General features: G+C 33.8%; 1 protein-coding gene across 3 annotated transcripts; it reads left to right on the top strand.

The window, feature by feature from the left end:
• Positions 1–9,172: 9,172 nt before the first annotated feature.
• On the top strand, positions 9,173–51,564 carry LOC121416167 (myosin-IIIb-like). Of its 3 annotated transcripts, XM_041609647.1 has the most exons (31): positions 9,173–9,406; positions 11,229–11,294; positions 11,937–12,070; positions 16,308–16,410; positions 17,588–17,690; positions 18,282–18,438; positions 19,721–19,826; positions 20,415–20,534; positions 21,367–21,475; positions 22,684–22,803; positions 23,579–23,679; positions 25,967–26,053; positions 26,709–26,774; positions 27,885–28,001; positions 29,975–30,086; positions 33,074–33,150; positions 33,350–33,403; positions 33,953–34,072; positions 34,560–34,645; positions 35,430–35,525; positions 36,291–36,382; positions 36,930–37,094; positions 38,096–38,193; positions 39,040–39,260; positions 40,202–40,291; positions 40,883–41,006; positions 41,849–41,896; positions 42,608–42,691; positions 43,790–44,029; positions 48,528–48,581; positions 50,552–50,631. In XM_041609647.1, the coding sequence occupies exons 1-30, from the start codon at positions 9,296–9,298 to the stop codon at positions 48,561–48,563; spliced, it is 3,243 nt and encodes a 1,080-aa protein (XP_041465581.1). In that variant the 5' UTR covers positions 9,173–9,295; the 3' UTR covers positions 48,564–48,581; positions 50,552–50,631. The 3 variants fall into 3 exon arrangements, with proteins under 3 accessions (XP_041465581.1, XP_041465580.1, XP_041465582.1); XM_041609646.1 differs by lacking the exon at positions 48,528–48,581 and having other exon boundaries at positions 50,552–51,564; XM_041609648.1 differs by lacking the exon at positions 43,790–44,029.
• The last annotated feature ends 8,629 nt before the right edge of the window (positions 51,565–60,193 follow it).

Here is a 60,193-nt window from a genome sequence, read left to right as displayed (position 1 = left end):
TGAATTAATGCCATTTTAAAATTTCCTGCTTAAATGTTTAAAGGCACTGTAGCTGTAAAAAAATACAGTATGAAGCCAAACTAGTCTAGTCCAATTGAAAGGAAAAGTCCACCCTAACAAAATGTTAATTTGATAAAAAAGATAAAAATCCAACAAGCATAACACTGACATTTCATCAAAGTTGGATGTAAAATAAGAAAGTTGGGACATTTTAAAGTTTTGCTTAATGTTACTGAACAGTTATATTCACATCCTGGTCGGTATGCAAATGAGGGGACTGATGACGTCACTATTTTGTATTTTATTACATGAAGTATGAAATATTCCAATTTCTCCCCGTTGTCCTGTGAAACAAAGTTTAATTCCTCCGTGACGATGTGGTATTACCATTGTTAAACATTTTATGGTTCAGTCAAGTCGGTCCTTATTGTCAAAAATATAAAAATTGATATATTGTATAATTCAACCTTAAAAATCAAAAGAAATAGTGAGTGAGGGAAATCATTGACTCTCCCACTTGTCACTGAGTTGTGCATGTAGCTGTTTTGTGAACAACAGCGAAATTTTTAATTGTAACTTTCTTATTTTACATCAGATTTTGATGAAATTTTCAGTGTTGGGCTCTTTTATTTTTCTCAATTGATTAAAATCAACATTTTTCCGGTGTGGAGCTCACCCCTCATAAAAACAAACTTTTCTTTGCAGTTCTTCACCAAAAGATTTTCATCAACTGTGTAAATAATCACCCACGTGACAGGCACTAGTAAAATACACAGTAGATTATTTTTGGAATAACAAAGCCAGTGATGAAATTATTTCCTTTATGGCCAATACTTGTCATGGTCAGTGCTCTTCAACACTGGAGACAAGGTTACACTGTCATAGAGTTTTCTATGACAAAGGTTTCACCATGCTTGGTACTTTCTCTCCTCTTTAAACCTGGGGAGCATTTCATGAAGAACTTGTCAGACGTTGTATCTGACAAGTTCTGTTTTATCAGACACCATAGCTACTGTGCTTCTCAGCAAATTAAAATCAAGGAAAGTTGTCGGATCTCACAACTTGTCGGACAAAAAATGTTGATGAACGTGCCCCATGGTTGCGGGTACGTTTAAAAGGGGGTTGTAAATTGGTGGCGTATAAAGGTATTCAAGTTGGTGGTGGCGTACAGTGGTGAATGTGGTGCTGTTCATCAAGCATCTAACCACTACATGTAGTTGTGGTTTTAGTATAGTGGTGATGGTGGAGGCCACCAGCTGCAGAACTAGAAGCAGCGATGGTGATGGTGGTTTTGTAGTTGTAGCAGTGATGTGATGAATCACACATTTTAAGGGTGGAGAACATGGCGGGGGGGGGGGGGGTTCTAGATAGTAAGATAAAAAATGGACCTTAAAATCAAAGTCTACTTTATGACAAAATTTTGATATGATGTTATTCAGAATATTTAGTTTTACATGTTTTCCTTCTATTTAAATCTTTATTAATTTATTTGTTATCCTCCATTTGCTCCAGTGGGAATAGTGAGACCTTGTAAGCAAATAGTTGGCAGTACACTCTAAAAAATATTGGGTAAAAATGCTCCATGAGGGTAATGTGTCCAACCAACATTGGGCATTTTTATTTATCCAGTGCAATGAAAATTTTGCTGATTCTAAAGTAATTGCTGCTTATTTTTAACCTTACTGGGTTATATGCTTCCTGCATTTGGTTAAATCCTGGGGTAAAATACTGCCCCGAATTGGTTGGACACATAATTACCCTCGTGGTGGTAACAATTTTACCAAATATTTTTTACAGTGTAGTTGAAGTGTGGTTGTGGTGTTGGTGATGGTAGCAATGAATGAATCATGATTTTTTGAGGGTGTATATACGTGGCAAAATATTTTCACAATCACTGGTTTTTCTGTGAGGGCTCGCATGCCTCTGGACATTAGTACTGAATTTCAATTTTGCGAGCCCTGGCCCATGGAAATTCCATTGTCTTACGCTCTTCTTTTCTTTCATTTTTACTTATCTATATTATTCAATTTCAAATTGTATTTTTGTTTTTACATTGTACATTTTTTGTATGTGTTTATGGCCAAATGAATTATAATGATAATACAGATTTGGAGGAGGAAGGATTTTTTTTTTCATTAGGCCTACAAAACACAAAATCGACCAAATTGTGATTACATGTTCAACCCCTCCACCATGCACCCACCTATTCTGCGGTCCCTGCTGGTATAGCGGTAGAAGCGAAGTCTCGCTGCAGGTGGTAGTGGCAGCAGTGACCATAATTAATCATTTTGAGGATGTAGAACATGAGATTAGAGCAGGGGCGCATCCAGGATTTTCCAAGGGGGGGGCAGAAACTTACATTTCGTCCCAGAAGAAGAAATGACAAGCAAAAAAAAGAAAGGGGTCTTCACTTTCAAAGGGGGGGGGGCACACTTCTGTTTAATGATATCTTTACATTACAAATTTTAAATTTTTGCTTCTCAAGGGGGGGGGTGGCACGGGCCGGCTATGCCCCCCCCCCCTGGATCCGATAAGACGGGAGGGATTTCCTAAATAGCAAGCAAGAAAAAAAACCTAATCTTTCCAAAATAAGGATAGATCTGCTTGCGCTTTGGGTTTTCATGACTATTTAGTGAGATTTAAAAAAATGATTCAAATATGTCAGATATTTTCTTTCAATCTCCAACATTTATTATTTAAAGTCACTGAAATATTAATTTCTTCAATAAGTCCTGCAACGATTCTTAAATGCAATATCTCGCATTTGTCTAGAAGGATACGCTTTCACATCCAGTTCATGATTACAAAAAAGTAACTGTTAGAACGCAGGGGCGGATCCAGCCTTCGCCAATGGGGGGCGGAATATTTTTAGGCTACATTTTCCCGATCGGCCGCTTGAAGTTGATTTTTGTTTGTTTTTTTGAAGGGGTAGTCCTAAAAGTCACTTCTAAGCTTTAATCTTATAAATCAACATAAATATATAATAATTTCATAAGCCTTTTTGTAAATGCGAGCGCGAAGCGCGAGCTATTTTTTTATATCAAGTATTTTGTCCTAAAATTTAGATATTCTGGGCAGTTTTTCCTAAACCATTTCTATCCTAAATGATTACTGCGTAGCGCGAGCAAAATTATTAATATACGTTTTGATCTGACCCAAAAAGAATCTGTTAACGACTTTGCAGTTAGCCATGAGTACCTTACATATATCAAACAATGCGAGCGCCGGCTTAAACTTTTGACATTTTTACCTAAAGAATTCAAATGGAAATCTTATGCACTTTTTGTAATCGTGATAAGGATAAGTATATAACGAAACAATTGATGCGAGCGGAAAAATTCGAGAATTATACCTAAAATTTTGACACTCTACATGTTTTGTATATCATGAAAATGATGAGTTATTGGAACTCATTCTACATTAATAATGCGAGCGCGAAGCGCGAGCAGAAAATTTTTGATATATTGGATAATGACTTAAATAGATAAGCTGCATATCTGAAAAAAAGATGCGCGATCTAGAATCTGGGCATTTTTAAATACCAGTTATTTTATCATGAAAATCGAAGCGCGAGCTTAAAATATTTAACATTCCGATCTGAAAAGGGTCAATTTAAGCTCTGTATTTCAAACACTTTGAAGGGAAATTGTAAGGTGGATATGGATCAGTTAAAAAAGCTGATATGTTTCAATATTATTCCTTTGAGTTTTGACATAGGACTGTGACATTCTAAGAATATTATGTCATCATATGAAAATGATGACTATCTTCATATTTCCCTTCCTAAGCGCGAGATTAAACTTGTCGATATTCCATTCTGAAAAAAGGACGATTTGATTATGAAATGAATTAATCTAATAAGCCTAATGAGAGCGCGGAATATGTTAATATCATGGCTTAAAACTGGACATTTAAAGCACTTTTGTAATTATGAATATGATGCATGAGTTAATATATTTTCAACAATTTATATGAGCGCAAATCGCAAGCCGAAAATGTTTTATAAACTGTTATGAAATTGAGATTTTGTTACAGAATTAATATTGAGATATACATAACTCATCAATCAAAATGCGAGCGTGGAGCGCTAGCTAATGACAATATGACCTGAATAGAGATATTTTGAGAACTTCATAGAAAACAGGAAGATATAAGTACCTGATAAATTGAACTTTGCGAGCAAGCAGAAAATTGTAATGTTCAGACCATAAAACAAACTTTTACAGAGCATTTTAAAAATCAATTTGTAAATCAAACAAAATAATGAAAGTTTGATTTCCGAGCTGTATAATATGCTTTGTATATTGCCTTCAAAATTTGTTTTCTTTCTTTCCCCCTTTTTCCCCCGGCAAAAGGGAGGGGGGCCTCTGGCCCCCCTGGATCCGCCTATAGAACGTTCAAAGTTATTAGTCAGTTCTGCCGACTAATAAAAATTAAAATTGTCGATCCCTCCACTTCTGAAATTACAGGGCTTGTGTACTGACCCCCCCCCCCACACACACACACACACGCGATCACTTTTCGAGACAGAATCATTTTTTTTTAATCATCGATTGTGAAAGTGCCTAATTTTACATTATTTAAAAACGACGAATTTCTTGCGCGCGCGGGCGGCCGCTCCCCTATTCTGGCGCTCAATCTATCAAAAATTTAGCCATGACATCCTACATTTTGGCGCAATATCGTGAATAAGTGGTATATTCTTGTATACATAGCCCTTTATGGGAGGGGGGAGGTGATCCCGAAAAAAATTGATGCGTGCGGAAACGAAAGTAACAGTATCGAAATTTTTTAAGATTGATCGACAAGTAGTGGAAAACTGCCGCTGTTAAAATAAAAAAAAATTAAAAATTAATTTGATTGTAAAAATAGAAAAATAATGAGAAATATTGCAGAAGGTTGAGAAAAATCCATCAAAGAATAAAAAGTTTTTAGAATTTTGATTACATGATCTGTGAAGACATGCGGGCAGCTTTCCTACATAATCGGATGGAAATAAATCAATCTATGTCTTTTCTCAGAAAGATAAAAATGATTATCACTGTACCCTCAATATATCAACCGACAAATCATTTCATATCCGTTCATAAACAGAAAACAAAAATAAGTCATTACGAACCAACATAGATTGAAATTTATGCATTTTATATTACATAACGTATGGGGCAGCTGCTTGTTTATGACGTCGCGACGCAATGATCCATAACTAATAAATTTCTTAATATGTAATTGATTTTCCTCAAACCTTCACCAATACTTTGTTATTTTTTCTGCTATTTCTCAAACAATTCGTCAAGGTGAACTTCCCCTTTAAAAAAAATTGCGCACGCATCATTATTTAGTTCGTATAATCCTAATTTTACTGCTAACAATAATCATCAGGTTAAAAGTTATACCCCACCCTCAAAAAGAATCCCTGAGCTTTTACAGCCCATCAACTATTCTGACACCCCCATCCCCATTGGACAATGCTGAATCCGCCCCTGATCACGTAGCAGAAAATAATTAAATTGACAAAATGGAAATCAAATATGATTATAGACCTAAAATTCGTTATGACGTGTTCTTTTTTATTATCCGGATGGCATTTCCAAGTAAAAGTGCAGAGTTTTTAACTGCAATTAACCCATATATGAGTTACTACCAATAAGCATAAGCCATATTTTCGTTCCAATTATGAGTTTTATTATAATGCCAACTATGAATAGTTGATAAACCCTGGTAAATTGTTAAAAAGACAATCGTGTTGTACTTACATGTAGCTAAGTTTCACACCCGGTTTCACAACTGCAACCAGCAGCCATTTAATAAAAGAAGTAGATGGGGGAGGAGCAGAAACTCGGGTTTATAGAGGTAAAAAATAAAAGATAAGACGGAGTAAAAAAAAAACAACTGAGGGGTCAAACTTATATCAAAGTAAAAATGCTACTTTAAAGAGATTTCTAGTCTATCCATTAGCATATACGCTTGAAATATCTGATTTCCAAACATTTTGTATATATAAAATTTATTTCTCGTTTGTCATATTTTGAGGAGCCCACAAAATACAAGCTTAGCTTTTTAGTGGGATCCTCTATTTTCACAAATTATAAATCACAAATCCTTTACACATTATTATTTTATATGTAACTTTTTTTATAATATGCCTTTCTCAAGTTGATTTCATGACATTTGTATATTTTTTCATGATGTTGACTTGTTATGATTGTATTTATTTGATTTGTATTTTGTTGAAAATGAAACAAATAAAATGAAATGAAATTTTACCCTGATTTTACCCCGCGCTCCACGATTTCATTGGCTTGTTCTGTTCATGCCTATAAAGGTATTTGAGATTTATGTTGAGATAGGTCCGGGAGATAGGTATATGTATCCTGTTAACGAATTTCCACATAGTCCTTATAATTTCAACTTTTTCAGGTCAGCCTCTAATATTTAGAATTAATATATTAAAGATTATCAAAAATAGAATTTTCAGGCAGTATATGAACTTAAAATACACAGCAGGCTATTTTGATACTTTTTAATTGATAATGGCATTAAAAGGATCCTTGAAAGGGGAACTGATTCGAGAAAAGGCACTTAAGCACATATACATTCGTAATTCCGAAGCTTCATTATTCCGAAGGTACGGATATTCGGAAGGTTCGTTGTTCCGAAGGTTTGTATTTCCGAGGGTTCGTAATTCTGAAGGTTCGTAAGTCCGAAATGGAAATGAGGTTCGTAATTCCGAAGGTTCGTTAATCCGAAAACAAATTGAGTTCCGTAGTTCCGAAGGTTCGTTAATCCGAAAACGAAGTTAGTCCGAAAACGAAATGATTAACGAACCTTATTTCGTTTTCGGAATAACGAACCTTCGGAACAACGAACTTTATTTCATTTTCAGACTAACGAACCTTCGGAACAACAAACCTTATTTCGTTTTCGGATTAACGAACCTTCGGAACATCGAACCTTGATTTCATTTTCGGATTATCGAACCTTCGGAATAACGTCATGTTAGGAAGTTAACGAACCCTTTTACGTTTTCGGATTAACGAACATTGAGGTATAGGCAATTAAAGTGTTTCGGAATAAAGAACCTTCGGAATTACGAAGTGTAACCCTGACAAGAAGGCAAGGGAGCGTTTGCTCAGACATAAAACCGGTCGTTCTTTTCTGAAAGGGGCACGAAACACATTCGTGAGGGGTACTTTTGGGTAAATAGGTGCACTGGTAAGAGTAAGGACATCTATAAGAAGATAAAGGGCACTTTTTTAATTGCTAAAGGCACAAAATGGATCCTTCTTATGTGAGGGGCACAAGACATGTTTGTCAGGGGCACTTTTCTTGGGTAAAAGGGGCACTGATACGAGAAAAGGCACAAGATGGCAAAAGGGCACTTGCTAACGGCATAAAACGGGTCCTTCTCATGAGAATGGGGCACAGAACACGATTATGAGGATTTTTTTTTTTTTTTTTGGGGGGGGGGGGGGGGAATTTGGCACATATACGGTATGGCACATAATATGCTAACACATAAAATGGGCCCTTCTCAGGTAAAAGGGCCGCAGAACACGTCCGTGAGGGGGCATTTTTCGAGAAAAAATGGCACTTATATGAGAAAGGGCATCTTCGAAACACCTAAAACGGGTCCTCTTCCGATAAAAGGGGCACTGTATACACGTTCATGAGGGGCATTTTTCTTGCGTAAAAAGGGATACCTTTTCAGTGCTTCAAAAATATGGGGACACTGTGCCCCCCCCCTCCCCGCCCCCGGGATCGCCACCCCTGTAGTCTTGATGTATACGAAGCTAGCTGAAAATAATCTATGGACAAGCTTAGATGCCTCTATACCTTTTTTTACTCTGCCGACAGGGCTGAGAAGTATGACAATTACGATCTCGAGTTTAATTAAAGTCCACCCCAAAAAAAGTTTATTTGAACGAAAAGAGAAAAATCCAACAAGAATAACACTAAGTGAAAATTTCATCAAAATCGGATGTAAAATAAGACTTAGATATGACATTTTTAATTTTTGCTTTATTTCACGAAACATGTATATATGATCCTGCAGGTCCATGATGCAAATTAGGGAACTCAGTGGTGACATCAATCACTCACTATTCTAATATTGTCCTGTTAAACAAATTTTCATTCCTCCCTGAACATGTGGAATTACCATTACCATTTAACATTAATGCTTCAGTCAAATTGGTCCTCAATATCAAATCTGTAAAATATATTGTACAATTCAAAGATTAACAAACAAAAGAAGTAGTGAGTGAGGGACACTTCGATTCTGTTCGATTCTCTCATTTTCCCCCCAAAATTTTACATCCGATTTTGATGAAATTTCAGCATAATGCTTGTCTGACTTTTCTATATTGATTCAAATCAACATTACTCTGAGGTGGCCGAGTTGACCTTTAAATGGGGAAATACATTTGTCGTTATGCACAATTAAGCCTTTTTTGTTTGGTGGAAATGACATGGGCTTTAAATATATTGCTTAGTAGGCCTTCAGTCTTCTTAAATTTGTTGCTAGTATATGAATTTCAATTTTTCTTAGATATGTTTTTGTCTTCTTTCAGGTGCTGCTACTCTTCAAAGAGCAAACGAATAGCAATATAAGTTTCTTATCTTTATAATGTAAAATTTTGTGATATGTAGATGGATTTTGACTTCGCCGATCGCGCGAGTCTAAAATCCGGGTCTAAAATGCAAACCCGGGAATGCAAAATTAATTTTATTGCGTATTTCTTGAAACCTTTCAATAAACTTCAAAATCAAGCACATGAACCCATGTTAATTTTTGCATATTTTGAACACTTAGGTGCTGAAAGCCCACTGCATGCACAAAATTTTGTGAAAATGACATGGATTTCATGACTGTGGAACGTCCTAAAAGCAATAAATGCGTATTACAGTGCCGTGCAGCTCACCTTAATTCTTTTCCTTCAATCGGAAGCAACATGAATTAATTTGTATTTTGTTGTCATTTCATCTCTAAAAACTCATCGATAAAGCTTACTGATATGACAACCTCTTACTTTTCACATTGAATTGAAACCAAGGGAAATGGTATCTGCACCTTTATATTTGAGGTCAGGCACACCCTATTCGGCCCTAAATGGGTGCATTACAGTACCCCTAAAATAGCCACGCCCACGCTCAAAATCCTGCCGTCCGTTTAGTTTCGGTTGCGATGATCTGGAGCTGATTGTTATTTTGTTAAGTTTTAAAGTTTTGGAAACTAAATACTGGCACTATATCTTGTGATTTTAAGACAAGTTTGGAAAGAAATTGACGGAAAATGGCAAGGGCTGCCCTCGGTCAAACCCATGATTTGGCCAGCTTGCCATATCTTGATGAAGAAGTTCTCCTAGCTGAACTGAAGCATCGATATAGTGATGATCAAATCTATGTAAGTACGGTATACAACAAGCAGTCCCATACGCCCATATTTGTGTAGGTCAAGACTTGTTGGTTGGTTAGTGTTTAGTTTTTCAGTTGTTTTATAAATCAGTTGTTTTATATTCCACTTTTAATTTCTATTTCATATTTACAATTATGATACAATTGGCATAGTAACATATAATCACATTTGAAGTATATACAAAAATGATAACATTATAACATTACAATAGACATTTATCAAATTGAAATATAAGTAATTGAAATAGGCCCTAGTGAAAATTTAAATAGTTCTTCTTCTTCTTCCAGGCTGGTACAGTCCGCCACTGGTGTATTATTGTACCTTGTGCTTGTCAAGTGTTGAGTGTACAGTGCAAGTAAAAAATTTCTACTTTATTCTAGTTTATTGGCGTTTGCATTCTAAAAGAATATTTACGCCTTTTTTGATCATATGTTCATGTATTTTTTTTCTCAATAACTCAAAAAAAAGGGAATTTTCCTAGCCTTGAGGACTCCATGATGATATTTTAAAAATATTTTGACATATATAATTATGTACCGTACTTCTTCATCATGGAGCCTTGAACGCCTCCCATATGCATAAGCGAGACCTCCACACCCGGATGGATTTCCCTAGGAAATCCGTATTTATATATCGGTTTATAAGTGTGAATTTTGTTGATATGTGAATCTTCAAACGCCTTCAAATTAGCGATGTTACAAAATGCCGTTTTGAATAACAATTTATAGATAAAAATTAAAATACTAAAATATAATACGTGATTATAAATAATAATTATAATAATAATGATAATTCATGATTTTTAACTGCTCCTACTAATAGCTGGGTAAATGATGAACTAGATCAAAAAGGTGCGTTCATCGGCCATTTTCCTCGAGCCACCTATGTTGTGCTTATAATGAACTAGTCTAACCCTAAGGACGTAATTATACATGTATTACTAACTAGAAGTAGAACCTAACGTTGGATCTATTTGTGTTTAGAATTGAGGTGTATCCTATTACCATAGCTAACATCGGATTATTGTGAGTGCCTAAAGGGTCTACTAGATTTATCATGAATTCAACCATGTTAAAAAAAATCACACCTTGAATACACAAAAATCTAACATTTCACTGATTATGTAGATCTATTTTTAAAAAATTTTCTTTGAGGGGGAGCCAAGATCAATCATCTTTTTTGTGTAGAGTTTAAAGTAGACCGATAAATTGGTCTAGATCTATTTCTGTCAGGGATATGCTCCGCTGGGACTTCGTCTGGTTGTTTGCTCGCTCCACCATTATGAGCCTAATGGCCGCCATTCCGTCTGTATAGGAGGAGGATAAATAGAAATGAGACAATGTTGGAAAAATGCCCCTGATATAGCAGATATATCAGTCTAAGTTTACCGCTATAATCTGATCACTCCATTTCTTCTTTCCTTGGTTTTGATGGCAACCAGTTAGAATTTTCTGTTTTTGCTCTAATCACACAACTCTTGTTATTAACTTTGTTCAAAATTGTGAGACATGTACATGCATGTATGCAATATTTAATATGGCTTAAAAATTGTAAAATTGTATTTCTAAACATACATGTATGTTTTCTGTGCCAAAGTTAGGCAATTTACAATATCATCGATCAACTATTGACTAGATTTTGTTGATTTGTTTATTGAGAAACAGACATATTACAAATGTGTTAATGCTTCTTTTTGTCATATTTATATTGTTATTCCCTATCTATATCTGGGTGTATAAATTTTTTGTAATATCTTAATGTAAAGACACTATCCATCACTTGTTTTGACGACCGATCTGTAATTTATCAGTCCTATGTAGGTGACATCCTGGTTGCTGTAAACCCATTCCGGGACTTGGGAATTTATGGAAAGAAGGTTTGTTCTTTTCTCAGTTTATCATTTTATTCTTTGTCTTTACTATTTTTTTGTTAATTTGAATGATTAACTCTGTCAATCTTGTGTTTTGTATAAATTGTTCCGTTGATTATAAGCACATATATAAAAGTTGATATATCATTTTTAAGAAAAAAATTATCAATATCATTTTTTTTGGGGGGGGAGGTTACTGTAAACCGAGAATGGTTTCATATCTTTGGGCCCATTTTTTTATTTTAAATTTTTGTATAGCATTTGATGTTTGAACAGTATGTAAAATTGGAATCTGTGTTGCTATTCTACAATGATTTTGACAGAAAATGAAATAAAGTTTATAAATCTTATAGCGTACCGTATGAAGCTTGGTTCACTGAGTGGAATTAAAAAGGAATCGCATGTAACTTATCTGCATTTTCATGTATTTTTCCCCTAAAAATTGTTTATAGGCCTATCATTTAAACTTCAATAGTTTTTATCTACATGTAGGTATATAATAGTGTCTTAATTTCTTTTGACTTAATCTACAGTATACAGGGAGTTCTGGAGATCTTTTGTAACAAAATACATGTACATGATTTCTAACTTATTGATAAATAGTAGGCATGTGCAAAATATTGATCTGTATTTTTCTTTTATATACAGTATACAGACCAGTACAAACAGTCCAAACGTAATGATAATCCACCCCACATCTACGCAGTATCGGACCTTTCCTACCAGTTTATGCTTTCAGGGACTGCAGTAGGAGGAAAAAAGAATCAATGCATCGTCATCAGGTGAGATCTCACACTGTCTCTTTCTCACAAGATATCATGATTAAATATAACATTAATTATAATAATAATAATAGCTGGATTTATAAAGCACTTTTTGCCAGAGGATACAAAGCGCTGCTATTACTACCCCGGCTTTAGCTCAAGCTACCATCACCTGCACTCAGTGTGCACATGTAAGGAATTTCTCCTGCTGGGTACCCATTCATGTCACCTGGGTCGAGTGCAGCACAGTGTGGATAAATTTTTTGCTGAAAGAAAACACGCCATGGCTACGATTCGAACCCACGACCCTCTGTTTCCAAGGTGAGAGTCAGAACCACTAGACCACGATGCACCCACAATTATGATTACTTTACATCTGATGAGTGTTGATCAAACGTAAAGGGAAATCTTTTTGTCACCTCCTATTATTCAAGAGAGCGGGGTGTTGGATCACTTTGACCCGGGTTCGATCCCCACTTGGTGCTCTAGTGCCTTTTTCTTGACATACAAATAATTCAATGGTATGTATGTATGAAATATTTGATTTCCTTTGTCAACAATTGGTGAACAAGAACGGCAGTTTCGTCTCAAAGTTTCGAGCTGACAAAAAATTGCAAATATATTGTTTGTCCAGAGTTAAGGACTAAACTGCTGTTTTGATTCACCAATTTTCAATAGAGACTTCTTGGTTGTTCATTGTCATGAAGGGTATTTCACAATACATTTTCTATGTCCTTGAATCTATTGTGCAGTGTGGAGCGAACTACCTAGTAATCTAGTATAAATGAAGGGGATCAGGATAACTACCCCCTGGACAATTACCCCCCCCCCGGACAACTACCCAATGGACAATTACCCCCTGAGGACAATTACCCCCCGAGGACAATTACCCCCCGGACAATTACCCCCGGCCATTAACCCCGTACAACTACTCCCTGGACAATTACCCCCTGGACAATTACCCCCCCGGAAAACTACCCCCCGAACAACTACCCCCCGGACAGTTACTTCCGGACAACTACCCCCCCCCGATAATTACCCCTGGACAACTACCCCCCGGAGAATTACCCCCAAAGGACAATTACCCCCCGGACAATTGCCCCGGGACAACTCCCCCCCCCAGGCAATTACGCCCCGGATAACTACCCCCGACAATAACCCCCAAGGACAATAACCCCCTAGACCAGGGGTTCTCAAACTTTTTCCTTGAAGGGCCAGATGAGACTCCAAGTAAACCTGAAAGGGCCAGGGTGATTTGGAAACTTAGAAAAAAATGTGCACGAAGCGCAAAGAACCTTGCGGTCGGGGTTCTAGATGCTATCTTGTGCAATCTGGCCCTTACTTTGGGAGCATTTAATCCAACAAATTTATAACAGTTTCATACGGAACGCAGGTAAAATTAGAAAAGATTTCAAAATACAGTGAGAGTCAATATTGATAACAAAATTGTAGCACTTTGTTGAAAGGAGTCTGGATTGTACTTATACATATCTGGTATTGTGGAGACAGATAATGTCTTGAGGTATCAATATTTTTGTAGTCAAAGTAGAATGAATAATGAAGCATGTCCGTTGTATACTCTGACAAGGGTGTCAATCTCCTAATCACTTTCAATATGGGAAACGCGACAGTCTGTAAGCAACAAGTTACTTGGCTTGGCACAATTAAAAGGTGTAATTGCCAGACGAAGGCACTGGTGATATGTTCACTGGTCAAGCAGGGGCCGCAGAAGAGGGAAGGGGGTTCCAAAACCATGTACAAAAACGTAAAAATTATATGATTGTGTAATTGTTTGCATGGCCAGCCCACCCCCCCCCTCCCACCCACTTTGAAAATCGTTCCAGGGCCCCTGTCAAGGTATTTCGGTATATGAGTTAGTTCTTTTTAAATGTTCATTGTGGAAAATGCATTTTCGCACCTGTATGTAGATCCAAACATGGTAAGAGCAGCGCTGGTCATCTAATAAGAAAGTATATCTAACAGACAGAAAAGACTCCACTAAACTTTGTTTAAAAGTCAAATTAATTTGACTGCCATTACTTTTATTATGGTTAGGTCTACATGGATACACAATGTAATCATATTGAGCTATGTTTCGTAGTGTGACTTAAAGTGATTTTATAAACCCCAGCAGAGTCTCGCGGGCCGGATTGAGAAGCTCCACGGGCCGGATCCGGCCCGCGGGCCGTAGTTTGAGAACCCCTGCCCTAGACAAAAGGAGTGCACAGAGTCATACGTCGGCCGTACGTTTGACGTAAGAAGTACTCAAGGCATTCTCAAGTATCTTGGAATCAAACGAACGCCGTAAGAAAGCTGTAAAAGTGAGCTCCATGCATAGGCGGATCCAGGAGGGGCCGAGGGGACTGCCCCCCCCTATTGGCGGAGCAAGAAAATGAAAAAAGAAAAAGAAGGGGAAAGAAAGGAGGAAAAAGAAGAGGTAAAATAAGAGGAGGGAGACGAGTGAAAAATAAAGGTCAGAGAAAGACTTGGAAAATTATTTAAAAATACATTTCATGTCACTAAATTAAATTTTTCGCTCGCACTTCGCGCTCGCATAGCCTGTTCGATGAGATACATATCTTGTTAAATAGGCTAATATGTAGCTTAAAATATCAAGTTTTGAAGTCAATATACAAAACATATTTCATCTCGGATAACGAGCTTTCATTATTTTCAAATTTACAAATTGATTATTTCAAGTGCTCGGTAAAATGTACGTTTTAGGGTCTAAATATTATTTTTTTCAGCTCACGCTGCTCGGTCGCATTATTTGATTTGCATAGGCCTGCTTCTTACTTCTACTTGTTATAAATTCTTACAAACCAGCCTTAAAATGCATCTTAAACGAATTGTATACTATCATGATTGCCAATTTGTATAGAAAAACACTGTATTTGATGTCATATTGTTTACAATTTAGTAATTTTGGTACGTAATTTCCTTCTTTAATGTTTAATTGCTTTCACCCAAGAATAATACACAAAAAACACCTTGTAATTTTACCATTTAGGGCCTAAATGGTAAAATTACAAGGTGTTCTTGTGTGTATTATCTTTGCATAAAGTTTTTAGCTTATTGTATTAAGTTATAAAGCCACATCTTAATCTGGAATGTGCAGCAATTATTGTTTTATAATGAAACAATAATTGCTGCACATTCCAGATTAAAATGAAATTCTTAGCTTCTTGTTAGTTGAATTGTTTTAAAATAACAGGTTTATAGGTCCTACTTGACAGTGTTAGTGTTGATAGTTGCATTATCGACTTTCAATATATTTCTACATATGAAGGGGTCTTTTTACGTTTTATCTTTTTGCCTGATTTCTTTCCAGAAATTAAATCCAAAATAAATATTTAAAAAAATTAAAAATAAGATCAGTTGGAATCAGAAATATTCAGCATTTGTGATTTTTATGACTAATCGTGTTCAATTGTTTTATGAAAACTTAGTATGATGGCCAGTTTACACATTTTCTGATGAATATATGCATAGCCAAACGGGAGGTTTTGGCCCATTTTTCATGATGCAGAAGGCGCCGCTTAACAAAAAAAAAGGAAAAAATAAGAAAGTGAGAGAACAGGAAAAAGAGAAAGAAAAAGTTATCAATGTAAGATAAAGTAGAAAATATTTCGAAAACCTGTGCCACCGACCAAAAACTTACAATGGGTCCCACTTAATTCTAACATTGATGCTGGAGAGAAGGGAGGATTTTATTGGGGTAATTGTCCAGGGGTAATTGTCCTCGGGGGTAATTGTCCAGGGGATAATTGTCCTTGGGGTGTTATTGTCCAGGGGTAATTGTCCAGGGGGGTAATTGTCCTCGGGGGTAATTGTCGGGGGTAGTTGTCCGGGGGGTAATTATCCGGGGGGTAGTTGTCTGGGGGTATTTGTCCGGGGGGTAGTTGTCCGGGGATAATTGTCCTTGGGGGGTAATTGTCCGGGGGGTAGTTGTCGGTGGGGGGGGGGTAATTGTCCGGGGGTAATTGTCTTGGAACCTAAATGAAGAATAGGTTACAGACGCAAACTAGCATCAGTGATGTTTAGTTGTCTGTTAGTGGGGGAATGGTCAACTATCAGGCTGGTATGTTTTTTTTTCTCTTTAACCTGATCATTTATATAAGAAAATTGATATTGGATATTATGTGGTGATAGGCAATGTTGAGTGTGTGTTTTGCAGAATAAATTTATACTGGTATTTATACTGAAGTTTGATTGTTTTATAATGTGATATTTTCTTTGTGATTGGTCTTCATAGTGGGGAGAGTGGAGCTGGGAAGACAGAGAGTACAAAACTGATCATTAAACAGCTCATTGAACTATGCAAGGGAAAATCACAGCTCGAACAACAAATCTTACAGGTAGGTGCTACATGTCCTGTATCAACATGACCTTTTTTTAGGGGGTTCTCCAGGCTAAAAATAAGTTATTGAACAGATAAAGAAAATCAGATATATGCAACACTAAAAATTGGATCTAAATTGGATAAGGAAAAACAAAGTTTTAACATGAAGATTTGTATTATTCTCATAAAACAGTTCCATGCATGTCCTCTTGAAATTCAATGAGCAAACTGATGATACATATCCCCACTTGTTCTTTTGTATTTTATTACATGAAAATGTGTTTATTTTATTTTTTCCTGCAGGAACTTAAAAAATGGATTTACAACTGATAAAAAGAAATAAAATTGTATTGCTGCAACTTATTTTGTTCACAAATTCACAAATCTGTGAAAAAATGAAATATTTATGATTTCATGTAATAACATAAAAACAAAAGTGGGGATGTGACATCATTATCCCATCTAATGAGTATTCATGACGACAGGCATATTACTGTTTTCACAAAATATTGATAAATGTTAAACTTCAATAATTTTGGTATTCAAATTTTGATGAAATTTTTCAGCATTTTGCCCTGTGAATTTTACTCTATTTATTAGGATATAACTATTTTAAGCCTGGAGTACTCCTTTAAATCTGAATCCTTATTCCATTGTTATAAACATTGATTTTGGGGATCATGTTGCATGACTATGATGTTTTTCTAAAACTTGTTCATAGTATTTCAATATATTTAAGTATCTTCATTTATGATTATAAGTGATATGAGCATGGATAAGTATTGCAATTTCAATTTGAATCAAGATCTAATCTAAAAGTTATTCCTTTATTGTTACTTCGAGGTTTAATTTAGGAGATTTATATGAAAACTTTCATATTAACACTTAAAGTTAAAAGGATAAGATATAGATGTATGCATTTATATCCAAAAGAATATAGGTACATGTACGTAAAAACAGATTTATTTCTAATGAACTTTATACTAAATACTTAAAACTTGAAAACAGATTATTTTTCATTCATTTTACTTTTTAATGAATTTTTGTATGAAAATGTTTCCCAAATATATTGTAAAATTCATGAATTTCTGTGAAAATATGTGATATTTTTGTACTGGAAAATCGAGTTCTAACTCTGTTGTTATAATTTGTTGAAATAATTTATTCCTGATTTTCTGTATCATGTTTCTCAGGTCAACCCCTTATTAGAAGCATTTGGTAATGCACAAACAGTCATGAATGATAACTCAAGTCGCTTTGGAAAATACATCCAACTTAAATTCAAGGAAGGAACAGGTACGGTTACATGAACACATCAAAAATATGATTTCACTTTTACTAAAAATATTAATACATGTCAATTTCATTTTGAGCTCTCCTACTGACTAGTTAATCTTTTTATCAAAATCAAGATATAATGAGCACTTTGAAATGATAACTTAACAAACTTGCCAATTACTCATCATTTGCAGTATCAACATGCCATTCTCATTTCGTGGGTAGATATTCTGTATTTTGATATAAATTAATATTTGAAGCAAATGTTTTATTTTCTCAAACTACATACATGTAAATAACTGACATGACTTATTAATGAATGCAAAAATAAGAAGACATTAATTTGTCAACAACTGCACGTATGTATGAATGATTATGCATCATGAAACAATGGAACTAGGGGAAATTTCTAATAAATCTGATCTGGAAATTTAGCAGTCAGTTCTAGGGAATTAAACACCATAATGATGCATAGTTGCTTACTTTGATTAGAAGAAGAAAAATAGGACGAAGAAAAAAAGAAGATGAAGACGTTATCTTGATAGAAGTACTCTTGATCCATTTTTACCATACAGGTGTAAGTGTTTTTTTGTTTTTTTTTCTTTTCAGTGATGGGGGCCAAGATCTCTGAGTACCTATTGGAGAAGTCTAGAGTGGTCTTTCAGAATCCTGGAGAAGAGAACTTTCACATCTTCTATTACATGCTGGCTGGATTGGATGAGGAGATGAAGAAGAAATTACAACTGGAGAATGCTTCTGATTATATGTGAGTGGTCAGATAATGGATGTGATGAGGCGAAGATGGAGATGAGGAGGAGGAGCAAGAGAAAGAGGAGAAAGGGTTAGGGAGAACAATAATATGAAGAAAATTTTTGAAAAGGAGCAAAAAAGAGATAAAAGATAAAGGAAGTGGAAGGGAGGGGGGTGTACAGGGAGGGAGGGTGGACAGGGAGGGGGAGGAGATGGAAGAAAGGAAGGAGGAAGAAGAAGAAGGGTAAAACCTAATAATAAATTGTTACCCATGATTACAGTCCACTCCATTCAATAAGTTCATCAATTTTAGTCCCATGTGTTCAGTTTCTTTCTATTCCATTCAGTTGAAATCCAATTTATTTCAATCATTTGAATTCATTTTCAGCTTTCGAATTTCTCTGTGATTTGTAAAATTCAACTTAATTAATTTACTGTATTCAATCAATTTCAATTAATTTGTTTTCAAGTCGGTAAAGGTTATTAAAATTTATTTCATAATAATCACATTAAAATGATTTTTCATTTTATTTCCATTCAGTTCTACATGTATAATAGCTATTTTTTAATGACGTTGTACTGCCTAATTCTGAATCAGCTATGTCTACAAAACGATTATCAATATTTATTCTTGGTGCAGTAGAGCATTAGAGATGATAATAAATGCATGATTATAAAAACTGCATTTAAAATGTACATTATATTCGAAGGCAAATTACAATTCAATTAAACCACACCTACCCTGTGTTCTATAAGGAAAATTGTAGCAGAAGGTCATGGTGTGTGATTGCATTACCATTAGGCGGTTTCAAACCGCCTCGATCACAAGAATCCCCGTTAAATTACGAGAACTTTTTAAGGCTAAAAAATACCCGTTAATTATTCCTGCATTCACACCGCCCCGAAACACATCCTTCGGGATAAGTTCCCGAAGTTACGAGCATGCGCAGTGTGGTCTGATAAGCAGGCAAGGCGGGAGATTCAAAATCTCTAGCCCAGCAGCCACCCACGCCGCCGCGCCCAACGACACGCTGGGATAAAAGTTCCCGTAATTTGCTTTCACATCGCCAAAATACCTGCGACCTTGGAAAAATCCCCACGAAAGTTCTTGTAATTTCGCCAAGTACCTACTATTTAGCGGGTATTTTCTTTCGGGGAGATTACGCGTAGTTTGCTTTCACATTACCAAAATACCTGGTATTTTCTGATCGGGGTAAATTTCCCGATCAGAGAATACCTGGAACTGGCGAACTTCGAGGCGGTCTGAAACCACCTATTGTTATCATTTTGGTTTACAGGTATCTAAGAAACGGGCCATCATGTCTTAAAAACAACCCAGCAGGACTGAAAAAATACTTTGATGAGCTCATTAATGCCATGGATCTTGTAGGCTTCTTGGAGGAGGTCAGAATAATTATTGTTCACTCTACAAACTCACTGTTTGTTCAGTTTCCATATATAGTTATTTTTTTCACTTCAATTTGTCTCAGCTACATGTATGCAGCAAAAATGGTTGATATTCTTATATTGTTAGTGTTATTGTCTTGAATTAAAAAAAATAATAGTTTAATTAGGAATTCATTAAACCTCTAAATGTGCCCCTTTTATTAATTCATTTATTTAATTTTGCATCACTCATTTAATCTTTTTTGTTAATTTTTCATAATTTCTATTTTTCCTTTCATTCTGTTTGATTTTTGTCCATTAGCTTTCTTACATGTAGTATAAAAAAGGTCACATGATGAAGTAGAAAATCTTTCTCCATTTCATCATGTATGAGATATGTTTGTATACCTCATGTAATGCTTATTTAAAATTAAATATATGGAAATTAAATGGACTGCCCTTTACATAGAAATGTGTAGAGATACTGTAGTATTATAAACCAGCCATACTATACCACCCAGTTCTAACCAAGAATGTTTCTTGCATTAGAAAAAAAGGATATGTTTCCAAGAGATTTTTAATTGATGTAACATATTGTTTTTACAGGAGAAAGAAGATATGTTTCATATTCTAGCCAGTGTCCTCGCTCTTGGACAGCTGAAGATAGAGGCTAACGAAGAGGACGCAGCATACATCACAAATCCTGAAGCTGCTCAGAAAGTTGGGGTAATTTAAAGATAAATTCCAGTTCTGGTAACGATCTAAAAATGACTTTTTACAGAATCTAATACAATGACCACCCAAGTGTCTGTTTGTATGAATGAAAAGTATGTGCCAAAGGATTCTGGAAGAAATTGTGTAATTGCTGAGAAATAAGCAAAATAAGCGCAGTTTCAGTCACTTCAGTCGGGTCTTTATTCCAGCAATAATAATACACTGTCCCACGTGTGCCTATCTGTGTTGGTGATCTTCAGTGTGAACATTTTTCAGCGTAGATTTCAAGATTTCACAAAGTTCAGTTTATGTAACTGTACCAGATCTAGATCATCAATGATATTCTGACAATTAAGCCTGGTTTTACAGACTTTCTCATGAAATCAGTGGTTACTACAACTACTGGCATTTCTCTTTAATAATATATGAATAAAAGAAAGAAAGAATAGAAAAAGAAGCAGAAGGTCAAGGAAAGGATGAACATATCAAGAAAAGAAGACGAAAACAGGAGAGGGCAGGAAGCAATGTCAACATTCCTCTCCTTCATTTCCTCTTTTTCCATATGTGAAAGCAAATCTGTCTCCTTGTTTATTTTCAGCCCTACTTATTCCTGTAGCCTAGAACTTTATTGTATTCTTATTGGTACCATATATGGGCCTCTTTATTACAGTGTAGATGACACAAACAGACTTTTCAGATCCTTATTTTTTTTTTACATATTTTCCTTGGGTAGGATCTTTGTGGGTCTCCAAAATGAAGATTTTATGTCCTTTTTTGATAGTGAGTGATATGAAAGAGACTTTATCTTATTTTTTATTATTTTTTTATTATTTTTCTTTTAAAGGATCTTCTGGGGATTGCAAAGGAAGATTTGATGTCTAACTTGACATATACAACCAGTGTAGCACATGGAGAGAGATTTCAGAGGAACTATACCAAGTCACAAGCACAAGGTTAGTTTCACCATTTCATAAAAAAATTGAATTGACATTATCATTGTGAAATACTGTACTGTTAAAAAACTGTAGCTGGTTAGTTTTGAGAGGTGATAATTATAAAAGAAAATTTAATGTTCATGTATTTGTTTGCTGTCTGAATGATCTTGTTTTGCCATATTAAATAGGAGCAAAACATTAAATGAAACGCATTGAATTATTTCTTGAAACCGGGTTTAATTAGTATTCTTGGCTTGATCTATAGGTGACTATCCTATCAGGGGTATTAAAACTCAAAACCAGTGAAAGGTCTATCATAATAATAATATATAAATTCATAGAGTCCAGAAACTATTCCATAAAGTATATCTTCTACTGCGCTTTATGGGACTCTTAAAATGCTTGTTATTAGTTATATAGATGTGTTTTGAGCTTTTTATTAAGTTGTTTATGGATGGTGCTTTCCTAACTTCCAGGGGTAAGCTATTCCAGAGCTTGGGGGCTGCACAAGCAAATGCTTGATCACCTAGCGTGTCTTTTGTTTTGAAGGATGGAATCTGTAAAAGCAGAGGATCTGTTGAACTTTGCAAATTGCAACCATGATTACTGGTTTTATACCTCAATATTACCATACGGGTGAAAAGCTGCTTGCCAGCTCTTTCCTCGTTCATGGATTATATCATCTGTATATCTTAACCACAGGGTTATTCCGGTGATTACCCAATTCCCCAGTGGTACAAAATTAAATCTTCATATCTCAGTTGGAAGTGAATTGGAAGTTTTCACCCCCCCCTCCCTTCTCTTAGACTTATTTGTAATTATGTTATGATTATATTGTTTGTTTACTTTACATGTATTAATATGATTTATTCTATACTTTAGGGGCCAATTTATACAAGCAGTTATGCTTTCTTTGACACCTCCATGTGTAATATATCTTTTAATGTCAATGATTTTTATATACGTATATTTTTAATTGTGGAAATAAATTTGAATTTGAATTTGAAAAAAAAAAAAATTGAGTGTTATCCAATTATTTGAGGTACACTAGGAAAGTTATGTTGCCAAGAGGATGTTGAACTACCATACAGGTGAAAAGCTGCTTGCCAGCTCTTTCCTCATACATGGATTATAATGAAGCCTCTAAATTATAACAGATAACAGCTTTTTTTCCATCAAGATTTCTATGACTATTCTTATTATGACTATTTTTATATTGTTATTAGATGCTAGAGATGCAATGACAAAGGCTCTCTATGGGCGTCTCTTCAGTTGGATTGTGAACAAGATCAACCAGCTTCTTGCCCCAGAAGAACAACTTGATCCAAGCCAGGCTACCGAGATTGGTAATTGATTTTGAATATAGTTTTTTATTTGTAGTTATTAGAACTAGTTGAACTTATAAAAATATATACGTGTAAGGATACAGAACAAAGTTTGGCAAACACGTGCAAGTTTGTAACTTCAGTGACGATATTATGAGTACAAAAAGACTATATGAATAGAGAATAAAAAAAGCTTGAATTGAAATACAAAGCGTTGCAATTGAATAAACTAACATGATTGGAAACATACATGAAATCTTAGAAAGACTCTTATGGTTAGATTTAAAGAGAAATTCCAGTAGTTGCAGTAAACACTGATTTCATGAGAAAGTCTGTAAAACAAGGCTTAATTGTCAGTATATCATCGATGATCTAGTTCTGGTACAGTTACATTAACTGAACTTTGTGAAATCTACGCTGAAAAATTTCACACCGAAGATCCCCAACTCAGATAAGCGCACGTGGGACAATGTATAATTATTGCTTAGAGCGTCGGGCCCGACGCTCTACCCTAATCCTGTGCTTATTTGCTGATTTCTCAGCAATTACACAATTTCTTCCAGAATCCTTTGGCACGTGCGTTTTATTTATACAAACAGACACTTTGGTGGTCATTTCATTGGACTCTGTACGAACTCATTTTGATATCGTTAGTAAAACTAGCATTTACCTTTAATATGGGTGAGATTTTGTGAAGGATGATTATTATGTGATAAAAATTTGTCCTTCAATTCTGGTAGGTTTCATGATTTTGATTCAGATTGACCTGGAAATTAATGAATTCTATTTTTTGCAGGTATTCTGGACATTTTTGGGTTTGAACATCTGCAGACAAACAGCTTTGAGCAAGCTTGCATCAACCTAGCCAATGAACAACTCCAATACTTCTTCAATCAGGTATGAAATTCATGTATTATGGTATGTCCACGATTTGTGCATGATCATATTTTGCACACGGTCATATATCATAAAGTGTAAATTATATCTTGAACATCGGATATTAACAACAGAAAAGGTAACCTAAATTACCCTTTGATGTAACTTTCCTTACAATTACGTTTTTTTTTTAAATATCAATTGTCGATGAATCAGCAAATTTTGTCCCCTTTTGCATCTGTTCTAATAGTAGAAATCCAAATGTCTTTATCAGCAGCATCAAATCCCAAGCAGATATCTTTAAAATACATGTAGTAAACAAAGTGTGATATTAACAAATATTTTACATTCATCTGATATTAATATGTTACCTTTAATGTTTAATGTCTTTTCCAAAAACTATGAATAACTCTGTGAAATAAGGTCACACCTTTTTAATGAACTTTTTTAGCCAAATGCGCCATATTTCTGTTAAAACATTCATAGTTGCAGGCTCATCTAATATGTTAATTACTACACATCTGCTGAAAATTGCAAACATCATCGACATTGTCATTAACAGCAACATCAGCATCATCGACATCATTATCAAACTCACTAAAATCATTGACATCATCAACATCATCATCAACACCAACATCATCACTTTCTTTGTGAATCCAGGGGGCTTAAGCCTCTTTCCTTTTGTGGCCCAAAATGTAAAATGCCTAATGTACATGTATGTCCCCCTTTATGAAGCAATAACCAATATATTTTTCTCTTCAGAAATTCTGATGAGATTTTATTTTACTACCTTTCGGTGCTATTATTCACGTATAAAACTTGGATCTGCCCCTAAATATGAACAGAAGTAGGAGTAGGCAAAGTGGCAGTAATATTAGCAGAAGGAGCTTGTCCCAGTAACTTTTACAATACCAATTATCCTTTGCCCCCATAACCATGCATGCATGGATTTATTTGTACAATAGTTATTACAAATCTTCCATCAATTTTTCACATTCTGAATCATAATCACAATCAGATCCTGACCTTCTGTGGCTTTTACCAATTTTGTTTTGATTATTTTTGTACTGTATTCATGGCCATATTATCTCATTCTAAATCCATATGATTAACATGGTACCTGTCTTTTTTTACGTCAGCCATAAACATAGTGTAAATTTAGTATTTTCTCTGTCCTGTTGATAAATAATTATTTTTAGTTTTTAAGTCATGAACATGTGTAAAAATTATACATGGGAGAAATGACCCATCTAATGACATAATGGCTTGATAATTTTGCGTATGTTACTGAGTTAATCATTTGTATATTGGGCACATGATATATCATGTGTGCATATATTATGACCATTTTGTTGGATTCTGTTTTGAATATATTTATTTTCCACAATTGGAAATTGAGGAAAATAGTTATCAATCAAGCTTTAGCACATAACATACAATTGTACAGTTGATTTGTATGTTTGATTCCTACACAAATTGAACAACCATTTCAACACCTTCATAGATATTAAATTTGCTTGGTGAGCAAAAACCAATCACAATCTCTGTTCTATATATTTATGTAGCATGTTCGCAAAAAGCAACTTAAATCAATAAATATTGAATTCCTTATGCGTCGTAACCAGCAAAATCAGATCTAAGTTCTGTTTATTGAGACCTTCGTGAGCGGTGCACGCTGTTCCAATATTGGTAGAAAGATATCACATTCAAAGTTGTATGTGTTTGAGCGGTTGTAAAATCAATGCTTTTTATCAATATGTTCTAACGTTATAGAAACATTGATGGAAATGTGAAGTTTGTCTTTATTTCTCCTTTTGGTAGTATTTATATAAGGACCACCCCGCCAAATGGAATATTGAATAGTTATCTTTGCTTTTTTTAATTAAAAAAAATTGTCTTGTATTAAACTTACAGTAATAATATATGTATATTATTTTTTCTAGTGTAAGTCATAGAATACAAAAAAGTCATGAAATTAAAAAAAAGAAATGAAAAAGTAGATACAACGTTTTAAAGACAGACTTCTAACTCAAAGGGTTTCTTGCACAGTATGTTCTTGATGGATGATTAAAATTTATTTTTTTCTTGTAATTATTTAGATATACTGGTGTCCCAGGTGTTTATCAGTATGTAATCTTGTATGGGTTGTTATTGCCTATAGGTAGCCAGTTTTGATGATGATTTTAGAGCTTTTAATATGCTCTTTTCAAACTATTTTGAAAATTTGATTATTTTTCTTGGCTGACAAATTGCAAGATCTCTATGCTGGGTAGCCAATATATTTGAATGTTTATTTCCATTTCAGCATATTTTCTTGTTAGAACAAGATGAGTACCAGCGAGAAGGCATTGATTGGTCCAACATTCCTTTTGTCAACAACGAACCACTCCTTGTAAGTAACCATGTTGGCCTAATTAAATAAACAATATGCCAGCAATGATAAGAATCAGTATTTTATTTTTTTATATATGTATTGCAGATATCCACTTAAAGTGGTGCCCAGGACTTGCCACTGAAACTCAGCTTAACATAATTACCTATCACATTTCTCACTTGTCTGCTTGATAACCTGGTAATGAATATATTAACAAGCTTTGTACATCTTGAAATTGATTTACACTGAGTGTTCACTTGTAAATTGCATGCATAAGGTCATAAATTATGTAACAAAATTATGCTTCAGTTATCTACAGGGTATCGCAATTTCTTGTGGATTGAACACAATTAATATTGTATAGTTCTTATAAGCATTCTGAATTAGTTTAACATAGTTATCATGAAGCGTGTTGCATGAAGGTAGTTATTATTACTATTGTATATATTTTGATAGAACTCTCAAAATACATGTATAAATGATATGCAAATGCTTATACATGTACATCTAAATGTATATTTTTCTGTGCACATGTGAGTAATTAGTATTACTAGTGATTTTTACTTTGTTAACTTACGTTGAAGGGCTTCATGTACATGTTAAAGCATACATGATTCTGCATTTTTGGCTAAGATGCATTAGTACCATATATTAACTTGATATTATTTTTCAGGGTCTATTCTTGACCAAACCAATTGGTATCTTGGCTCTCGTAGATGAGGAAACCCTCTTTCCTAAGGTAAACTCTCTAATTTATTAATCACAGATATTTTGGGATTTACCTTGCCACATACAAAATGATGAACATCTTTTTGCCAACTTGCAAATTTATTATTTTGTTTTTGACTGAGTTACAGTATATCTACATGTATTCAATTCAATTTAATTTATTCAAGTCCATAAAGGAAATTTGTTTTGGGATTTACATACATACATTTCATGACAACATCTAAAAATACATAAGTGAAAGACATGCAAAAATATAATGGCCCGTATTCTGAAGTCAGGTTTAACTTAGACCATAGTCTAACTCTGTACTAAAATTATGGGAAGCCAAAAGTGTCAATATTTTTATTAAGTTGTGTGTTTCTTATGTTCACCGTGTTCTATCCTGAGTCATCGATGGTGAAGACAATCATCTATTTATACTTCCTACACAATTATGAATAATTTTGAGAGCCAAATGAGCTGAAATATGATATCTCTATTGTAACTCTATGTAACAATTGGCCATCCATACTTAAACCACAACTTTAAACCTGAGTTTAAGTTAAACCTGACTTCAGAATACGGGCCTATGTCTATTGAATGTTTGGTCTATCACCACTTAGTCTAACTTAGATCGAATGGTTGTTCATCAAATGCTCATTAGAAAAATGGGAAAATCTCAAAAGTGTTATTGAGATAATTTGACCATAAGCTGAAATGATACATGTAAGTGCCCCAAGTGGGTATTCAAATGAGTTAGAGGTTAACTAAATGGTGGTTATGATCAATGCATATACGTGCTAGTCAACTGCAATCTTTATGATCTTGGAATTTCACTACTTGGTATAAACATAACAATTTCATCATGAAATGGAGTCTTTCTTCTTGTTCTTTGCTCTCACTGAACATATTTTTATAAATTTTACTTGGAGCATATTATAATGGAAATGCATTGTAGTTGTACATGTATGTGCGATTTTAGGTAGTATGTACCATTGTCTGTACAACCATGGAATGTTATTCAAGTTGTTGATTGTATAATGCCTTAATGGCCGTATGAGATTGTCAGATTTAAGTAAATTTTCAATGATAGTAATGACTTATTTTGTATTGTAATTATATTTTCTTATACCCCCCACAGGGTAATGACCACAGTCTAGTGGAGAAAATGAACAAGCACTTTGCTCGTAATCATCATTACATCAAAGCAAAGATCTCAACCAGTAATACCTTCAGTGTGGATCACTATGCTGGAAGGGTAAGGTCTGCATTCACATTGCTCATATCGCCAGCCTAATTGTGGGCAGCCAAATGTTACACATATTGACCTAACTATGAGTAGCCAATTGTGACACAAATAAAATAGTTTTGCTTGCTGTTGACGTAAATAAATTTCTCTATGTGTTTTGTACTTGTCTTAATAAATTATACTCTTTTCATCAATTTCATGAAGTAGTATGAGGCTTCTTGTTCATCTACAATTTTCTTTCTTGATGCCTTATTTAGAATAAAAGCCATCCATTTATTGAACTTCATATTATCTTTAACTGTTTTCTGTAATTCTGTGTGCCTATATGTCTATCTCTCTTTTTATTCCATGATTCTTATTTTATAATGCAAGATAAAACAAATTATGAAAATCCAAACTCTGGTACATGTACATGTATGTCTTTGAGTGATGTAGATCATATGGTAAGCAAATAATCACCTTTGGTGAAGGTGATGGTCAAACTATAGTTTGCCTCGTCACCTGAAATCAAGAGGTGATTAAATACTTTATATTCCGCATCGAGAACCACTATAAAAAAATAAGAATAAAATTCATACGCCACTCCGAGAAGGAAGTTTGATTTAAAAAATTCAAGGTTTCCTTTGAAAAAAAAAATCTGTTGAGACGATGCTTCTTTTAAGGCTAGTGCGTATGTCAACTGTGCACAAGCATCTAGATCTTGCTCCAGAATGATGATTGTGACCTCACAAAGGAATTTTACCATCACAACAAAACAGTCGAGGGACAATGCACGTTTATTTTGCGCAAAGTTTTACTGCTAGCGCGTATGCACATCTAGATCTTGCTCGATCGTCATGGCATGTGATGGAAAATTATTGAGAATGAAGTAGAGTGATGGAACAAAAAAATTGGGCAATGACCTTTTCATTTTGCGCATACTCGGACTGATTCAAAATACATCATGACCCTATGGGCTGAAGTGACTAGCGAAACGCAAAACCTCCGTCACTGCGAGTGATGATTGATGGGAAACTACCCTTTATCGCATGATTGACTTTGACCAATCCTGTAGCAAGATTCTTAGTATGCGGAATATAATGATTGATATCATATCATGGAATCACTTCTTTCATCTTTCTTCAATTTCTCTTTCTGAAGCTTTGTTGAAAGTGGTGATGGTCTTTTGCTTTCTTCTGTCATCAGACTCCTCATCTTTAGTAAGCATTTGTGTATTTCTGTTTAGCCATTTTCTCTCTTGACTTTATTTTGATTTCTATATGCTAGTTTGAAATAATTTCCATAATTCTAAAGGTCATGCTATCCATTCATTCCCTCAAGATTTCTGAAAACATCAAACTCTCAAGATATATACATACATACATGTAGCTGTAAATGTGTTAGAGTGCTAAATACTTGTGAATTGATAATTTGATTAAAAAATTAAAATGAGGGTGATTTTTTTTCTTCATCGTCCCTACTGTGAATGCATGAATGAGTATACATGGAAGTACTGTAACATATTGCCACAATTACTAAAATAAGCATGAAAACACAAATAAGTAAAATCTTGTAAGCTTGAATTATTAATTATACACAACTGTATGTAAACACTGGTAATATTTCAGAGAAATTAAAAAATTTCACCCTTTGAAAATCGCATTACCCATATCTGATGACTTTGTACAATATCACTGTTTTACTTTTAGTGTTCTAGTTACCCAAAATCAGATTTAAAAAAATCTCATTTATTAAAATATATTTTTAAACTGGACTGTCAAATCTCACAAAATTGGACAGTCTTAAACGGCCTCTCTTTCTTATATACAATAATATCATGGTATGAAAAATTGAATGATCAAGTTGCAGACAGAATGATCAATACTCTATCGATATACATGTAATCCTTGTAATTAGTAATACTCTACATTTTAAAATCTTTTTGAAAAAGATACTCGTTTCTTAATGCTGAAATGAAGAACGTGCACTCTTTCTTTGTGTAGGTTTCCTATGATGCAACTGGCTTCCTGGACAAGAATAGGGATACACTTCCAAACGCAGTTACCACCATGTTGCAGAATAGCAGTAATGACCTTCTTGCACGTGTGTTCCGAGGTGGGTTGCAGGTTCTTACACATCATGTAACTACTTCTTTCTGTCAGACAGGTGTAACATTATTGTCTGATTACCTTTTAAACTGATAACCCACATCCCATCCTCCAGTCTTTGACAAGGTGATACAAATATTTGAGAGTATATATTTGATCAATATCGATTTCAGATTGTGATATAAATGTACCAGAGGTGCCAGTTCTAGCTGGCAGAAGTCTGAATTCAGACTCTGGTAGTTTGATTTCATGACATACTGTAGTAATTTTCATAGACAAATTATCCAATTCTAAGTTATTTTCAACTAATGTAATCAATTTGAGTGAAATTGGCCTTGATTTTTTTTCTTCAAGTGATAAAAGTTTTTTATTTGACTTTGTATTGTCATCTGATTAAGCATTATTTCTAGATATTCAATAAGTAAATAAAAAACGTATTTATTAGATACTTAAACATTTGCAGCAGGGATAAATGAGACAATACAACTGAAGCCTTTTAATTGAATGAATATACATGTACAACTGAGAAGGTAATTTCTATTGTATTAACTCAATATTATATCAATTTGAAAAAAAATGTATCAATTTATTGAAGAAAAAAGGGATTTCCTCAAAATCTGTAGAGATCATGTTAAAGTCAAGTGAAAATAATTTTGCGACCTTTCTTCATGATGGGAGGTGATATTATGTTTCATTCAATTTGTCTCTGGGACGTATAGTTTTCCAGGTAGTTGGAGGCAAATTCACAGAGATAATTTAGTGTTCAATCTTAAAATTGAAAGAAAAGTATGCCTAGATACATGATTAAGATGTAAGATTTATTGATAAAATCATGAAAAAAAAATCACCAGCTATGTAGAAATTGTAGATAGTCGATCAGGGAAACCGTTGATTATTTTTGATGCACTGCAACAGCAGTTGTTGTGTTATTTGTTTGCATTGATATATATGTGTAAATTCATTACTGTATAAATCAATCATTCTTTATCAATTCATACCTGCATGTATGTACTTCACATCTTAACATCTACATCATAAAAATGTTTTCAATGGGATTATACAAACAATATTGATTGATTTCTTTTTACTTGTTGAGAAAGGTGTGCCATCTGTGACCCACTTGTATCCATCCTTGTCAAATGCTTATTTTGATATTTTTTTATCACTTGTGTATTCTGTTTTATTTGATTATTGGATTCAGATTGCATATGTCTGTTCAGGGGGGGTCAGTTCTGTATCTTAAAGTTGGCGTATTCCTTTTTGAAGTGTGAATTATAATACCTCTCAATGGTGTCTTTGATTTGAAAATCACATCATTCCTCAGAAAAAAAGCAAAGACATGTTATTGCTCCTCCCTTATTCTGTTGTTTTTCTTCTTTGTCTTCCTCAGCTTCTTTTTCTTCTTCTTTGGCTTCAAATTCCTCTTCTTTGACTTTGAATTCTTCTTCGTAATCTTCATCGTCTTCTTCAAATTCTTCTTCTTTTTTGAATTTTTCTTCATCATCATCAACTTCTTTTTCTTCTTCTTCTTTTTCTTCTTCTTCTTCTTCTTTTTTTAATACTTCTTCAAATTCTTTTTCTTCAATTTTTCTTGTTCTTCTTTTTTTCTTCTTCAGATTATTCTTATCCTTCTTTGAATTTATCTTGTTCTTCTTTGAATTCTTCTTCTTTGAATGTAAAGTTTTTAAAGGTTGAATTATAGTACCTCTTGATAGTGTTTTTTGTTTGAAAATCAATGATATGTATCTTTTATTTTTTCTTATGTGATCATGAACATGAAAGTTTCAAAATTTCCAAACAGAAAGAGTGGAAGAGGAATCACATATTACACCACCCTGCATTGAATTTATTAGAAAATTATTGGGATCTGCCAATATTCTCTTCAAAACAAAATTACAAAATAATACAAAATATACTAATTTGATGGAAATTGGAGGAAGTTATGAGGACATGTAATTGCCCCCACTTTACTTCACTTCAAGAAATAATATTCTCCTACTCCGCCTTCTTCCTCTCTTCTTTCTCCTTCTTCTCCTCTTTGTCCTTCTTCTTCCTCTTCCGCTTTTTCCTCTTCCTTTCCTCCTACTTTATCTTCATCTCTTCTCCTCTTTGTCATTTTAGTTTTCATCCCTGTCTCTATATTCTTTTCTCACTTTTCCGCTTCTCTTGTCTGTCTTGTTTTTTTATTATTCTTTTAATCAATGAGGTATTTAAAACTCAGTTTAATTCCCTTTTATCTTTTTGAGAATAGATGATGGGTAGTGTGGTATATCAATATGAATGTTCCATTTCTTGAATGCGACATATATACACTTGAGGCCAGAAATTTACAAACACCCAGGTAATTCAAAGAAAAGTTGACACTTGCTAAACATAGAATTTACTTTGTCTTATAAAATTTTTGTGCTATCATGTCGAATTTGATATGAAACAAATGAGTATGTCATGCCCCTTCATAATATTGCTTTGTCAGCAGGAGCTGAAAAATACTTAGGCGTCATTTTCCCCCTGAATCTTCATATTTCAGAAAAACTAATGATAAAAATTTGACAAAAAAGTTCTTATCTGTGCTATCTACTTCTCAACACAGACATTTCAGATTACACTTTTTTGTTCAGTGGTGACACATCATGATAAAAAATGTAATCTAAATCATAGATTTGACATATATTTCTATGAAACAATGTTTTAAAATACAATAACAAACAATAGCATTAGAATACATTTGGCGTGTAGATTCTTCAAAGAAAATTTCACTTGAAGTTTACTTTAATCCTAAAAGAATCCCAATCATGTGAAAGAGCTTGATACACTCTTTCATTTGAATACAAAATTTGTCATGATAGCATTTATATTTCTTAAGAAATAATAAATTTTACGATGTTTGGCAAGCGAACAAATTTCACTGAATTCCATGGGTGTATGTACAAGTAGAATTTTGGCCTCAACTGTACATTATTTTGAAGAACATGTTGTACTCATTCATACATGCAGGCACAATCACCAGAACAGGAACCCTAGCTCTACAGAACAGAATGAGCAAGAAGCGGTCAAGAAAATCTCTAAAAAAGGTAATAATAATCACTGTGTGGATCATTCCATTAGGTTTAGGGGGGTGGAAATATAATACAGCGCTTAGAAACATTGTATTAAGTGCTATATGAATTTATGATTATAATTATCATTATGTAGTTCATTGTATTCTTGTTGTACCCATAATTAATGATACCAAATGAAATCCTGTTTCATTTGATTTGTTTTGTATTCCAGAGAGGAGCCCCTAAGGCTACAGTGAAGAAGATCACGGTTGGAGCACAGTTTAAGGTATATCTGCCTTGGATTGATACATCAACTTTGATATCAGTATGACATGATATTCGTATATACATGAATGTTCCCATTTCATCAAATTTTATTCATTAAAATTATTATGGATCAAAACCCAGCTTCTCTTTTGACCCTTATTTCATTGATCATTTATACATGTAAACTGACTTTGTATTATTGAGAAGAGAGGGGTCCAAGCAAAATCTGGATTTCTTAAAACAAAACTTAGAGGGTCTCATATTAATGAATGGTAGTTATGTTAATCTGTCTGATTCTATCTAAAAACAATTTGTAGATTTAGAAAGTACACTACTAAAGACACCTGTCACAGTATATATTGATGTGAGATAAAAACTTGTTATATTTTCATCACTATATACATTTACCTCATTAGAATGATGGTTGATTAAAAGCGCAGAGTTTTCCTGTCACAAACCATCATATTGACACTATAAGAGTTTGTTATTAATACATCTGTCTGTATACTTTGTTGAAGAAGTTATGCCTTTGCCCTTCCATTGTCACCCCTTCCCCCTTTATCTGCAGACATCTCTGGCTATTTTGATGGAGCTTCTTAACATGTCCAATCCTCACTTCGTTAGATGCGTCAAACCAAACACTTCCAAGTCGGCAAGAAACTTTGATGATAAATATGTCACTGCACAGGTTAGTCTAGCCCTTAAAGGGAAATTCCAACATGATAAAAAGTGAATATGAATAAATATAGAAGAATCAAACAAGCATATAGCACTACATTTTATCGAAATCAGATTTGAAATAAGACAGAAATGACTGTTGAAAATGTTTCTTATTTTCACAAAACAGTTATATGCACAAAACTTTTAATATGCAAATGGTGGAGTCACTGATGTCACATACTATTTTCTTTGTATTTTATTATATAATATATAGAATATTTCAATTTTTGCAAATTTCATAATAAGGATGCATCTTTATTGAATCATGGTAGTTTGCTGCAGTGGCATTCCCACATGTTCAGGGAAGAACCAAATCTTGTTTCACATACATTATGATGTGAAAAAATCAAATATTCCACATTTGTTCCTATTATACAGGATTATGCTAATCATTATGCAAAGCTTAGAGTTCTGAAGTGTTGATATACTTTCTTATATTCTGTTGACTACTATAGCTGAGATATACTGGAATGCTGGAGACAACTAAGATCAGACGCCTAGGCTACGCTATCAGACCACAGTTTGTTGATTTCGTCAAGAGGTATAAATTAAAGAAAAAAATGTTACACCTAGTTTATCTTGGGATAGTAATGAGAGAAATATAAAGGATGTAAGGACATCTATATCTGAATCACCAGTTTAGGAAGATCTTTATTCTTGTTATCTTATCCTATTGCTTTCAACTTAATCATTTATCAGAGGGGCCTGGTCATAAGTATTGGGGCATATACAAATACACTGCAAAGATTTTAGTTATTTTATTGTATTTTACATGTATCTACTTAGAGTGGTCTTTATACACCGGTTTCACTGTATCTGTACTAAACCTAAAACAAATGGAGTGCTGTAATAGTTTCCACACTAGAAAGACTTTCTACCAAGTTATCTTTCTGAATGCATGCCTGAGATTATTTTCATTCAGCAAATTTTTCTTTTGTTACCTCTCTTGCCTGCACCTCTACACATTTGATCTTTTCATTTGCATGATTACTTCTCTTGTATATTTCACTCTCTTTCTTTACTTCTTTTGCTATCAAATTTTATTGTATCATATTTCATATACATTATACTGTATATCTTTTTACTAGTATTGGGAAATCAAACATTAAAAAGAAACTAACTTTCACATTCCTGTTTGGCTGATTTTTCTGCTTGTGCAAGAAGTAAATTGATGTCGGCAGATTTTCACTTTTATATGAAATATAAATAGAACAACAGAATCAAGGTCCAAAATGCAACAACATTACAAACTAAATGAAGTGATCCTTTTTTAATGATTGTAGATTTACACATATTATCTTTACTATTCATTGGTTCGTTTTAAGGTACAAGGTACTTGCTTTGAGTCCAAAGCTGGCCACAGATAAGAGAGGATGCGTCAAAATCTTGGAGACGATTGGACTCAAAGACTGGAAAGTAGGGTGAGTCATTGAGATTTCCTTCGCTTTCTATTCAACTATGAATCATACATTCAATAAATGCAGGGGATAGATCAAATTCTACCTATTTCATTTTCAGCAACCACAAAGAACTGGATTCAGAGTTTATATTGTTTGCTTAATTATGTCTTTCCTGATTATTCATGTAAAGATTAACGTCTCGTGAAAATAGAGTAAAGGCAACTGTCAGCAATTAATATTTTCAAGGTGATAGCAGTAATACCAATTACATATTTTTTTGGCAAAAGGAAGTTAAAAAAAATGTGTAAAAAGTTAAAAAAAATGTGTAAAAATTATTTCAGAAAGGACCTGGTGTGGATTTAAATAGATGATATCGAGTCATTTCGAGGAAAAATGCTGATGTCTTTGATGATACACATGTACATTGTTTGCATTTTGCCACAGTCAAGTTAGAACAGTCAAATTAAAACCCACATAGTTTTAAGACCCATGGCCATGTTCATATCTTTCTTTATTATTCAGCTGCACATGCCAGTGATTTTTTCCCATTGAGTTGTTTTTCTACATGTATATTGTATTTATGTCTTACTCCTGTCATTATAAGATTTTCATTCGGCTATATGTACTTTATGCCATATACTGATTATGTTTCATGCATTGTAAATTCGATTTGTTTTTTAGTTCCAATAGATGCAGAAAATCCTGCAAATCTGTGGTAATGGAAAACTATATATGTTCTGATAATTTCCACATAAGAATGATATATATATTTTTTTCATAATATAGAAAAACCAAAGTGTTTTTGAAGTACTATCACCAGGACATGCTTGAGGAGAAAATGAGAAAAATGGGAGAATCAGCCGTTCATCTCACAAGATGTAAGCCATAATATAATAATAATTACAGTAGTAATGATAATGCAAGTGATGATTGTCATTATTACCCCGGCTGTAGTTGGCTACCTGCCAGGCATACACAGTTTCATGTAATGAATATTCGTACCAAGTACCAAGCAAAATGTTGGTATATATTTTAAGGAGGTAATTTTATGGCTGGTGATTAAAACCCACAACTCTTGCCTTTGATTGAAAGGCAAAATAAAACTCACAAAAAGTAGCTTGACTTTCATGTAATTGGCCCCAGCATTCAAAATGTAATTGGATACCTAATGATAATGATGATAATAATAATAGCTCTTTTAGTTGACTCTAATTGACTTTTCTTGAGGGTACAATTACAATTTTATTTTGCAATTGCTCTGTCAGATAGATACCTATATTAAAAATGCAAATATAGCATCTTTTTCACAAGATACAAATCACTTTGAGTTGTCTTTCATCATGGTTAGCTTAGGAAATAGAATACGTACAAAGTACCATCAGGAGTTTTTAAATCTTGGCTCTCAATGTTCATGATATTTTACAGTGGTACGAGGGTTCCTAGCCAGGCGTCTATTCAGACGGCTCCAGGAGAAAGCAGCCAAAGAGAAGGCAGAGAGTGAAGCGTTCTTGGCTAAACTAGAAGCTCTGAGTCTCAAACAATCAAACAACATGATGGATATGCTCCAGAAAGATAAGATGATTCCACACGGTATGTTCCCCTTATTTCTGAGAATTTTTTAGATCAAGGAAATATTCCTTTCTTTAACAAAGTTTCAATGGAAGAATTTTGAAGTCAGAGCATAACCATCAATCATGTTATGTCTCTTTTTGAAGAGTTGACAAGCTTGTATGGACTTTGTCAAACTAAAGGTTATTTTCTTGTACATTTGTACAAGCATTGTTAGCATAATCCTATCAAATATAGTAATACTTGATGAGATCATTCCTCTTGCAGCTCCAAAAAGCCAAACTGGTTAGAACTTTGCAATATGTTGTGAAAGATTGGTGTCATAGTGAAGATCTCTATTTTACAATAAAGGGAGAGTGCGATATGCCAGTAAAAACCTGGATCTTAAAGAACAAGAGATCCGGTTGGAGGCTGCAGATTTCTCATAATGGGAAGTGCAGCCCCTTTGAATGCTGGTAGACCTGTTTTGTATACAACTTCGCCAGCAAGGTGGTTCTTTATTCAGATTTTCCTTGGGAAGAAGGATCATTTTGAACACAGGCGTACATGCAGGTCCTCTAACGTGGAGAAGGTTTGATGTTCACCATGTGTAATATGAAGAAGGGAAGGAAATACAGGCAGAAAGATTGAAATGGAAAGACGGGATAGGATGAAAATAGGAAATTAGAAGTATTGTAATAATAGATCCAATCAATCGAATGTATGAAAAGCAATCTATGAAAAAATTCTTCACCTAACAGTTGCATGCGCTGTCATTGTAATTAAAATGGAGCATGTTGATTGCTCATGCATACGTACGTGTAAATCATACAGAGAAAGCACTTTGAAAGGATTCATCAAGTTTATATTATGGTGTTGCATTCTATACAGTCGAGTTTGATAGGATCATTCGCAAATTTTGTAAGATGGGTCGTGATACTACTGAATGAGATGGATTGTTCAGCCTTGGGTCTGTTTTGTCTTCTGTTTTCATCCATGCTTTTCCTAATTATCTATGCTTTCTGCATTTATTTGTCGTTCAGAATTTGTTGAGAAGCTTCACAATGCTACAGGTGTGGTGACCTTTGATGCAAATGCCCCTGTTATCCAGGAATCTGAGCCTGTAGTCCAGGAGGAGAAGGTAACAAAAGAAATTCAGAGTTTGTGACAGTTACTCAATGCAGTGATATGAAAATTTGAAGACAAGATTATCCTTTGTCAAAGTAATTGGTTGGGTTCCTGTTTAAAACAAATAAACAATATGATTTTTTTAAGCGTTCTGTTGCACTTTCATTATCTATTTTATTAGGAAATTTACTCCTATGAAATTAGTGCTTGTTTTTAAGCTTGCACTCGTCTCTTTTCCTTTTGGTATGTATACCGTTAGTTTAAATTGTGTCATGGACATGAATGAGATTATAGCAAATTGTAATTATTGATATCCTGACTGTGATCTTTTCTTTTTATGTTAAGTGTTTTTAGTGGTTAAGATGTCATGAAAAACAATATTAAAGCTAAATGACAGTATTTGCAGTAAAACACAGATTTCGTGAGAAAGTCTGTAAAACCAAGGTTAAGTATGACTATATCATAGTGGATCTAGATATGGTACAGTTACATAAACTGAACTTTGTGAAATCATAAAATCTAAGCTGAAATACGATCACACTGAAGATCGCCAACACAGATAGGCACACGTGGGACAGTGTATTATTATTGCTGAAATAAAGACCCGACGGAAGTGACCGAATCCACGCTCATTTTGCTTATTTCTCAGCAAGTACACAATTTCTTCCAGAATCCTTTGGCACATATTTTTTATTCATACAAACAGACACTTGGGTGGTCATTATATTAGATTCTGTAAAAAGTCATTTTGAGATCGTTACCAAAACTGGAATTTATCTTTAAGTTGAATAGTACGGATGAAACTAGGCATGCATTGTAAACAGCTACCATCATTACATTTTGTTTTTCTTGTTTGCAGGCTGCCTCTCCAGATGAAGATGATGAGGATGATGATGATGACGACGATGACGAGGATGATGACGTGATTGAAGATGAGTTTGTGAAACATTCTCATAAAAAGTTTGGACGTGTTGGAACAAAGTCTGCCTCTATTATGTGGTTCAAGGAGACTCAGTCCATGAAACTCAAGAAAGATGGTGGTACCTTTTACCCCTGGTTTCATGGTATCATTACTCGCAGGTTAGTGCCAAACAATTTTTTATTTCATTTATTTCACATTAAAAATCATACAGAGAAATTATAGAAAATCACAGAAATACAAATAAAACATTGTTACTTGTCATACAACAGCGATTGTATCATGCCTGCGAAATGCTTTACGCCACCATATTGGAGCTATATGCGCAACTTTTGTACCATTACATGTATACTAAAAATTCAAAATATTTCACTCCATATGCCAAGTCTTGCCCCGATGAGATTGCTGTGAATTCAATGCTGGAGTGCTTTCTGACTGCACCTAGAATATATTTTGGCCTAAAAAGCTTGTTTCATTTCCTGTGTCACATTCAAATAAGCCATGATTTGATTGTTTGGAACTTCGAAATGCAAGCTTTTCTGATTGTTCATGACTTTTTTAAAATGACCAAGGCATTGGACACCACAAATGGCAAAACATTCATGCTGTGTTACACAATTGTTTATTTACTAGAAAGAGCAACAGCATTAGACTTACATGTACACCTTACATGACATTATGTATTACCCCATGTATAATTATCATATCAAGAGAAGAGAAGGTATGCTTTCTAGGAAACAATTATGATATCCCTGACTTTCAATATATGTAATTCCTTCTGTACTTTGTTGGAAGGTTGCAAGATGTTGAAAAATGTCACTTTAATATTTCCATTTTGCATTCCATTGAATACCATGTTGTGGTATTGGCTTCAGGAAATTTTGTGTATAAATCTTGAAGATGAAGGATAACTGATGTATACTATTTAATGATATTTATCTACCACCATTTTATAATTTTGATTAAATGTTAATCAAACTTGATTTATCAAGCCAAAGTGAGCACTCAGTCCATGCTACAACATTTGCTTTTATATATGTAACATGGATTTCATCATCAGTGACCAGTAAACCCTGTAAACTGTTTTTATTTATCTGTAAAGACAAGCAGAGGAACTACTGCTACCCAAGCCAGTTGGATCCTATCTTCTTAGAGTTAGTGAGAGTCGATTTGGATACTCACTTTCACTCAGGTAATGGTCAACTATTTCCCTTACCATATTAAGCTGAGTTTGGGGAATTTGGTAGCATTTGAATTGTGAACCCTCCAGAAGCAAATTAATTGCTTGTATTTCATGTCTCTCTTTATGAGAAGGAGAAATAGATGGATAATAGATAGATAATTTTTTTAACGCTTTCTGTTTTTCTGTCATAGTATTAATCATAGTGGTTTTGGTGCTAGGATTTTTACAATAGCATTTGAGATTCAGTATCTTTAAATTTGATAACATTTAAAAATAAAACCTGTTCTGCAGCATTCTTACCAATCAGATGTTATGTCTTGTCTTCTCAACACTGAAGAAGACTGTGATCGATTGAACATTAGGGAGTCGATTCGTTAGGCTGTCACCACTTTCATACGTCATATATGATTGTGATAATGAAAAGTTTTTTTTTTTTGCTTATGAACAGCATATGAATCCAAAGAATCATGGAATTGATGATTTTCAGCTTGATAAGTTTTATGACTGAGTTGCTTGATATTAAATTATGATTTCTTTTAAAAGAGAGTTCTCATGGTAGACTTCATATGTATCATCTCATATTTTTGTTTTTATGAGCAGAGGCGCAGATCGGTGCAAGCACTTCATGATAGATCAACTTCACAATGGAAAATATGTAGTAGTAGGAGAGCCCCAGGTTCATAAGACATTGAATGATCTGATCAAGTTCCACTCTCTGAAGAAGGTGAGATAAACAATAAATGACAATGACATATTGATCACGTTCTCAAAATATTAAATCATAGTTCACTGCAGTGAGAATTTTTTAAAGTGAATTAGTTCTTGGACTTTATTCCATTTTGTCCACAACCAATTCATCCTATTGTCTCATAAAGAAACCATTTCAACTGATTCCAGTTATGTTATATATCTCGTCTTGTGTCCTCATCATTAATCGATGTTGTTATAGACCGAATAATCAATGGACAAAATGGGAAAATTAACTAGGCAAAGTGACTATTGGACAATTTGATCAAAAGAAAACAAGCCAAAGTTTGTATTAGACCGATTGTTGATTAGAATAGTGGCAAACCATATGGGTTATGTCATAGAAGTGTTACTTGTAGATAATCTGTGGATCAAACCACTCATCAAAATTTTAAATTGGAGCTCATCACAAGATATTTTTCTTATATTTTGGAGAATAATTATTAAAGTGATATTGTAGAAGTGGGAATGGGTGGTGATTCAGAATGTCTAAATAGTTTTCTTTAAAAAGCAGCCATGTATATGAAATACAGTGTCTGATGATATTTCAATGGGTCTGTAATAAATTCAACTTTTGGGGGGTTCTCACATGTGACACACAAAATCTAAACTCAATAATTCATTACTTTGTAATTCTTTGAAATTCTTGGCCAAACATTCATTAATATGTTTTTTCTAAGTCCATATGCTTACATTTAGTAGGCCTGTTGTCAGATTGGACTTTACCTTTAAAATTATATTGCACTGTTTCTTAAACACCTGAAGATATGTTAGAGTTTTATTATTAGGATATTATTATTTCTTTATAATTCTTTACAGAACCCTATATCACCATTTGGAGACATCTTGATTGAAGCTTGTGGCCAGGTAAGAAAAGTATATTTAGTGAGAAAATAGTGATTTCAGAGGTATTTGCAAAATATTATCTTTTAGAAAATTTTGGGCCCGAATTCACTATGTGGTTTTGAAAACAGTTGGATGAACCCATGGTTTAACCCATGGTATATGCAGAGTTCATGTATAAATTACGCTTATTTGCCAAGTAGATTAAACAAATGTCCAATGGTGATGCATGCTTTTGCACCAGCGTGCCATATTGATGCCTGTAGCCACGGATGTACGCTATGTTATTCATGAGTCCACTATTTGCAGAGTGGACTTAACCATTTATTTCTGAAAAACAGTGAATGAACAGGTAACATAAATATACATAACTCCTTTTACATGCATAAACACATAAATAGTCATTGACTTACAATCAGTAAATTGTCAGAGCAAAAAAAAAGACATTCTGAGAAGAATTTTCTAATGAGTATACATTGGTAATGATTATGTTTGCTAAGGTGACACTTTGCTGAAAAAACTTTCTGAACTTTCTAAATTCTTTATAAGTGTCAAGAATTTTGATATCAGGTTTACAAAATTAGTGCTTTGATAGTGAATTTTAGGGGTGTACTCACATCTGTTGGATACTATAAGAGAGTGAAATTATGACAATTCACTTTGATTTTATTAATACTTTTTCTTGAAAATATCACTCTGTCCTCTCTACTTGAATGTGTGTTTTACCTTTTCTAGGAGGAGGGAGAATGTGACTATGCTGATCTTGTTGATAGGGATGATGATAAGAGGAGCTCTACCTCTTCTACATCATCCATGCCGGTAAGTAGATATCCCATTACCATGGAAACTTTTCTGTGTCCTTATGCCTAATGTGTTAATGAAATGTAGATGAATCTGCCCAAGTGGAATATCTTCAGACCCCCAAAAAAATCTGTGTCCCAATTTAGGCGAAATTTTACTCAGATGACATAGGTAATAAACGCTTTGCATGTTCTTGTTAGAAAAATTGTTCCCGCTTGGCTGATTGTTCGACTTGAGCAGACTTAACTGTAATTTGATAGCCATACAACCAAGCATACTTAGTCTGTTTTACTGTTTACTTGTTTCATTGACTGTTTCAATATAGGTAATATATTTTACATCTCTTCTAAAAGGAAATCGTAAACTAAAATAAAAATGGAAAAAAGATTACAAAATATTGATTTAATTAATTGTTTGATTCTCAATTTCTGTTCATGTGTTTTCCTTTGTCAAAGAGCCCAAAAAAGAATATCCTTAAGAATTTTTTATAGAAGCAAATCAATGTTAATGGCAATACATTGTATTTATTCTGCGCTTAATACAGACTGAGTTTCCAAGCACCTTACTAATAATTATTTTTTAACTAAGGGGTACAAAGTTATATTTACAAATTACAATACGACCTTACTTTATAATTAATTTGAAAAATGAATCAATGATAAATTTTAGCAAAGTAGAATGAGATATTGAATGTAAAGGCATTTCAATATGGTAATTGGTCCCAATTAGTTGAATTGCTCTTTCTAGAGACATGTGTTTAATCTAAAAAGTGAAGATGATATATCTATTGTTTCTTAATTTGTTTCTATATATACATTTGTTTTGCATAATGATGTTAATGAAAGCTCCTGGAAATTTCCTACCCCATATTATAGTGATTTTTTTTTTCATTGTGGTGCTGTATTTGGCATTTGTGTGTATGGTATTGCAACTAAAATCTAATGCTTTCTGAATTGAAGCTTTGCTTGCTATGTATACTTTTTTATGAAAAAAAAACTTTTTCATGCTTATTTAATTTGCTCACCTCCCCATCACCTGTGGTTCATTTGTGATTGCCATCTATCATCATGTGCACCATCTTCATTTCACCTCCCATGACCTTTAACCCATTCACAGTCACGTTATATCCCGTCGCCCTCTGATGTGGGATATTTGACCCCTGACCCCCAGCCCTCTCAGAAGCAGCACTCCCCCTCTCTTCAGCGTCGCCTGACATCTGGACCTAGATCCGTGTCGCCGTCCCCTTCCAAAGCTATCAGAGGTGCCAAGGGGTCTACACAGAGACCTGTCAGTGCTGCATCATACCTGAGTGTAACCGATGATTCCAATGCTCGAAATAAACCTCAACTCCCAGAGGTAAGAACTTGTCACCATATTAACCTGTTTGCATGGTAACTATGATAACAACCATAATTTTAAGTTCTCAACCACGTTTCTGTTTCTCATGGCCCCAGGTTAGGATGCTATTATTAATCTATTTCCATGGCAACAATGACCTCATCCATGAAATTAGATGTAGGTGGATCCTCCTTCTTATATACGTAGGAAGCAAATTGACCTCCTCTCCTGCTGTACATGTATATTCCTACAGAAATCTCAAAATTGTAAAAACTGGTCTTATATTGAGTTTCAATGCATTGCATTTGAGCTATAAGAATAGGAGTATTTCTTCATGCTGAGTGTTAAATATGGACATCAATTCTCGGCAAGCCCAGAGGAACAAACTTTATTAAAAGCGATATTTTGTCACCTGACAAGTAGCAAACAAGGGTGTTGGCTGACCCCATTATATAGGAATCCCCATATAACTTTTGGTGGAGATGGGTATTAAACAGGAGCAATACAACATCAAATAATCCTGCTTTGTAGGTAGCAATGAATAGGAAATTCTGCAATCTCCTTATTTGTGAAAATTTATTCATAATCATTTCTTGGCCTTCAGGGATATTTTGAAAACAAAAACTGTTATTTTTTATAATTTTCTTTCATAGAATATACCAAATGATGTATTAATTATTTCTTGCAGATCGTGTAATGATTCTGCAGTCTTTGTGTACACAATGTAGGCTTTTGTTTGGTTAGGGACTCATGTTTTACTCAAATCGTTTCAACAGTTTGGGATTTATCATTGCCTTGACAAGGGTCAGATAGATGAGCAATTGACATAGAATTCCTGACTTTTCCTTCCCTTGTAAATTTTTCAGCACTGTTACAAGGAATATAATGAGGAACATATTCTGTGTAGGATCAGAGAGAGTCTAAATCATGTCTTAATTAAACATTTGATACATACAGTACTTATTTTTTTTTCCATCTTGTGAAATCAATTATTGCGGTTTTATATTTCCTTTATTCTTAGCATTTTACTTTGGACAGTGTAGCAGTAAATGATAAATAAGTTTGTTGGCCCTCGTTAAGAAACATCTTAGTCAAATTAGACCTTATAAAACCCCTCATTTGAAGACACAAAGAGTATGTACTCATGTCCCCCCCCCACCAAAAAAAAAATCTTTAAGTAATATTTTCATTTTATCAGTCAAGTATAGTTGTGTTAAAATGTTAGTGACCCTCACCAGAATATGCACTTCTTCATGATGAGTGGTGAATGGAGACAAAAAACAGTACAATGTTCGGCGCGCCCAGAGAAACAAACTTTATTGAATGCAATATTTTATCACCTGACTTCACTATTGAATATCTAAAACATAGCAGAACTTGAACACTTGAAAAATTTTCACTACTATTTAGCACCACTGTATATGTACATAGCTTTGTTTTTCTTTCCAATTGATTAATTTGTTATGATTCCATTAAAATCATTATAATATGCTATAATTATATCACACATTATTTATGCTTTACATATTTATCATTAAACACAACATTGTTGGTCATGATATTGCTTGATATTATCTTGTCAGGCTGTAGTTCAAATCATATTCTAAGAATGCATATTGCTTCAATACCGGTACATGATTTTATTTGAAAAAAAAATGCTTAAAGGACAAGTCCACCATAACAAAAAGTTGATCTGAATAAAAAGAGAAAAATCCAACAAGCATAACACTGAAAATTTAATCAAAATCGGATGTAAAATAAAGTTATAACATTTTAAAGTTTCGCTTAATTTCACAAAACAGTTCTATGCACATCCTGGTTGGTATGCAAATGAGGAGACTGATGATGTCATCCACTCTCTATTTCCTTTGTATTTTATTATATGAAATATTCTAATTTTCTCCTCATTGTCAAGTGAAACAATGATTATTCTTCCCTGAACGTGTGGAATTAGCATTGTTTGAAACGATGTGGTTCAGTCAAGTTGGTCCTTATTGTCAAATCTGTAAAAATTGAAATATTGTATAATGCTATCGATAAAAAAACAAAGAAACAGTGAGTGATGGACATCATTGACTGACCCATTTGCATGTCAATGAGTTGTGCATATCACTATTTTGTGAAAAATAAGCGAAACTTTAAAATGCCATAACATTTTTATTTTACATCCGATTTTGATGAAATTTTTATAATTTTGCTAGTTAGATTTTTCTCTGTTTATTCAAATCATCATTTTTCTGGGGTGGACTTGACCTTTGAATTTTCTCACAAAAAAAATTGGGCAACCCATGGTTTGTTATCATTTATGATAGCTGAAGGGTTTTCTAAAGCTCTAAACCTGATGTGGGCGATTCCATAAAAATGATCAAACAATTTTTGAAATGTCCGACCTTCCCCTCTATTCTTACTTCATTCTATTCTTACTTCACTGCATGAAATGATCCTGTCATAATTAGAACGTAGAGAGCATTACAACCTTTCATATGAAATATCAAACAGAGGCAACCCGTTTCAGGAGAGCATTTGTTCTCTTGATTTTATATTCACTGAGAAGCATATGTGTCTCTTTCCACTGTTACATTAAACATACATTGTGTGATAAAACATCCAATTAGCCACAAAATGAAATGCTCCTTAAGGAGGCCCACATGAAGGGTCAGACATAAATATTCTATGGAATTGCCTGGTGTATAATTTGGTGGGAGGGTCTAATCACAAAAAATAACTGACTATATTCTGTGTTTGGTTAGCCTGCAGTTTACTCACTTTTATTAAAATGTCCTGAAAAATGTTTTCCAGACAGTATTTATGAATTGCACATTTACTGTATATTGTTGTGTAATAGTGTCATACTTCCAATACAACCACTGCTGTGAGGGTTTGCTTTTTGTATTATCTCTCTTCTTTCTTTTCATATTCGCTGTGTGTGTGTTGATGGCCTATACTCTCTTTCACTTTGAAGAAGATACATGTATATGTCCATATAATCCAGGTCTACCTTAGCAGTTCTTTACACACTTTATATGTTTCTGATGTTCCATACATACCATATATATTCCTCCAAATAAGTGTAGTACTTGTTTATTCATTGTATTATCTCTTGTTTTATGTCAAATGCACATACATTTACTTTTGGAGAAGGTCACTTGCCCATATTTACTCATAATGTCCTCGGGGTCGATTCACAAAAAAGTTCAGTTTTGCATAACTTTATGTACCATTGGTTATTAGTTTTTATGTTAAATGAGACAAGTCAAACTTTCTCTTGTGTCTCAGGAAATTGGACCTGAATCTCTATAATGATAATCCAATTTTGAAAATTGATAAATTTTATCAGTATCTACATGTATGTTAACAACAGACATTTTAATCTACAAAGATTAGATTTTAACTTTAAGCTGATGGGAATATAAAATAACTGCTAATTCAGCACCCAAGTATAATGTTTCTATCATGCATAAAGTTGTGCATAACGAATAGCTAAATGAAATGCTTCCAGAGATCCTTTCATGAAGTAGTAGTGTATGTCATTTATTTTCACTGAAATCTTTTCATCATCAACAATGTCTGACAATAAGTCTTCAGAAATATTCTATATAATATGAGGATAAGTCAAAATAAAAATTAAGAGAATCATGTGATACTGAAGAAAAAAAAAAGAAATGAGATTTAAGAAGTAAAGGTGAGAGAAGGGAGAAGGGGAACAAGAAGATGAGGAAGAAGGGGGAAGGAGATGAACAGAAGATGAGGGATAAGGGGAAGGCAAAGGAAAATGAAGATGAGTAAGGGAGGAGGGGAGGAAGAGAAGGAGAAGGGGAATATTAGGTTGTTAGCATGCAACAGTAATTGTGTCTTACTTGTAGTGTAGTTAGATTTCATATAAAAAAAAATAATCTCAAACTTCCAAAACTTGCATGAATCTCCCCTTTTCCCCCAATATGGTGAGAAACATTACACTGATTGCATTATTAGCGTACCTACAGGGGTGGGGGGCAGACTGCCACCCCCCCTGATGAGTCACAACCCATGCAAGGGATGTATCTCTGCACCCCCCCTTTGAACTTGAAGACTTATTATCCTTAGAAAAGATGAAATCTCTAACTATTATGTCTCAAACTTGCATGGGTCATTTCTCTCCAAAGTAAATCCTTGACCTTGTATGACTAGCATCTTCTTACCCATTTTCATATTTTGAACTTATCATGTTTGTACATGTATGTTGGTATTTTGTCTTGGTACTTACATCACATAATTCATTATTATTTGCATGCTCACTTTTACCACTTACCTCCTACCTTCTATTAGAATACCCATAGGAAACATTACAAGTCAAACACCAACTCCATCTTTCTGATCATATCCCTTGCCTTGCATGAGCACACAATATTAATTCCAATTATAATCATCATCCTTAAGCATTTGGCATCGCTAATTGTGGGTTGTCTTGGTATAAAGTGGTTGTGAATGTTAACATCATGCAAGAAATAATCCAAGATTATGTCCATACACTGAACAGAGAGAAGGAGACTATGATGCAGCCGGAAGACGTTGAAGAGAAGTCGAGCAAAAGGTTCGCAAATTTTTGTAAAAGCATGATTCAGTTTTCAAGTTAAATTCAAGAGGTTTGAAATTTCCATAGGAGAATGATGTTTATCCATTCTTAGTTTTAATCAAAAGTTTTGCAAACTGAAAGTTGTATGATAATGTTTATCACCTAATAAAAAACAATTCATAAGATATGCAAATTTTTATTTATTAATTTTCAAGTGAAATTCACAATTATTGTAAATTTTGGAGTGACTATGATGAATTTTGAGAGGTTTTAATGAAATTCACAAGGATTAGAAACTTCAAAGAGCATGCATTATATTTATACTACCACAAGTGAATGTCTGGTATAAAATTCTATGTTCATCCCTATTCTGGTTTTAGGAACAAATAAACAGTCAAACCAGTGTGTGCTCGTTTATAAACATATGCCTGTAAAGTTTTATCATTTGTAACATACACTGTAGCAGGGAATAGATTTATTCACACAGACTGAGTAATAATTGACTCTGCCCTAATGAAAACCATAATTCTCTGTCTCCTCTTCCCCAAAGAGACAGATTTGACCATTGTCTGGCAGAGAAATATAAATCTAATTTTAGAACTACAGTCTGAAATACAAATTGATGTGTGTTTCTATTTTGGTTTACAATGTACATTGTACATTTACATTGATATTTTAAAAATTTATTTGCAACATATGTATACTCTGAATATCTTGTCTATTGTGAGCTTATGTTTTATTGTATGTACAGTGTATATGTGTAGTTTTTTTTTCTTTTATACACTGTCTCAACTGTGTTATCCCTAGACTTGTATTACACTGTCACTATTTATATTTTGCTTTCACCTATTTTATAGCCTCCAGTTTTGCTATCATTCATTCTTCTCAACAGATACAATACATAATTCTTGTACATGTAGTGTTAAGTAAATTGTAATGCTCGGTATACACAGGAATCTGTAAGAGTGTTAACCAGGGGAGCGTTTCATCAATATTTTCATCTGACAAGTTGTCAGATCTTACATCTTTCCATGATTTTGATTGGCTGAGAGGCACTGTTCCTATGGTAACTGTTGGATAAAATGGGACTTGTCGGATAAAACATCTGACAAGTCCTTTCATGAAACACTCCCCAGTTGACTACTGAATTCTGAAATAATTTACATAGACTTTGCACAGGGACCATCCAGTTCCAATTTTCAGTGGGTTAATAAAACTATAAAACATGAAGATGGACCATTGATGTATTGTCATGTATTAAACATATTTCTCATTCATGAAGTGGAAGGTTTTGCAAGTACATCATCCATGATGTAGAAATTATGATTCATTTGTTTTTAGAGTTCTAAGAATGATGAAAAAATATGATAAGAATTTAGCAACATCAAGACCTTTATTCAAGCATCTCATAGTAATAAGTTGTATCTCATATTAATAAGGCATAATTTCTAAGTTGTTCTTCTTGTTGTCTCCGGGACTTGTCATACTAAACAAACTGATTGATTGCAGGACTTGCAGGATTTAGAAGATTGATTCCATTGATTGCTATATGTATGTGCCCTCAGACATTAGAATCAATCATGAAAATACAACAATCACTGTTATTTGTGTAGTAGGTCCTGGGCCCCGTCTTACAAAGAGTTGTGATTGATCCAGTCAATCGCAACTATGGAAAGCCAGCAAAGTCAACATATAAAATACATGTTTGTTCAAGAAATTTTCTAGATATGAATGTATATCCATAAATTCATTGATTTCTTGACAATTAGATGTGTTCTCCTTTGTTTACAAAGGACATTTTGCAAATTTCCTGTAGAAAAAATTATGACACTGATGGATTTCTATAGTTACGATCAATTTCATCAATCGTTACTCTTTGTGAGACGGGGCCCTGGAAGGAACCTCTGATATCTATTCAAAGTATAAAATGTGTTCTTGAAGTGATGAAGGCATACTGAAAGTCTGTTATTTTTTTCTCTTAAACACAGCGTGGTGTAGCCCATACCTTTCGTCGATCAGCGTTCAGACAGAAGTCTCCGAGTCGTCCACCATCATCCCAGTTCTAAAACAAAAGAGCCAAGATTGTACATTCAACGGCCATCTTCTTTCTTTACAGTCCTGAGAAAAGATAGTTTATGTAACCTTCAGATCTGTTTTCTCAGTTCTAGAAAGAAAGAAATCAATATTTGAGTGGAATTCTTCTGCTCATCTTTGTCTTCCATGTTCTGAGTTCAAAGGAGAGGATTAACCTTCAAGCAGGAATGCTCTAGATTTTATCTGTTTTCTAGCTCTCAGAAAAAACAAACAAACATTAGATTGTTATTTTATATTAGAGAATAAGATTTAATGCCATTTGTTTAAACTCTCTGTACTACATGTATATTGTTTATCCATAAATAGTAAATTGACTAGTAAGTTAAGTGTGTAACTCTTTTTTAGAAGTGATTGACTAACGATAGTGTTACCATGACAACTCATTTAACAGATTATTTAATGTGTAAATTCAGTCTCTTTTAGAAATAGGATTTTAAATGAATCTCTAAAAAATGAATGTAAATGTATTGTATGTAAATATTTTTAAATGGTAACAAAAAAACAACCTTATGTTACTCTCCATTTGTTATATTGCATTTGATGTCATCATGGACAGTCAGCCTTTCTGTTAACTGAAATCTACAACAAAGTATTTAATAATTCTATGATACATTGTAGAATAGATTTGATATAGAACACAATGAATTTACTCATACTTAATTTTCAATGCCACGTTGACGGTAATTATTTCAACACTACGGGCTTTCAAATTGTATTCAGGTATTCGATATTGCAGGAATCTAACCAAAGAAAATTTTACACATATAACTGATATAACATACTAATGTTGGGTTGGTTTGTGATATTTAGAATATGTCTTTCAGTGTTGTATTGTGTACAACTAACAGTACTTTAGTGTGTGTGATTGAGTACTTGAAGAAATAACCAGAGATAATCTAATCATTTTTTTTTATATAATCTATACAAGTAGTTTTATATTCACATTCACTGCATAATTGTTATAACTGTTTATGTACAGTGAAAATATTGGGTAACTTGTTCACATCTTAATGATTAATCGTTTGAAGCACAAAATGTTGAGCTAATTTCATTGTGGATGAAGGAAGAAATCCTGATCCATGAATGGAAATTGGCACAATTTAAATGTTTGTAATTGTGATTAGTAATGGTTTAAACAGCAAAGCATGTCTTTAGCAGGGAATCAGTCCACTATATACTACAGTACATGTGCATGTAAATTTCTAATAGTAGATAACAATTGAAAAAACATGAACAATAGTAACAAGCAACTGTATTGACAAATGACATTGCATTGATATGTATGGATATTGAATATGGGGTTCATATTAAAATATTTGAGAGGATATTGGATGGTGATTGATATTTGTGTAATTGCACCAACTTAAATCTCAGTAACTTTTGATCACATATACATGGGGCTGAATCACAAGCTCATCATATAGTTCTAAAATTGAATAAATCTGTGAGTTTATCAACATTGCTCTTATGTAACTATAGTGATAGGATTGTCCACAAAATTTTTTGATGGTAGATGTGTTAAATAAACACGGGCATATTTACTTGTGTTTTGAAATATGCAATAAATGCTATTCAGTCTGATACAAAAATCCAGTGTACTGAATACGCAGTTGAGAATTTACACATTTTTATCAAAGCTGTGCACCCCAGGTCTGTGATCATTAATAAAAAATAGAAAGGAAGGATTTTGATTGTTGATTTTAAAGTGTTTTTTCATTGCTATTGCTACAGATCACTCTTTCCAAATGTTTTAGTACATTTAGGATCTTATAATTATGTATTCTGTGATAGTGATATAGAAAAATCTATATCTGTAATTTAATGTAATTTAGTTGGTAGTATTATTGCATGTAAATGATATGGCTTTATGATTAATGTAATATATAAAAAGTGGCAAAACTGAAATGTAATCTTTTACTTTCTAAATGCCCTTCTATCTTTTATCACATTCTCCCCTTTTATTACCAGGACTCTGACTTAGTAAATTTAGTATTTGATGTATGGACATGTAAATTTATTGAAATACTAAAATAAAACCTTGTTCAACATGTGATTTATAGGGCTACTGTATTATTGATGCAAAGAATAACCTGTGTTTGTAATAGAGCTACAAACTTTCCATTTGTAAAAATGGGGTATATGTATTTATATATGTTTATAAGAATGTATGTGTATCTTGTAGAATATTAAATTGTAGAATGTTGACATTTTTTTTTGTTAAGACTAGAACCATCTTTATTTCACACAGTAAGTAAAAACCTAGTTGTGTTACCAGTGCAAGGCAGCACCATTTTTACTCTTCTTTCATTTTTTTGCATACTCTCACCCCGTCTGACACTCTCTCAGAAATTGTTTAACTGTATTTGATCTTAATTATCAAACTACATGCTGTTTGGTGATTGTAATTTACATTGTTTGTTATCTTGGATTATTTTGAAAATGAACATTTGAGTTTGCTCCTCCACTATGGGGGACAATACTCCACTGGAATTAGTCTGATGTACCTCAAAATGATACTTTCTTGTAACAGGACTATATTATATTGGGCTTCACATTGTTGTATATATATGTATTTTGTATTTTATTTTCCTCACAATAAGATGACACAATAGTCCCTCATGGATTATTCTCAAGCAATATTTAGTGGAATCATTGTTATCCTGTGGGTCTAACTCTCGCCTTTCAATCAGAGATTCTTGGGTTTGAATCAAAGCAGTTGCATTATTTCCTCCAGCAAAGAATGTATTGATGTTGTGCTGCACACGACCAAGGTGCAGGTACATGTAACAGTGACTTGTCAGAAAAATGCATTCCTTGAAATATGTGCACCCTGTTCGTGGATAGGGTATAGCCAGGCTAGTAATGACAGTTTGTGTCTTCACCACTGTTCAGCGTGGATAGTGAATATGAGTGCTTTCATAGTAGTTTGCATAATCATCATTTTTTGTACTATATGTTGTCATGTAAGTCTCAACATGAATTGAATTATAAGCCTGGTACAATGGGTGGATTAAAACATTTGCTGAGGATTGTTCCTTAAATGACCCTTTCCATCAGACGGTTCAGACCATATTACAGTTAGATTAGGACATTGTTGTGGATATGACTGGATTTTATGACCTATTCTCAATGATTTATGCACAGCGTGTAGCGGGTTTTGTGTGAAAGACACCAGAACATCAACCTTTTATTTATAATATTTGATGGGTGAGAGAGATGATCTATCATATACATGTTCTCTTTGTCATCCATTCAGGTTCATTGACATGGTAGTTAAATATTCTCATTGTATTGTACTACCTCTAAAGCTCAACCTGTGTATGAATAGTTGTAACCAGTGAGAATTGTAGGGTCCTGCTCATCATTTCTCATGCTCTATGTTGGCAACAACTGATGTCATTATTGGTTAAAGGTACATGTCAATGTACATGTCAGTAGAATGTAATAATATCTATCCCATATTACATTACGGTCAAGCATTCCAATTTGGGAGAAAATATTCATTTGGCTCTTCATCGCTCTGTAAGATTGAATAATCTCCATTTCGTCATTTGTTAGTGTCTTTTAACAAAGTCTTTCAAGGTATATGACCATGAAAAAGGTATCATTCCAAACATTGTCAAACTATCGACATGCACCATATATTTATCATCATTTTTAGTAGTTACAGATAATCAATGTTTTCATCATATCTTTTTGAGACTATAATTAAGAAATCAATGTTCATGTATTAAAGTTCTAATAAATTTTCATAGAGATAAATTGTAACTTATTACAACAGTTACTACTGTCTATTATCATATTTTAATATTGACTAATTTGATATAAATATTTTTGTAGAAATTCAGAAAAAGCAGCTTAGTTTTGATTAAATAAATTTTGATAACTTCAATAAAGATTATGCTTGAATTTTCTTCATGTCTGGGTCTGCTGCAGTCTAGTAAATCTTTAAAATGTCTGCAACTCAAATTTATGGAATATGTATTTTTTATTTCTTACTGAACTATGAAAAGTGACACTGGTATCTTTGGGCGGTATCATTATTCCTCTTTACAATGACATGCCATTTGTTTTGATTATGTAATCATGGAATGTGTGCAGCTATCACTATAAGATACATGTAAGGCAAGGCCAAAGTTAAAAGTCACACTATGCATTGTTTAATGAGCAGTCTCCATTCCTTTTGAATATGCAGCATATTTCTATTGAAAAAGCTTAATAGTCAAAATATTAAAATTGATTCCAAACTATCAGCATAGCCCCAGAAGCCATCAGATGGATGTGCTAATTTTGAGAAATTTGTAAGGGAGACTAATTGAAAGACATGTGAACATTATTGAAAGAGAAATTCCTATTAGAGAGACGAAAACGATCAAAAGAATGTGGACCTATTGACATTTATTGAGACAGCCATTGCACAATTTTGGATAAAATAGCACTTATAGTCCAGTCAATCTAGCCAGAATAGGGGGGTGACCCGCCACTAATTGCAACACTTGATTTTCCACTGCAATGCTTTCCAGGAAGGTCCCCTTAACAACATACTAAAAGTCCCAAAAAATCCAAGCAGTGGAAATTTATGAAATTTGCATATTATGCAAATTAGCCATTAAAAGTTAGAAAAATAAGGAAAATAGTCCAAAGATTACAAATTAAGCGTCCAAAACAATTTAATTTGAGCGAAAAGTAATGATAAATAACTGTATTCAATGTTTTTATTCAAAAGCGCAAACAAATCTACCTAATTTGCATATTATGCAAATAAGCATCCTTATATGGAAAAATTTAAAGATATTGCAATTGTTCTCATATAGACTGCTTGAAAACATTTGATTTATGTAGACATTTATATGCTACTATCACTAAGCATGAGAATTCATCACAATGCCTGAAAATTAATTTGCATATTATGCAAATTAGCCATTAAAAATAGGAAATAAGGAAAATAATCCAAAGATTATATTATTAAATGTCAAAAGCAATTAATTTGAACAAAATTTTAATGATGAATAAATAAGTACAATGTTTTTATTTTAAAAAGCTAGCAAATCTGCCTCATTTGCATATTATGCAAATAGGTATCCATATATGGAAAATGTCAAGAAATTTTGATTTTCTCACATTGACTGTTGTTCAAATCATTATGCTGCTATCACTAAGCATGCATATTTATCCTAATATAATTTGTATTTAAGGGAAATACTGGAAATGTGCTCTTCACGTCCTAAAACCATGTTGTTAGTCTGACAAGATGCAATTGGCAAGAACAAAGCACATTATTTGAAATTGGTGAGTAGTTTGTTAGAGCTGACATCCCTTTCTTATATGGATGGGAACGACAGAAGGGAGGCCAAGAAAAGCAAACTTATGGCAGGTGAGATCTGATGAGTAGTCTCATAAAGAAGTGTAACAGAGATTCCATCTGGCCTAGTAGCTTCATGCAGATTGCTTTCTTTAACAATTTCTTCAGTAGTTTGGCTACACCCGCTTGACTAAAAAATAATATGTTTTCTGGCCATGTCTGGGTCAGAAGAGGGTTCCAGGACTTGCAGAGCAGCGTCATCATCATCATGATCAGTGGTAAATACTAAGACTAAAAAATCTGTTGTCTTCCAATGTCTTTCATATTAAGGACTTCCAACATGCTAGTTGTTACAGCCTGGATCATTGCCAATCCGGTCAACAAATTATGTACTATAGGCTTGTCTATAACCATTCTATGGTCCTCTAATGTTATAGCTATTCTGAGCTTCACCTTACTGATGCTTTAGGAACTCAACATGCGCAAGCCTTCCTATAAAACTTTTTTTCCGACACAATTTATGTCCAGTGTCTCATTGAGGCGCCTTGTGTCGGAAGAAGACAAGGGTATGGTTTGGTTCTTGTCAAAGTCCTCTTGATTGACATTCAATCTCCTATGCTCGACTTGTCGGATTTCAGTATGTACAGAGAGTTGTATGATTGTCCAAAGTACATCTGCATGACACTATGAAATTCAGCATTCCTCCAGAAGACATCCTTAGTCGTACCATAATTTCTGAAAGGTTTATTCCTCTGTATACCCTCACGGTATACCAATGAATAACACAAAGTGGCAAACAAATCCTGGAATGGGTACACACTGTTAAGTCAATGTTGGATGGTATTTGATGGTGATGTTAATGGTGTTCCGTTGGCTTAGTCCTTCATCTGTTAACGTCTACTCGGTTGTTCATTGTCTCACTGAGGAATTTCCATTTGCCATGAATATCAGGAAATTGATATTATTTGCATACGATTTGCTTAGAAACTATAGCTACAATATATGGAGATAGTTGCCATCCTTAGGAGATTCATCAAAGAGGAAAGAACAGAAAACGGATGCTTCATCCTGAAGCAGCAACTGGATTCAGCAAGGACGTCTAATCATGATTCCTGTATCTGAAAAGATGTCTATATACACTTTAAGCCTTTATCATGACTTTATGAATGGCTTTCATGTCGCTCGTATGGGCAAATGCTCATTGGTACAGTACTTATAAACCATGCCCAGGGATCTCGTGTTCCATGGAAGTTACTCATATTCACCACCAAGACAAGTGGTGTGCTACAAGGAACAAATATTCAAAGCTAACGAGCTTTTATTTGTACTGGTTGTGACATCTTGTACTGATCACATGACAATCAAGGAGCATGATAGCGTGGACTATACTAGCAAGAAACGCAAAGACTCTACCAAGTCAAGGAGAGAACAAGGGTAGAAATATGAAGCATTCAAACAGTGGGACCCATGTAGAACTGATTCATCATTGCACAATATGAGTGGGGTATCTGCTCCGGTGGTAACTGCTCATGAAAAAAGTCAATAACCAAGCAAGGTCATCAAGGTTACATATATATAATCTACGTGGAATTTTAGAGGAAAATATCACAAGTTTTCTTGATTATTTATAACATGCCGGATGCTTCTTTGCATAATATGTACATTCCACTTCAGATATTAAGCTGATAATTAATGTACTAGGCATTCTTAGTAGTCATATATTGATCTAGATCCACAGAGGGGAGACCTTTGAAGGGCCTTTCAAAGACCAAAAATTGGCAAGGTCTTATACAGCAGTCTCCAAGATCACTGAATTTTGTCATTTCTGTGGAATGGCTCAGAAAGACCCCTCGAAGAACTCTGAAAGACACCCTGTCCTATAGAGATCTTTCAATGGTCTTTCAGAGATGTTTATGCATCAAGTGATCCTTCAGAATTCTTTCCATAGACTTTGCCTGGCCTTTCAATTATCTTTCGACGATTTTTCAATGATATCTCATGAGTCTTACAGTAATCTCTGAAAAAATATCGTGAGACTGCCGAAAGATCATAGAAAGACTAATAAGAACTTTGAAAGTTCAATGAAAGACCAGCAAAAACAGTTTTCCTGTAAGACCGCTGAAAGACTGTTTTGAACCGTTTCAAAAAGTTTTGGACTCAGGGGGACCACAAAGACCATTGAAAGATCTATCAGGAATCGTGAAAGACATCAGATATCTTTAAAAGTTCGTTGAAATATCAAGCAAGTTTTATGGTCTTACAGCAGTCTTTCAGAGGTCTTGGTCTCTGTGGAATGAGGGTTTAACTGTTTGTGTGAGAAAAATAAAAAAATTCTGGGTTGTTCTTTTCCTACAAGGATGCTCATAATTATGATGTAGATTTATTTACATTATTTTTTATTTGAAGAATTATTAAATTTGTAAAAATAATCATGAACTTCCGTTCAATTTATATTGTTTTCCGCACTTGATTTCCAAATTTGGGATTATTTTCCTCATTTCCAAATTTTTATGGCTAATTTGCATAAAATGCAAATTTTGTGATTTTCCTATGCTTGTCTATTTAATGACTTTTAATATGGTTTTAACTTCCTGTAACTTAAGGCATTGCCATATTCAAATTTCAATAAATAATCTACTTGCATTTTTTGAGGAATGTATCACCAGTGTGTTTTCTTGAATATTTATTACATACTTATTTGCATAATATGCAAATGACACTACAGACACTAAGCTAAATATAAATCTATTCAACGTCCTTAGTGATAGCAGCATGTAAATGTCAACATTATTGAAATTTTCAAGCAGTCAATGAGAGAAAACTCACAATATCTTGACAATTTTTCCATATAAGGATGCTTATTTGCATATTATGCAAATGAGGTAGATTTTTTTGCACTTTTGATTAAAAACATTGATTAAAGTTATTTATCATGAATTTTCGCTCAAATAAAATTGTTTTGGACACTTTATTTGTAATTTTCGGACTATTTTCCTTATTTTTCTAACTTTTTATGGCTAATTTGCATAATATGCAAATTTCATAAATTTCCACTGCTTGGATTTTTTGGGACTTTTAGTATGTTGTTCAGGGGACCTTCCTGGAAAGCATTGCAGTGGAATATCAAGTGTTGCAATTAGTGGTGGGTCAAACCCTATATTGACTGGACTATTAAGGCAGAATGGCTGAATTGTCAAATGACTGAATTGTCTTTGCAATGCATCTGCAGTTACTATGGTCTAGACTCCCTTTAAAAATGACATCACCCTACATGTAGCTACTTTTAGGGGGCTCTTGTAGAGCTAATACATGGTAAATGATTTGGGCAAAGACTCACAATGGACATGTTTTAAAACTCAAACAAAAATGTTGATAAAAAACAATTTATTCAGTCTCTGATAAAAAGGAAAAATTGTATAACATAAAAAATGCTATAAAGAAAACATGTATTTTAATAGAGTGTAGTGTACATGCTTCCCAGCTAGATATATACTTCTTATATCAGCTCAACCAATAATGAAATATCATGTATTATACTCTCATAAAATGACCAGACGGAATTCAAAATAAGACATTGTACAACACATACAATAAACATGAAACTTTATCGGGATCTCATATTGTTTTATAATGAAACTACTATTCTGTGTCTATCTACACTACTAATTTAGAATTACAGTCATCATTAGGGACTAAGAATACAACAGTGTTTGGTGAAAGAAACAGACCACAATATTAGTACATTCTAAATACCATTATCTTTACTGTCTTATTTTAGATCATACAGGTATTTTAAAATCTTTCATAAAAAAGAACAAACTGAATACCTCTTTGTTTTATAAAAATTGTATTCTGTTTGAAATTCTTTACATTAAGTGTATATATACATGTAGATGATATTACAACCATGATAAGTTTTAGTGAGTGACACAATAGAACTTGGTCAATCCTGAACAAAGCAAAACTTTATCTATCTTGGATTCCTATAACTTCATATTATGGTAATGGAAAACATGTCTGTCTTCGATTCCCTGTATCAAATCTTGCTGTTTGCTTATTCTAGTAGGTTTTAGGGGCAATATACCGATCCTTTGCAAGGTTATTGCTTTGAAATAGTTAGAAATGCATCTTTCCTACTTATCTACAGACAAGTGATTGATTTTTTTTGATAGCTCATATAGTTTTAAAGCAATCATGACTTCATAAATCAATATGAAAACGCAATAAATTTGAG

Source organism: Lytechinus variegatus, chromosome 5 (assembly GCF_018143015.1).
Source record: "Lytechinus variegatus isolate NC3 chromosome 5, Lvar_3.0, whole genome shotgun sequence".
In the NCBI taxonomy this organism is placed as follows: Eukaryota; Metazoa; Echinodermata; class Echinoidea; order Temnopleuroida; family Toxopneustidae; genus Lytechinus; species Lytechinus variegatus.
Note: the sequence above shows the minus strand (reverse complement) of the source record. Positions and strands in the feature narration are given on the sequence as shown.

Coding starts and splice junctions, on each gene's coding strand:
- LOC121416167 (XM_041609646.1), top strand. CDS start 9,296: ATGGCAAGGGCTGCCCTCGGTCAAACCCATGATTTGGCCAGCTTGCCA. Junction 21,476..22,683: donor TACCAAGTCACAAGCACAAG/GTTAGTTTCACC, acceptor TATTGTTATTAG/ATGCTAGAGATGCAATGACA. Junction 41,897..42,607: donor TGATTGAAGCTTGTGGCCAG/GTAAGAAAAGTA, acceptor TACCTTTTCTAG/GAGGAGGGAGAATGTGACTA.